At 35.3% G+C, this 72,089-nt stretch overlaps 1 protein-coding gene, 2 long non-coding RNA genes and 1 pseudogene across 14 annotated transcripts; 3 read left to right on the plus strand and 1 right to left on the minus strand.

Annotated features, from left to right (window-relative positions):
- The first annotated feature begins 8,718 nt into the window (after window positions 1-8,718).
- On the plus strand, window positions 8,719-11,525 carry LOC139893727 (uncharacterized). Of its 2 annotated transcripts, none has more exons than XR_011774680.1 (6): window positions 8,719-8,942; window positions 9,203-9,222; window positions 9,508-9,564; window positions 9,951-10,183; window positions 10,297-10,372; window positions 11,237-11,525. It is a non-coding gene; the product is annotated as an uncharacterized lncRNA (long non-coding RNA). The 2 variants fall into 2 exon arrangements; XR_011774681.1 differs by having other exon boundaries at window positions 11,259-11,525.
- A 10,850-nt stretch (window positions 11,526-22,375) lies between these two features.
- LOC139894632 (uncharacterized) lies at window positions 22,376-35,796 on the plus strand. 7 transcript variants are annotated; one of them, XR_011775123.1, is made up of 9 exons: window positions 22,376-22,515; window positions 22,775-22,794; window positions 23,080-23,136; window positions 23,523-23,755; window positions 23,869-23,944; window positions 24,809-25,276; window positions 26,408-26,654; window positions 31,789-31,924; window positions 35,282-35,796. It is a non-coding gene; the product is annotated as an uncharacterized lncRNA (long non-coding RNA). The 7 variants fall into 7 exon arrangements; XR_011775124.1 differs by having other exon boundaries at window positions 24,831-25,276; XR_011775127.1 differs by having other exon boundaries at window positions 25,158-25,276.
- A 1,698-nt stretch (window positions 35,797-37,494) lies between these two features.
- LOC139894634 (myosin-9-like) lies at window positions 37,495-50,278 on the plus strand. 5 transcript variants are annotated; one of them, XM_071878038.1, is made up of 38 exons: window positions 37,495-37,841; window positions 38,425-38,553; window positions 38,644-38,787; window positions 38,861-39,006; window positions 39,094-39,250; window positions 39,381-39,439; window positions 39,532-39,691; window positions 39,768-39,917; window positions 40,196-40,332; window positions 40,417-40,563; window positions 40,653-40,754; window positions 40,858-40,915; window positions 40,999-41,100; window positions 41,221-41,258; window positions 41,373-41,499; window positions 41,574-41,744; window positions 41,817-41,948; window positions 42,033-42,142; window positions 42,411-42,474; window positions 42,575-42,752; window positions 42,830-43,035; window positions 43,217-43,336; window positions 43,432-43,530; window positions 43,623-43,844; window positions 43,954-44,072; window positions 44,498-44,609; window positions 44,695-44,739; window positions 44,833-45,084; window positions 45,472-45,630; window positions 45,728-45,934; window positions 46,018-46,158; window positions 46,238-46,308; window positions 46,390-46,489; window positions 46,564-46,620; window positions 46,712-46,768; window positions 46,856-46,936; window positions 47,067-47,146; window positions 49,868-50,278. In XM_071878038.1, the coding sequence occupies exons 1-38, from the start codon at window positions 37,839-37,841 to the stop codon at window positions 49,995-49,997; spliced, it is 4,572 nt and encodes a 1,523-aa protein (XP_071734139.1). In that variant the 5' UTR covers window positions 37,495-37,838; the 3' UTR covers window positions 49,998-50,278. The 5 variants fall into 5 exon arrangements, 3 of the variants coding, with proteins under 3 accessions (XP_071734139.1, XP_071734137.1, XP_071734138.1); XM_071878036.1 differs by lacking the exons at window positions 37,495-37,841; window positions 38,425-38,553; window positions 38,644-38,787; window positions 38,861-39,006 and having other exon boundaries at window positions 39,098-39,250; XM_071878037.1 differs by lacking the exons at window positions 37,495-37,841; window positions 38,425-38,553; window positions 38,644-38,787; window positions 38,861-39,006 and having other exon boundaries at window positions 39,122-39,264.
- Window positions 50,279-50,353: 75 nt separating this feature from the next.
- LOC139890129 (uncharacterized) lies at window positions 50,354-53,952 on the minus strand (annotated as a pseudogene).
- Between the last annotated feature and the right edge of the window lie 18,137 nt (window positions 53,953-72,089).

The raw sequence follows: 72,089 nt of genomic DNA on the forward strand, positions 1-72,089 counted from the left end.
AAAAAAAAAATTCGTTTTTTTTTATTTTTTTTTTCCGGCATCATGATCACACGAAAATATGAACATTTAGAAGAGACACCTCGTGATGAATGTTATTATTTAGGCGGAAAAACGATCGACAAAAATAACATTCAATATAATATTGTTCATGAAGAATATGAACGTTTTTTTCCCATGTTTTGTGAAGTAAAATTTAGCCCGGTTTAGGGTTTAGGGTTTAGGGTTTACGGTTTAGGGTTTGGTGTTTTGGGTTTATGGATTGTTCGTGAAGAATATGAACGTTTTTTTCCCATGTTTTGTGAAGTAAAATTTAGCCCGATTTAGAGTTTAGGGTTTAGGGTTTAGGGTTTAGGGTTTGGTGTTTTGGGTTTATTCCATAAACCCAAAACACCAAACTCTAAACCGTAAACCCTAAACCCTAAACCCTAAACCCTAAACCCTAAACCCTAAACTCTAAACCGTTCGTGTTAAAAACTCAATTTAAATCCTAAATCTAAACCCTAAATCTAAACCCTAAACCCTAAATTTCTAAACCCTAATATCTAAACCCTATAAACCCTAATATCTAAACCCTAATATCTAAACCCCAATAGCTAAAACCTCAAAATACGCTCGAAAAACACGATAATTGTTATATATTACTTCTTCGAGCGTTTTTCAGCCAAAATAAAAACATTTATCAAAAAGTGTCTCTACTAAATGTTCATATTTTCATCTCATCTATAATGTTCGTGAACAAAGTTTTTTCAAAAAACGAAAAAAAAAGTTTTTGCTTCCCCCCGCTTCCCCCCGAATGGTTACTTCCCTCTTGATCCTACCACTACTACCACTAGACCCACATTATATAAGTTAAGGAATGGATAGAAGGTACGGTTGGTTTCCAGCTATTTTAAATATGTGCTTTTAGACAACTCCTTGCCATGGCTAAATTTGTTTCTTAACTAGAAAAAAATTCGAGTGCGCGTTGCTGCGGTTGGATATATGTTGTTTGGTACCTAATATATCTAATAGGTTGAGTTGTTTGTTGTACGTGTATGTATATATATGAAATACAGCTCGAAATGTTTATTGTTTTTTTTAACGATGTTCGTTTCGCGCGTAGTTAGTTCCGTTGTGTTCATTAGATTTTTTCGAGTTGAACGATGATTTCGGTAAAATTTAACTCGCACCGAGCGATATGAAATATAGCCCGAAATATTTATTTTTTTTAATGATCCCCGTTTCGCGCGTAGTTAGTCCCGTTGTGTTCGTGAGTTTTTTTCGAGCTGAACGGTGGTCTCGAAAAAATTTAACTCGAACCGAGCGAGAAGATAGGGCCCGTTAAAAATTTGGGTGGAATTAGTTTCTTTTATTTTAATAAAATTAGATATTTACGCTTTATACGTCTGAAAAAGTGTAAACTCGGGGGGTCGTTGTGTAAATCAAGACGAAGTTGAGAGACCGATTATAATGTGAACGCAAACTCAAAACGACAATCCGATATAACTGAAACGACGGAGTTTGCCATGTGTTTTTTTAATAAAATTAGATATTTACGCTTTATACCCCTGAAAAAGGTGTAAACTCGAGGGGTCGTTGTGTAAATCAAGACGAAGTTGAGGGACCAATTGTAATGTGAACGCAAACTCAAAACGACAATCCGATATAAGTGAAACGACGGAGTGTGCCATGTGTTTTGGTATGTAGGGGTAATAATTGTCACTTCAGTACCAATATACTACGTACTATAACTAACATATAACTATAACTATACATTATATGTCATAAGACTTGTGACAATACTCGTATAAATAATAGAGCGTAATGTATAAAAAAATATAAAGCGTATGAATCTCACATTTTTCTCACTTTCGTCATACACATGGTGAACCCGATCGTGGCAAAGCCATAGGCACTAAAGTCTCTGCCTATGACACCATGACCATTAGGACAACTCTTAAGACGAGCCCAGTGGCGAATCTAGGATGAAAATTCAATGGGGTCCTAAAATTTTTTTTAAGGCTAATTATATTTGAAAGGTACTTTAGTGGTTGTTTACCTTCAAAAAAGGTATAAATTTTAAAAATATATGGGGTCCTATATTTAAATTTAGTGGTGTCCTATACAATTTAAAGTATACATTGTATAAAAAAATTTCCTACTAGTGGGGTCATAGGACCCCACCCCCTAAGGTGTAGATTCGCCTCTGGACGAGCCCTTACGAGACGTCAAAACCCAATAAGCCCGTGAGGTGGTACATCTGACGAAAATGACACCTTCTACGGGGCGTTATTTTCAGGAGTTTTGCGAGGCGTCAGACATTTGGCTAACCGGCATATATGATGAATTGATGGTGACATGACATGGTTTGATCGGAACAAAAATGGATGTTACTAGTGGTGATTTTTTTAAAACCTTTTTCATCTATAAATACAACTTCAATTTAAACATTTTTTCAACAAAAATACACATTTATACACCAACTTATATATTCTTATTTTTCGCCTAATATAAATGGAATCATATGACATTCTTTTTGTTCGGATTCTGAAGATGAAGAAATTATCTAACTTGTGCATTTGTACGCGATATGACAAACGGGTTAATATCCAACATTCTTATCATAACTAAAATCATAATACTGTTATAATTCAGTAGGCTTATAACTACCTTTAGTGGTTTGATTCTTGATGTTATAATTCAGTAGGCTTATAACTACCTTTAGTGGTTTGATTCTTGATTTAGAATACTAATAATGAAGTGTAAGAACAAAGATGATAATGGAGAGAAAGAAAGAAACACTTTGTAAGTGTGAGAAATGGTGCAAGTTTAATGCTTGCATTCATGAGTATTTATAGCCTAAAATCTCAATATAAAAATACATACTTTGTGTACCAAAATTGACTATATGTATACACCAAAATTGACTATCCATATCTATATTATTATTATTATTATAACACTCCCCCTTGGATAGCAATTTTATTTTGTTGAAGATCAACTATAAATTACTGCCTCGTTAAAAACCTTGCTAAAGAAAACCCAGTGGGAAAAAAACTTTAGCTAAGGGAAAAAGAGTGCAGCATGGAGTTGACTCCCCCTCAAGTAGACATCGCTTCAGCTGTTACATCATTTGAACATGTCTCATGCCAATGTTATGAACGTGTGTTCTGAAAATAGCAGTTGGAAGTGCTTTCGTGAAAAGATCAGCAGAGTTTTTGCTAGATTGCACATATCTCATTTCAATCTGGTTGTCCTTAATGAGATTTTGAGTGTATGAGAAGAATCTAGGTGGTATGTGTTTTGTTCGGTCACTTTTGATATACCCTTCTTTCATCTGTGCTATGCAAGCTGCATTATCTTCATAGATAGTTGTTGGACTTTTATCGCGTTCTAGTCCACAAGAATCAGTAATGAGTTGTGTCATTGATCTCAACCAAAAACATTCTCGAGTAGCTTCATGTAATGCAATCACTTCGGCATGATTTGACGATGTAGCAACAAGTGTTTGTTTTTGAGAACGCCATGATATTGCAGTACCTCCATTTAGGAATACATATCCAGTTTGAGATTTAGCTTTATGTGGATCAGATAAATAACCTGCATCTGCATAACCAACCAAATCTTGTTTTGATTCGTTAGAATAAAATAATCCTAAATCAGTAGTTCCTCGAAGGTATCGAAATATGTGTTTGATCCCATTCCAGTGTCTTTTGGTAGGAGCAGAGCTGAACCTTGCCAACAAATTAACTGCAAAAGAAATGTCAGGTCTTGTACAATTTGTAAGATACATAAGAGCTCCAATTGCACTAAGATATGGTACTTCTGGTCCAAGAATGTCTTCTTGATCTTCACATGGACGAAATGGATCAGCTTCAACATTGAGTGATCTAACAACCATAGGAGTACTTAATGGTTTTACCTTGTCCATATTGAAACGTTTCAAAATCTTTTCAGTATATGTTGTTTGATGTACAAGTAAACCATTAGGCATATGCTCAATTTGTAAACCAAGGCAATACTTGGTTTTTCCGAGATCTTTCATTTCAAATTCTTTCTTTAGAAGTTGAATGGCTTCATGGATCTCTTTATTTGTACCTATGATGTTAAGATCATCAACATAAACAGCTATGATCACATATCCGGATGTTGTTTTCTTAATGAAAACACAAGGGCAAGTAAGATTATTTGTATACCCTTTGCTTATCAAGTAATCACTTAATCGGTTATACCACATACGTCCCGATTGTTTTAACCCATATAAAGATCTTTGTAATTTAATCGAATACATTTCTTTGGGTTTTGCATTTGATGCTTCTGGTACCTTAAATCCTTCAGGTATCTTCATATATATATCACTATCAAGTGATCCATATAGATAAGCAGTCACAACATCCATGAGATGCATTTCTAAATTTTTAGAAACTGCCAGACTGATTAAGTACCTAAAAGTAATTGCATCCATAACAGGAGAATAAGTTTCTTCATAATCAATTCCCGGTCTTTGAGAAAAACCTTGAGCTACAAGTCTAGCTTTATACCTTGTAACTTCATTTTTCTCATTTCTTTTTCGGACAAAAATCCATCTGTATCCTACAGGTTTCACATCTTTAGGAGTGAGAATGATGGATCCGAAAACTTTTCTTTTATTGAGTGATTCTAATTCAGCTCGTATTGCTTCTTTCCATTGAGCCCAATCATGTCTATTTTGACATTCAACCATAGATGTTGGTTCTGGATCATCATCATTATTCATGATGTCATATGCAACATTAAATGAAAATTTCTCATCAAGATTTTTCATTTCATTTCGGTTCCATAATATTTTTGAATATGCATAATTGATTGCAATTTCTGTATTGACATCATCAATCTCCTCTGCAGTAGGAGTACTGATTTGTGGTTCTTCTTGAACACTTTCTTTTACTTCATTATCAGCTGATTTTCTTTTTCGAGGATTTTTATCCTTTGAACCGATTGGTCTTCCACGTTTCTGACGTGGCAAAGATTCATGAGTGACGTTATTGCCAGCTTTTGGAATTTCAATTCGAGCTGGAGTATTTACTGCTGGTATATATGATTTTGTCACCGTTTTTGTATCTGTAAATGCATCAGGCAATTGATTTGCAAGTTCTTGTATATGCATTATCTTTTGAACTTCTGTCTCGCATTCTTTTGTGCGAGGATCAAGATACTTTAATTGAGGTTCACACCATGAAACATCATTTTCTTTATTTTTCATTTCTCCCCCTAATCTAGGGAACAATGTTTCATTAAAATGACAATCAGCAAAACGTGCTGTAAAAACGTCACCTGTCATAGGTTCAATATACCTTAATATTGAAGATGTTTCATATCCAACATATATTCCCAACCTCCTTTGAGGACCCATTTTTGTACGTTGTGGTGTCGCAATTGGAACATACACTGCACAACCAAATGTTCTAAGATGGGAAATATTTGGCTCTTGACCAAAAGCAAGTTGTAGGGGGGAATATTTATGACTTGCACTTGGTCTGATGCGAATCAATGCAGCAGCATGTAAAATTGCATGACCCCATATAGATACAGGGAGTTTTGTTCTCATTATCAATGGTCTAGCGATTAACTGTAAACGTTTAATCAATGACTCGGCTAAACCATTTTGTGTATGCACATGAGCAACAGAATGTTCAACAACAATTCCTATAGACATGCAATAGTCATTAAATGCTTGAGATGTAAATTCACCAGCATTATCAAGTCTCACCCTTTTAATGGTGTAATCAGGAAAATGAGCTCTCAATTTAATAATTTGGGCAAGAAATTTTGCAAATGCCACATTACGGCTTGATAACAGACAAACATGAGACCATCTGCTAGATGCGTCTATTAGAACCATGAAATATCTAAATGGTCCACATGGTGGATGAATTGGTCCACATATATCACCTTGAATTCTTTCAAGAAACATTGGTGATTCTTTCTCAACCTTAAGTGGTGAGGGTCTAGTTATCAATTTTCCAAGAGAGCAAGATGTACATGGAACCATTGTATCATGATGGATTTTTCTATCCTTTAGTGGATGTCCATGAGTACATTCAATAATCCTTTTCATCATTGTTGATCCTGGATGGCCTAATCTGTTATGCCATAAACTGAATACACCAGGATCAATATATTTTTCGTTAACTACCATATGTATTTCTGGTACATTTATATGTGTATAATGTAATCCAGAACTAAGTCTTGGCAGTTTTTCAACCACATGACTCTTGTCAGTGATACTTAAATATTTCTCATTTTCTGTTGTCACTGACTGATAATCATACCCGTTAAGGTATATGTCGGAGAAACTCAATAAATTTCTGCTTGACTTGGGAGAAAATAAGGCATCATTTATTAAAAATTTTGTACCATTTGGTAGTATGAAATTTGCCTTTCCTATCCCTTTTATCAAGTTAGCAGGTCCTGATATTGTATGTATAGTTCCTTCCGTTGGTTTTAGATCAATAAAATATTTCTCAGATTTAAGTATAGTGTGTGTAGTTCCACTGTCTGCTATACAGAGATCTCCACCACTTGATTGATGTTGTATTCCAGCAAAATTCATATTGAACTTCATATATAAGAAATAAATAGTGAGTACATTAATATTACACAATATTTTAAACGCAAATAGATAGTACTGAAACATTTAGCAAACATAATGACAAAGACAGACGATATTAAATCGTTTATTTTTCAAAAAACACACAACTTAAACATTCAAGAAATCTTCATATAAATCAGATGGTTTCTCAGTGACTGTTGGATCAATATTATCCACAAAATTTACTTCCTTTTCTTTACCTTTCAGCGAATCCTGATACATCTTAACAAGATGTTTAGATGTTCGGCAAGTATTAGCCCAGTGGCCCATTCTACCACATCTGTAGCAAGATTCTTCAGAATTTTTAGAAGAATTTTCTTCAACATCTTGTTTAATGGGCTTGTTTTGTGGTTGATATTTATATTTTCGTGGATTACTATTTCTTTGACCACCACGGCCACGACCACGACCACGTCCACGCCCATTACCATTACCATAAGGATGGTTTCTACCATAGTTATGGCTTTTGGCATGATGATGGTGATGGTTATTATAACCACGACCTTGCCCGCGTCCTTGTCCCTGTTTATAATTATTTGCAGTATTTGCTTCAGGGATTGCAAGTGTACCAGTAGGACGGGATTGCTGATTTTTCATTAATAGCTCATCATTTTGCTCTGCAACTAAGAGATATGAATTAAGTTCAGGATATGTTTTGAACTTTAGCATTCTCAAATTTCTTTGCACTGTGATGTTTGCAGCATTCATTGTGGAGAAAGTTTTCTCCATCATGTCTGCATCACTAATTTCATGTCCACAGAATTTAAGTTGTGAACATGTATTATACAGAGCTGAGCTGTATTCATTTACTTTCTTAAAGTCTTGGAACCTTAATGTTCTCCATTGTTCCATTGCAGCTGGAAGTAAAATTTCTCTTTGATTATTGAATCTGCTTTTGAGACCTTCCCATAAAACATGGGGATCTTCTACAGTCACATAATTATTTTGTAAGCATTCATCAATATGTTGATGAATAAAGCAACATGCCGTAGCTTGTTCTTTTTCAGAACAAGTGTTGTTTTCATTTATGGTTTCAAGAATGCCCATTGATTTAAGATGCATTTTTACTTTTATAACCCATGGCATGTAGTTGTTTCCAGTTGATTCTAAAGGAGTAAATTTAAGCTTTTCCAGATTCGACATTTTCTATTATCAAAAATTAAAACAAACATCATGATAAATTAGAGTCAATTTATATTCATAAGTATATAAACATTAAACATAAATTTAATATAACATAAATGATAAGTAGGTGACAGTGTCGACCATGTGTAAGTAATCATAAATAAATGTTATATAACAAAAATATAAATATTAGTAAACATAAATGAAAATTTGGCGACAGTGTCGACCATATATTTTTTCAGGTGGTATAACCGACCTATATCATTCTGGTGGTATAACCGACCATATATCATTTTGGTGGTATAACCGACCATATATCATTTTGGTGGTATAACCGACCATATATCATTTTGGTGGCAGAGCCAACCATATTTAGTATTAAGATTATCGTGCTGATAACGTGTTATAATTCAGTAGGCTTATAACTACCTTTAGTGGTTTGATTCTTGATGTTATAATTCAGTAGGCTTATAACTACCTTTAGTGGTTTGATTCTTGATTTAGAATACTAATAATGAAGTGTAAGAACAAAGATGATAATGGAGAGAAAGAAAGAAACACTTTGTAAGTGTGAGAAATGGTGCAAGTTTAATGCTTGCATTCATGAGTATTTATAGCCTAAAATCTCAATATAAAAATACATACTTTGTGTACCAAAATTGACTATATGTATACACCAAAATTGACTATCCATATCTATATTATTATTATTATTATAACAAATACTTAATTTTATTCGCTGATTTATCAAACACAAACGGACAACACTAGTCTTTCTTATCTATAATTAGAAAACTTTTATGGCATCATTAGATTATAAAAATTCGTACATGTCAAAATCTCAACCCTCGGATGTGTTTCTTTAATTTAATCTTATCCATTTAAATACCAAATCACGTCATTTAGATTTTTAATCGACAGTTACGTAACATAATTACCCTCTTACCCAAAACGGTTTCAGAAATAAAAAAACCTCTCCCTACATACGTTTCTCTGTATCTTTCACCTTCTATTCCATGATTCAAAACCCTAAAACTTCCATTCAAAAAAGTGCCTCAACTCCTTCGATTATTTAATTATTTCATCATATCTTCTATTTTTTTAATTCAGGAAAAGGGACGGTGAATTCATGATTCTGAATTAGGGACGGTGAAGTCGTGATTCTGAATTAGAGACGGTGAAGTCGAATAGCTTCATTATGAATTAGGTAACTATTTTTATGAATTAGGGTTTTAAATGAATTTTTTTTAATAGCTTCAAGGTAAGTATTCTTATGAATTATTGTTTTATTGGGGTTTTTTTTTAATTAAATCTTCATATCTTTTATTTTTAAACTTTGGATTTCATCTATTCAAATACGATTTACTTTTGTCTCTTTCAATTTTGATTTTGGTTATGCCTAATTATTCTATTTTGGATTTGAATATGTTTTGTTTCTAATTTCTCTTTTATTTTTCGTATTGGCAGATCTATGGCAGAACACAATGGTAATTCCATTAAGTTTTGATTAGGGATTTTAGTTTATTTACTTACTTTTTATTCATTTATATCCGATTTTTTCAAATAACCAGGTGAAGACTACTCCAATTGTGACGGTCAATCAGTTTCTTTAAAAGATATGAAAAATAATCATCCTTTGTGGGGAATTTTATTTGTCGTTTTTTTTGGATTTAAACATTTAGGGTTTGGTATAATTGATGATGATTTGGGGTTGTGTGTTTATAAGAGTTGGTTTTTATCGTATTAACAAAGTTTATTTCAATTGCTCATAGGATCTGAATAAGAATCAGGTGTTTAACGAAGGCATGGCTCAAACTGATGGCTTACGTGTAAGATTATTTCTTACTACCTACTTGTAATTATGTTTTTTTTAAAGGTTATATTATTGATCACCAAGAAGGGCATACAAAACAATCAGTCTGTAACAGACTAAGGGTCTGTTCCAGAGTGTAATTTTGGAGAGAAGGGAGATGAAAGGGAAAGAAGTTAAATGAAATTGATGTTCCAGAGTTAAGTTTGAGAGAGAAAGGAAATGAAAGGGAAGGAGAATTCAGTGTATTTTTCCCATCATCTCTTCCTTCCAAATTGAAAGGATTCACAATCCTTCCCCTTCATCTCATTTCATTTCTTCTACACAAAATCTCTGGAACAGACCGTAAAGTAGACTAAAGCACACCAGACTTTTCAAAATATTTATCCCCTCATTATATTACAGCCCAAATGATACGACACCAGAAAAAACAGAAAGATTACTCAGCTTTGTCTTCAACAACAACTAGCTTTCTGGGATTTGTTTTCCAGACTTCTAAGGGAATCGACCATCTCTTTTTGCGGTTCAATATCCATAGGTGTGACATCAGAATTGATGATGATAAGGCGTCCTCTATCAGAATGGTAGCACGCCGATCCACCAAAAGATAAACCAATTTATTCCTCCATTTCCTACTTGTAATTATGTGACTTATCATTTTAAAACTGCATGACATTTTCTTTTTTTACATTGTATGAAACCGAGAACACATCTAGAAAGCAAAATCTCTCTTTTTTTATTTTTGTTTCAGGCACGAACCGACTGGACATTTTTAGGTAACTTAAACGGATGTTGGATCAAATGAGGATAACAGAGCTCTAGAACTGGTAATACCTTATTTCTTTGCTTAGAGTTTAAACCACGAAGTTATAACTACTGTATTGGTTAAGAGTTTAAAATTTTGTTAGATATATTGTACATTTACCTAAATTGCGTGAGGTAAAATATAGAAAATCATTTATGTTCTCAAAAATGGCCTACAAACTACATTGTATAAATAGGTGCGATCGATTGACCTTAGTATTGAATAACAGTAAAGGATGTTGTTTGCAATAAAACTATACTTATTTTAATGACTTCTAAGTTGTCATACATTTTTGAGAAAGTCTACATCTACCTAATTAGATCATTTTCGAACGTTGGAGTGAGAAACACACTTAACCCAATTAACACTATTCATGGTTAAATGGGTCAAAGTTTCACATTTTAGGAAGACTACTTACTATTATATTGAAGTAGTAATGATACTCTGAGTATTAAGAGTATTATAAATTATACAGTTTATTACTGATATTTTAGAACATGCACTCTTTTGGCATTCAAGCAAGTTTATGTGTTTGGTATGTCTTTTTTAAGAAAGTCAATCATGATCTATAAGAAATCATCTGTGACCTGCCCATTTCAAAAAGTAATGGGAACCCCAAGTCCTTTTAACATACTGAGATGACTGTCAACTTTGAACACCAAGTTAAACATAATAATAATAAAAAGAATTAAAAAAATTGAAGTTATTTAAAACTACGCTTATAAATGTATGGAGTCACTGAGTACGATTGTAATGTTTTAATAAAGATTCATATTGGTTTTTGTTTTAACTATATGAAGTTGAAATAAGCAAACTTACTTAGTTAGATCGTGTGTTCATTAAATGACGAACCTTTATCATTGTTTTGTATGTATACTTTGATGAGGAATGGTTCATGTTGCTTATAGCAATGCTTGTGGCACAAAGTCTGGTAAGAAGGTTGTTGGAGAGGATGGTGAATCAAATTGGGAATGTAACACGTGTTACTGTTACTGATCAAAGGATGTTTACCCAAAGTCTGGTCAGCTATTTAAAAATGGTTTGATACTTACGTTTGTTCTTAACATAGGTTGAAGACCACTTTTCATTAGGAATATGTTTGATGTTATGTTACATAAGCCTTTTTTTTTTTTTTTTTTGCTTCACATCGCGGACTAATTTGATGGCATGTTACATTAGCCTATAGTGTTATATCTTCCGTTCAGCACTCTAAATGTGGATCATTGTTACTCAGCATACAAGCGGGCAACGTAACAGGGGATCAGTCAGCACTAGACTGTGGGAGGAAAATTGGCGTAAAAGTTTAATCATGAGCATGAAGATAACAACCTACAAGTAACGCCTAACAACAAGGTTCTTATTTATGTCGTCTTATTATTAGTATACACATTGAGTTGAATTACGAACTTTATATTTACACTACCACTTGACTTGTAAATTGTTTTATAAAAGGTTTCATTGATCAAATGGCTGATGATGTGTCAACGACATATATGTTTTCTTTGAAACGTAAAGTGAGACCCCACTCAACTTGGAGAACTTGGGTGGTTCACATCAACTTTGAAGACTATATAAGGTGTTGCTGCTTTAAAGATCCCAAGAATTGAGGACGTTTAATGCCAACATACGATAATATGTCATGCGTTTTCATTTATTTGCTCTCTTTTAATATTCAAATATTAGACTATATAGATTGTTTTTGAAACTACTATGATGTAGTAATAGACAATAAGGTTATCGACGGATTTTGCTTTGTGGATGCTAATTCTCGTAACACTCATTTATACCAAAGTTTTATTGTAAAATCCCGCGAAATCGCGGGTTATAAACTAGTTTATATGATAATTAAATAATTGTTTATCTAGACAAACTAATTTAGAGCTATCATTTAACAAGTTTAAAAGTGTTGCACATTTCAAAAACTGACACCCTAAAAACAATAATGAACTGTTATGTACAACACTTTCTACCGTGTAAACGACATGCCTAAAAGTCATCGTTAAAATCAATAAAATAATTTATAGCCCACAACTTCATAGTTTAATAATTATAAAAATAATTTCAATAAAACTAATTAAGAATAAATAAGTAAATACTCCATAAATAAACATATAAAATTATAATAATAATCAATTTTAACAATTAATAATTTAAAATTAACAATAACAAGAACAAGAATAAAAATATTTATTAATAATAATAAATAACTTTAATTTTAATAGCCCAATTTATTTTTGCTAGTATTTCAATGCAATGCAATTTCATACGGAGTACATTTTTACCAGGCCCATCATAGGCCCATATAGACGTACAAGAAAAGCCCAGCCCTCCACACCTCCACACATCAGTACTGCATACGCGTTATGCATACGGTACTGCTACATACGCGTAATTTCACGCTCTGAAAAACCTCCAAATACGCGTTGAAAACCCTTCAGATTATGATCGGCTATCTCTATTGAAACTCATAATGATCGAAACATCCGACACAGATAATCGAGATTCCAGATTACGCGTGATGTCATCGCCTGAAAACCCTCGATTTTACAATCGGCCATCTCTGTTGAAACTCCTCAAGATCGAAGTATCCGCCATTGATAGTCGAGATTTTGGCGATGCTTGCTGATTTCAACGGTTAGATTTCTTTTTCGTTTAACTTTCTGTTTTAATTAAACATCGATCGATCTTTAATCTTAATCTTGATATATATGTTGAAGTAATTGTCGCTTAATGCTTTCTGTAACCTCTTTATACTCGTGTTTTTGCTGCTGATGATAATCGTTACTCCGTTGCTTTGTAATTTGCTAGTTATTGAAAGGGTTTATACTTTATAGTCCCTGTTCGTTTGCCATTTCTGTTAGAAATTAACTATTGTAGTACCGAGTATTAGTTTTTGATTCGTTGACTGAAGTTTTGGTGGTTTATCCTTTCAAAGTGGGTTTATGCTTTCGAAATAGTGCCTTGTAGGTTTTCTTGTTGCAATGTTGGTTTACAAAAATTTGTTTGCAAGTGACTGTTTCGGTATGGCTGGTAAAAAAGCCCTCTTCTTGGTTAGATTATGGTCACCCAAAATCTGTGTAATTGACTGTTTCGGTGTATAGCTTCATGCTATGGCTTGTAAAACTTTTCCCTTGTTGGTTTTGATGTTAGTCAAAAGTTAACCTAAATTGATGGGTCGATATGGCTTTGTGGCATGACTTGTATATTAGTCGATTGATGGTTTCGATGGTTCCGATATGTGGCTTTGTGACATGGCTTGTATATAATATTCGTAGGTGGGTTTCATGCTAGTTCTCTACATAAATTGATGGTTCTATATGAGTTTGCATCATGGTTTGTAAATATTTCGCTTGTTGGTTTCGATATATGGTTTTGTTATGGCTTGTATTGGTTTCGATATATGGCTTTGTGCCATGTCTTTTAAATAATTCGCTTATTGGTTTCAATATATGCCTTTCAGTCATGGTTTGTAAATAAGTCACTTGTTGGTTTCAATAGTGTCAATATATGGATTTTATATGTCGTTCTTTGTCGGTTTCGATGGTTTCGATATATGGCTTTGTGCCATGGATTGTATATGATGTCCCTTGTTGGTTTCGATATTTAGTTTTGTGCCATGGATTGTTTATAATGTCCCTTGTTTGTTTCAATGGCTTTAATATATGGCTTCGTTCCATGGATTGTATATATTGCCCCTTATCGGTTTCAATATATGGCTTTGTGCCATGGATTGTATATAATGACCCTTGTCGGTTTCGATATATGGCTTTGTGCCATGGATTGTATATAATGACCCTTGTCGGTTGTGATGGTATGATATATGGCTTTGTGCCATGCATTGTATATAATGACCCTTATCGGTTTCGATGGTTTCGATATATGGCTTTGTGCCATGGATTGTATATAATGTCCCTCGTCGGTTTCAAAATATGGCTTTGTGCCATAAATTGTATATAAAGATCCTTGTCGGTTGTGATGGTTTGATATATGGCTTTGTGCCATGGATTGTATATAATGACCCTTACCGGTTTCGATGGTTTCGATATATGGCTTTGTGCCATGGATTGTATATATTGCCCCTTGTCGGTTTCGATATATGGCTTTGTGCCATGGATTGTATATATTGCCCCTTATCGGTTTAGGTATATGGCTTTGTGCCATGAATTGTATATAATGACCCTTGTTGGTTCTAATATATGGCTTTGTGCCATGGATTGTATATATTGTCCCTTGTCTGTTGTGATGGTTTGATATATGGCTTTGTGCCATGGATTTTATATAATGACCCTTATCGGTTTCGATAGTTTCGATATATGGCTTTGTGCCATGGATTGTATATAATGTCCCTTGCCGGTTTCGAAATATGGCTTTGTGCCATGGATTGTATATAAAGACCCTTGTCGGTTGTGATGGTTTGATATATGGCTTTGTGCCATGGATTGTATATAATGACCCTTATCGGTTTCGATGGTTTCGATATATGGCTTTGTGCTATGGATTGTATATATATTGCCCCTTGTCGGTTTCGATATATGGCTTTGTGCCATGGATTGTATATATTTCCCCTTGTCGGTTTCGGTATATGGCTTTGTGCCATGAATGGTATATAATGTCCCTTGTTGGTTTTAATATATGGCTTTGTGCCATGAATTTGTATATATTGTCCCTTGTCGGTTTCGATGGTTTCGATATATGGCTTTGTGTCATGGATTGTATATATTGTCCCTTGTCGGTTTTGATGGTTTCGATTTATGGCTTTGTGCCATGGATTGTATATAATGTCCCTTGTCGGTTTCGATGGTTTCTATATGTGGCTTTGTGCCATGGATTGTATATAATGACCCTTATCGGTTTCGATGGTTTCGATATATGGCTTTGTGCCATGGATTGTATATAATGACCCTTGTCGGTTGGGATGGTTCGATATATGGCTTTGTGCCATGGATTGTATATAATGACCCTTATCGGTTTCGATGGTTTCGATATATGGCTTTGTGCTATGGATTGTATATATATTGCCCCTTGTCGGTTTCGATATATGGCTTTGTGCCATGGATTGTATATATTGCCCCTTGTCGGTTTCGGTATATGGCTTTGTGCCATGAATGGTATATAATGTCCCTTGTTGGTTTTAATATATGGCTTTGTGCCATGAATTTGTATATATTGTCCCTTGTCGGTTTCGATGGTTTCGATATATGGCTTTGTGCCATGGGTTGTATATATTGTCCCTTGTCGGTTTTGATGGTTTCGATTTATGGCTTTGTGCCATGGATTGTATATAATGTCCCTTGTCGGTTTCGATGGTTTCTATATGTGGCTTTGTGCCATGGATTGTATATAATGACCCTTATCGGTTTCGATGGTTTCGATATATGGCTTTGTGCCATGGATTGTATATAATGTCCCTTGTTGGTTTCTAAATATGGCTTTGTGCCATGGATTGTATATAAAGACCCTTGTTGGTTGTGATGGTTTGATATATGGCTTTGTTCCCTGGATTGTATATAATGACCCTTTTCGGTTTTGATGGTTTCGATATATGGCTTTGTGCCATGGATTGTATATATTGCCCCTTGTCGGTTTCAATATATGGCTTTGTGTGGATTGTATATATTGCCCATTGTCGGTTTCGGTATATGGCTTTGTGCCATGAATTGTATATAATGTCCCTTGTTAGTTTTAATATACGGCTTTGTGCCATGGATTGTATATATTGTCCTTTGTCGGTTTCGATGGTTTTGATATATGGCTTTGTGCCATGGATTGTATATATTGTCCCTTGTCGGTTTCAATGGTTTCGATTTATGGCTTTGTGCCATGGATTGTATATAATGTCCCTTGTCGGTTTTGATGGTTTCGATATGTGGCTTTGTGCCATGGATTATATATAATGATGACCCTTATCGGTTTTGATGGTTTCGATATATGGCTTTGTGCCATGGATTGTATATAATGCCCCTTGTCGGTTTCGATAAATGGCTTTGTGACATGGATTGTATATGATGTCCCTTGGCGGTGTCGATGGTTTCGAAATATGGTTTTGTGCCATGGATTGTATATAATGGCCCTTGTCGGTTTTGATGGTTTCGATATATGGCTTTGTGCCCTGGATTGTATATAATGTCCCTTGTTTGTTTCGATATATGGCTTTGTGCTATTGATTGTATTTAATGTCCCTTGTCGTTGTCGATGGTTTCGATATATGGCTTTGTGCCATGGATTGTATATAATCGTCCTTGTCGGTTTCGATAGTTTCGAATATGGCTTTGTGCCATGAATTGTATATAATGTCCCTTGTCGGTTTCGATATACGGCTTTGTGCCATTGATTGTATTTCATGTCCCTTGTCGATGTCGATGGTTTCGATATATGGCTTTGTGCCATGAATTGTATATAATGACCCTTGCAGGTTTCGATGGTTATGATATATGGCTTTGTGCCATGGATTGTATATAATGTCCCTTGTCGGTTTTGATGGTTTCGATGTATGGCTTTGTATCATGGATTGTATATAATGACCATTGTCGGTTTCGATTTATGGATTGTATATAATGTTCCTTGTCGGTTTCAATGGTTTCGATATATGGCTTTGTGCCATTAATTGTATATAATGACCAGTGTCGGTGTTTCGATCCTTTCGATATATGGCTTTTTGCCATGAATTGTATATAATGTCGCTTGTCGGTTTCGATTGCTACGATATATGGCTTTGTGCCATGTATTGTATATAATGTCTCTTATCGGTTTCGATATATGGCTTCGTGCCATGTATTATATATAATGACCCTGTCGGTTTGAATGGTTTCGATATATGGCTCTGTGCGATAGATTGTATACAATGTTTCTTGTCGGTTTCGATATATGACTTTGTGCCATGGATTGTATATGATGACCCTTTTCGGTTTGATGGTTTCTATATATGGTTGTGTGCCGTGGATTGTATATAATGTCCCTTTTCGGTTTGATGGTTTCGATATATGGCTTTGTGCCATGGATTGTATATAATGACCTTGTCGGTTTCGACGTATGGCTTTGTGCCATGTATTGTATATAATGCCCTTGTCGGTTTCGACGTATGGCTTTGTGCCATGGATTTTGTCCCTTGTCGGTGTCGATGGTTTCGATATATGGCTTTGTGCCATGGGATGTGTATAATGTCCTTGTCGGTATCGATGGTTTCGTTATATGGCTTTGTGCCAATAGATTGTATATAATGATCGTTGTCGGTTTCGATGGTTTCAATATATACCTACGTGTGCCATGGATTGTATATAATGATCCTTGTCGGTTTCGATGGTTCCAATATATGGCTTTGTGCCATAGAGTATATAATGTCCCTTGTCAGTTTCGATGGTTTCGATATATGTCGATGGTTTCGATGTATGTCTTTGTGCCATGGATTGTATATATTGTCCCTTGTCGGTTGGTTTTGATTTATGGTTGTGCCATGGATTGTATATAATGACCCTTGTTGGTTTTACTAATCTAATCTATCGGTTAAATTAGAGGAGAATGCATTTTGTGGATTAGGTTTTGCAGAATTATCTAATAGTAATGGCTTATGGATGTATCTAGGACCAAATTTATATATAGTATTTACTTTATTCTAGAACGTCAAACACCCCTAATTACAAATATTTCATGGCGGGACTCGAACTCGCAACCTTATATACCGATATGTCAAAGGCCTTTTGATAAATTATGTTCTTTACTAGATGCAACTTTTAATACTCTAACTTTAGCTTGTTATGTAAAGAAATTGTTCAAGATGATATTCAATGGTGTAGTAATATGTTGTGTGGTTTAGATGCTTTAATCATGTAAACTGTTGTTGTTGACACAAAATTATGTTTGTGCCCTTTAATTGTTATGCGGACAGAGCTTGAACTGAACTTTTAACAAAAATGGATAGAAGAAAGCGATGAGGAAAGAAAGGGAATCGAATTTTACAAGCATGGATATGACGTTGACTAGGATGGAACTCAACTCGATATGCAAAGATATCGACTATTTGGGTTAGTAATACTACATCCTTTCATATGACGCATATGTTCTGTTTGTATGTTTAAATATTCTTATAATGGTCTATTATAAGTTGGTAGGGGGATGTAAAGTAGACCGAAAGAATGTGATCCAGATTAGTTAGACCACTTCCTACCGTGGCTAAAATTTTCATTCCCTTAACTACCACATCAGCAAAAAAAACACTACGGAGTAAAACAAACCCGTAACTAAACATCACCTATCACAACAAATATTACCTTAAAATTAGAGTACAACTTAATAAAGGAAAATGTACAACTTACAAATCCCAACAAATACTCTTTTCTCTCTCCCCTCTTCCGCCATACGTATGGCTAAGGATCCCACGGCAAAGCTATGGCTAGTTGGTGCTTATGGGGCCATTGCTATGGCGAATCATGTGGCTAAACGGCTAAACCATAAACCATAGGCAGTGGTCTTAGTGACTATGTAATTACATTAGAATGTTTCTTGTTCGATGATTTCTGGCTAACATGTAACTGATTAGTGAACCTGATAGCTCTGTAAGACTCTAGTTAATATGTGCAGGACTCTTAGAGTCTTAGGTAATTCTATTTAATGGTAGTTCGGAACTTTAGTAGAACGGTATTGGTTCTGTTTTTTGGTTCGATTATGACCATACACACAGGCGTATAGTGATTGATGATTTCAGGTCTTGCCTTTGCTACTAGGGATATAAAAATTGAATATGACTATGAGATGTGGATACTTAAATGTTCTACTTCTTTTCTAGGATATAAATTGAGTCTTTTAATCAACAGATGTTCTTAAGAAACATATCTTTCTATTTGAGATGTTAAGTCACAAATAACCACCGGTATACTATTGGTAAGAGCTTAAGTCATGCTCATTAAGTTTTGTTTTGATGTAATGGATAAGCGGGGTCAACCTTGTGACCGAGGTTTCTTTGTTAGATAATCTTTGATAATTATCAAAGCCACAACCCATGAAACTAACCCAACCAAAGTTGACCGGGTTGACCCAAATACAACCCACAAGCCCAAAACCAACACGTCAACCCAACACCCAATGAACTTTCCAAAAACTGTTTTGGTTGTTTGCCAGGATTAACTCTTTTTATTAATTAACACAGAATTAAATATCATCACAACCTCGACACTAATCCGTTTTAAATCTTAATATCGACTGTTTATCAGATAAGAATGAACCTATATAATACATAAACTGAACTGAACAACAACCTTTCATTACGTTTTTATCAAACATGTCAGCATTTGTATGATTTTTTTAGTCAAACTAATGACGTTCTGCCCTTCGAATCAAATCGAACTGCTACACTCCATAAATAATCACCATAAGCTTCAATGTAGAGAAATGACCTTATGTGGCAGCCTGTGGCATTGTTGACCACATCATCGAAAATAATTGTATTTCCCTTGTGAGTCTCAGACGTAAATCATTTTTTCCATGTCATCTTTATCTGTAACTTCAATAGGTTCTGCCTTAGAAAAAAGTAACTTCAATAGGTGGTAAACTCACAAACAATACAATTTGTGTGTGTCAATGACTGGAAAACAGTGCCACCCGTCCCAACCTATTTGACCCGTTTGAGTCTATATATTATATATAAACAGAATAACAAATAATAAAACTACTACTACCGTCAACAAATGGAAAAAACACCACATCATTAAAAATAATGGTTTCTTTCTCCCTTGAGTCTCCGTTGAACCGATTGTTGTTATCTTTCTCTGATGAACTGGTTATTGTTATCTTTAACAAATAATAAAACGAAAACTGCAGTTAACAAATGGAATAAAACACCCTATGATTATAACTAATGATTTCTCCCTCGAGTCTCCAGTGACTCGTTTGAGTTTATATTTATATATAAACAAAAATAACAAATATTATAACTACAACTGCAGTCAACAAATGGAAAAAAACACGTTGTGCGTATGTTATTTTTATCTGGTACTTCAACCGGCAGTGAGTATGTTAAGAAACTGGGGGGAAAAAGCCTGTCAACCTGATTATTATAGATAGAAAAGAAAAACTGTATTTGCATGAACCCAACACTACCCATTTGGACTGAGAACTTGTTATATTATTATTTTACTCATTTCCTATTTCACCAGGCCCATTATTATGTCTTATCGAGTCTGTTACCTACCCATTTTGCCAATACAAGATCCATGTATTGATATACGAAGTACTTTTTAGACTTCTGAATTGTTCAAGCCATGTTTGGCATACTGGAAACGGTTTTTGTCCAATTTGAAAAGGGAAACGTTTCCTTTTAGTGTTCTGCTCCTTTTCTAGGATAACATATGAGCCGCTTACTCAGAAAATAATCTTAAGAAACTTCTCTATCCTTGTAAGATATTTAGACGCATATAACCACTTGTATAGTAAGAGCTTAGATCACTCTCGTGAAGCTTTGTTGTGCACTATGCTGTATTTTTTATTAAGCTATCTACTTTCTGAAAGTTTATCTTGAAACCTGCTGCTACTAACATTCATTTATCTATGTTAATAATTAGTCATGTACTCTTGTTTGTGAAGACATAGAATTTAGTTGAAATTGTTTTGAAATTAATCCTTTGGATTAGTTTTGTTTCTTTCTGATATGGAGCTACAGATGCCATGCATTAGTGTGGCAAATTGAGTGGGGTGGGTTGGGTTGGTTTGGGTATTTAAACTGGTCAAAATGGGTTTGGGACAAAAGGTGTTTACTCGAGGAATGGAATAAGGTCAAATGAGTTCAGGTCAAAACAGGTCGGATGGGTCTGATTGACTTGCTGCAGATATAATTCATTTCTTAAATTAATAGTATTCTTTTTCTTGGGTGAAAAATAGGAGTAACATAGTTTCTGATTGGAACTTATGGCTCCTAAAGCCTTTGTAATTGAGGGCTTCATTTATTAATAAAATTTCCGTCGTTCAAAAAAAAAAAAAAAAATAGTATTTACTTTTTTTAAGTGTTTTCCAGTTCACATATATCTGTCTATGTAAAAAAAGTACTGTTCTCCATATGTTCCCATTTTTTTGGAAATTTGATGTCTAAATAGTTTCAAGTTCATATTCTATCAATAACTTTTTAGAAAATGGTTGGTAATTTTTATATGTCTAGAAAGAAAACTGGAAATATTGAAAAGTATTTGTTGTCTTCGTTTTCTAGTTTATAAAGGGAAGGAGTTTTCTATCTGTAGGATGCAAAAATGGTTAAACCTTTTTGAAGTGTCAGTCGTCAGTTCCATAAATATCTTTGAGTTGTTTTTTTAAAAGATATCATATACTATCTATATACTCCACTTGTTTAATATGCTACTTAATACTGAACATTTAAACACAATCGTTGAAACAGATCTCGGTTTCTGGTGTAATGGTTATGCGACATGATTCGAATATGTGATTTTGTTATGGTTGCATATCAAGAATTACGATTTGATTTCGGTTTCTCAGTGGTTCAATTTAAACATTTTTTCAACAAAAATACACATTTATACACCAACTTATATATTCTTATTTTTCGCCTAATATAAATGGAATCATATGACATTCTTTTTGTTCGGATTCTGAAGATGAAGAAATTATCTAACTTGTGCATTTGTACGCGATATGACAAACGGGTTAATATCCAATCCAACATTCTTATCATAACTAAAATCATAGTACTTAATTTTATTCGCTGATTTATCAAACACAAACGGACAACACTAGTCTTTCTTATCTATAATTAGAAAACTTTTATGGCATCATTAGATTATAAAAATTCCTACATGTCAAAATCTCAACCCTTGGATGTGTTTCTTTAATTTAATCTTATCCATTTAAATACCAAATCACGTCATTTAGATTTTTAATCGACAGTTACGTAACATAATTACCCTCTTACCCAAAACGGTTTCAGAAATAAAAAACCTCTCCCTACATACGTTTCTCTGTATCTTTCACCTTCTATTCCATGATTCAAAACCCTAAAACTTCCATTCAAAAAAGTGCCTCAACTCCTTTGATTATTTAATTATTTCATCATATCTTCTATTTTTTTAATTCAGGAAAAGGGACGGTGAATTCATGATTCTGAATTAGGGACGGTGAAGTCGTGATTCTGAATTAGAGACGGTGAAGTCGAATAGCTTCATTATGAATTAGGTAACTATTTTTATGAATTAGGGTTTTAAATGAATTTTTTTTTAATAGCTTCAAGGTAAGTATTCTTATGAATTATTGTTTTATTGGGTTTTTTTTAATTAAATCTTCATATCTTTTATTTTTAAACTTTGGATTTCATCTATTCAAATACGATTTACTTTTGTCTCTTTCAATTTTGATTTTGGTTATGCCTAATTATTCTATTTTGGATTTGAATATGTTTTGTTTCTAATTTCTCTTTTATTTTTCGTATTGGCAGATCTATGGCAGAACACAATGGTAATTCCATTAAGTTTTGATTAGGGATTTTAGTTTATTTACTTACTTTTTATTCATTTATATCCGATTTTTTCAAATAACCAGGTGAAGACTACTCCAATTGTGACGGTCAATCAGTTTCTTTAAAAGATATGAAAAATAGTCATCCTTTGTGGGGAATTTTATTTGTCGTTTTTTTTGGATTTAAACATTTAGGGTTTGGTATAATTGATGATGATTTGGGATTGTGTGTTTATAAGAGTTGGTTTTTATCGTATTAACAAAGTTTATTTCAATTGCTCATAGGATCTGAATAAGAATCAGGTGTTTAACGAAGGCATGGCTCAAACTGATGGCTTACGTGTAAGATTATTTCTTACTACCTACTTGTAATTATGTTTTTTTTAAAGGTTATATTATTGATCACCAAGAAGGGCATACAAAACAATCAGTCTGTAACAGACTAAGGGTCTGTTCCAGAGTGTAATTTTGGAGAGAAGGGAGATGAAAGGGAAAGAAGTTAAATGAAATTGATGTTCCAGAGTTAAGTTTGAGAGAGAAAGGAAATGAAAGGGAAGGAGAATTCAGTGTATTTTTCCCATCATCTCTTCCTTCCAAATTGAAAGGATTCACAATCCTTCCCCTTCATTCCCCTTCATTTCTTCTACACAAAATCTCTGGAACAGACCGTAAAGTAGACTAAAGCACATCAGACTTTTCAAAATATTTATCCCCTCATTATATTACAGCCCAAATGATACGACACCAGAAAAAACAGAAAGATTACTCAGCTTTGTCTTCAACAACAACTAGCTTTCTGGGATTTGTTTTCCAGACTTCTAAGGGAATCGACCATCTCTTTTTGCGGTTCAATATCCATAGGTGTGACATCAGAATTGATGATGATAAGGCGTCCTCTATCAGAATGGTAGCACGCCGATCCACCAAAAGATAAACCAATTTATTCCTCCATTTCCTACTTGTAATTATGTGACTTATCATTTTAAAACTGCATGACATTTTCTTTTTTTACATTGTATGAAACCGAGAACACATCTAGAAAGCAAAATCTCTCTTTTTTTATTTTTGTTTCAGGCACGAACCGACTGGACATTTTTAGGTAACTTAAACGGATGTTGGATCAAATGAGGATAACAGAGCTCTAGAACTGGTAATACCTTATTTCTTTGCTTAGAGTTTAAACCACGAAGTTATAACTACTGTATTGGTTAAGAGTTTAAAATTTTGTTAGATATATTGTACATTTACCTAAATTGCGTGAGGTAAAATATAGAAAATCATTTATGTTCTCAAAAATGGCCTACAAACTACATTGTATAAATAGGTGCGATCGATTGACCTTAGTATTGAATAACAGTAAAGGATGTTGTTTGCAATAAAACTATACTTATTTTAATGACTTCTAAGTTGTCATACATTTTTGAGAAAGTCTACATCTACCTAATTAGATCATTTTCGAACGTTGGAGTGAGAAACACACTTAACCCAATTAACACTATTCATGGTTAAATGGGTCAAAGTTTCACATTTTAGGAAGACTACTTACTATTATATTGAAGTAGTAATGATACTCTGAGTATTAAGAGTATTATAAATTATACAGTTTATTACTGATATTTTAGAACATGCACTCTTTTGGCATTCAAGCAAGTTTATGTGTTTGGTATGTCTTTTTTAAGAAAGTCAATCATGATCTATAAGAAATCATCTGTGACCTGCCCATTTCAAAAAGTAATGGGAACCCCAAGTCCTTTTAACATACTGAGATGACTGTCAACTTTGAACACCAAGTTAAACATAATAATAATAAAAAGAATTAAAAAAATTGAAGTTATTTAAAACTACGCTTATAAATGTATGGAGTCACTGAGTACGATTGTAATGTTTTAATAAAGATTCAAATTGGTTTTTGTTTTAACTATATGAAGTTGAAATAAGCAAACTTACTTAGTTAGATCGTGTGTTCATTAAATGACGAACCTTTATCATTGTTTTGTATGTATACTTTGATGAGGAATGGTTCATGTTGCTTATAGCAATGCTTGTGGCACAAAGTCTGGTAAGAAGGTTGTTGGAGAGGATGGTGAATCAAATTGGGAATGTAACACGTGTTACTGTTACTGATCAAAGGATGTTTACCCAAAGTCTGGTCAGCTATTTAAAAATGGTTTGATACTTACGTTTGTTCTTAACATAGGTTGAAGACCACTTTTCATTAGGAATATGTTTGATGTTATGTTACATAAGCCTTTTTTTTTTTTTTTTTTTGCTTCACATCGCGGACTAATTTGATGGCATGTTACATTAGCCTATAGTGTTATATCTTCCGTTCAGCACTCTAAATGTGGATCATTGTTACTCAGCATACAAGTGGGCAACGTAACAGGGGATCAGTCAGCACTAGACTGTGGGAGGAAAATTGGCGTAAAAGTTTAATCATGAGCATGAAGATAACGACCTACAAGTAACGCCTAACAACAAGGTTCTTATTTATGTCGTCTTATTATTAGTATACACATTGAGTTGAATTACGAACTTTATATTTACACTACCACTTGACTTGTAAATTGTTTTATTAAAGGTTTCATTGATCAAATGGCTGATGATGTGTCAACCACATATATGTTTTCTTTGAAACGTAAAGTGAGACCCCACTCAACTTGGAGAACTTGGGTGGTTCACATCAACTTTGAAGACTATATAAGGTGTTGCTGCTTTAAAGATCTCAAGAATTGAGGACGTTTAATGCCAACATACGATAATATGTCATGCGTTTTCATTTATTTGCTCTCTTTTAATATTCAAATATTAGACTATATAGATTGTTTTTGAAACTACTATGATGTAGTAATAGACAATAAGGTTATCGACGGATTTGCTTTGTGGATGCTAATTCTCGTAACACTCATTTATACCAAAGTTTTATTGTAAAATCCCGCGAAATCGCGGGTTATAAACTGATAATTAAATAATTGTTTATCTAGACAAACTAATTTAGAGCTATCATTTAACAAGTTTAAAAGTGTTGCACATTTCAAAAACTGACACCCTAAAAACAATAATGAACTGTTATGTACAACACTTTCTACCGTGTAAACGACATGCCTAAAAGTCATCGTTAAAATCAATAAAATAATTTATAGCCCACAACTTCATAGTTTAATAATTATAAAAATAATTTCAATAAAACTAATTAAGAATAAATAAGTAAATACTCCATAAATAAATATATAAAATTATAATAATAATCAATTTTAACAATTAATAATTTAAAATTAACAAGAACAAGAATAAAAATATTTATTAATAATAATAAATAACTTTAATTTTAAAAGCCCAATTTATTTTTGCTAGTATTTCAATGCAATGCAATTTCATACGGAGTACATTTTTACCAGGCCCATCATAGGCCCATATAGACGTACAAGAAAAGCCCAGCCCTCCACACCTCCACACCTCCACACATCAGTACTGCATACGCGTTATGCATACGGTACTGCTACATACGCGTAATTTCACGCGCTGAAAAACCTCCAAATACGCGTTGAAAACCCTTCAGATTATGATCGGCTATCTCTATTGAAACTCATAATGATCGAAATATCCGTCACAGATAATCGAGATTCCAGATTACGCGTGATGTCATTACTTGAAAACCCTACAGATTATAATCGGCCCTCTCTATCGAAAATCATCAAGATCGAAACATCCGACACAGATAATCGAGATTCCAGATTACGCGTGATGTCATCGCCTGAAAACCCTCGATTTTACAATCGGCCATCTCTGTTGAAACTCCTCAAGATCGAAGTATCCGCCATTGATAGTCGAGATTTTGGCGATGCTTGCTGATTTCAACGGTTAGATTTCTTTTTCGTTTAACTTTCTGTTTTAATTAAACATCGATCGATCTTTAATCTTAATCTTGATATATATGTTGAAGTAATTGTCGCTTAATGCTTTCTGTAACCTCTTTATACTCGTGTTTTTGCTGCTGATGATAATCGTTACTCCGTTGCTTTGTAATTTGCTAGTTATTGAAAGGGTTTATACTTTACAGTCTCTGTTCGTTTGCCATTTCTGTTAGAAATTAACTATTGTAGTACCGAGTATTAGTTTTTGATTCGTTGACTGAAGTTTTGGTGGTTTATCCTTTCAAAGTGGGTTTATGCTTTCGAAATAGTGCCTTGTAGGTTTTCTTGTTGCAATGTTGGTTTACAAAAATTTGTTTGCAAGTGACTGTTTCGGTATGGCTGGTAAAAAAGCCCTCTTCTTGGTTAGATTATGGTCACCCAAAATCTGTGTAATTGACTGTTTCGGTGTATAGCTTCATGCTATGGCTTGTAAAACTTTTCCCTTGTTGGTTTTGATGTTAGTCAAAAGTTAACCTAAATTGATGGGTCGATATGGCTTTGTGGCATGACTTGTATATTAGTCGATTGATGGTTTCGATGGTTCCGATATGTGGCTTTGTGACATGGCTTGTATATAATATTCGTAGGTGGGTTTCATGCTAGTTCTCTACATAAATTGATGGTTCTATATGAGTTTGCATCATGGTTTGTAAATATTTCGCTTGTTGGTTTCGATATATGGTTTTGTTATGGCTTGTATTGGTTTCGATATATGGCTTTGTGCCATGTCTTTTAAATAATTCGCTTATTGGTTTCAATATATGCCTTTCAGTCATGGTTTGTAAATAAGTCACTTGTTGGTTTCAATAGTGTCAATATATGGATTTTATATGTCGTTCTTTGTCGGTTTCGATGGTTTCGATATATGGCTTTGTGCCATGGATTGTATATGATGTCCCTTGTTGGTTTCGATATTTAGTTTTGTGCCATGGATTGTTTATAATGTCCCTTGTTTGTTTCATTGGCTTTAATATATGGCTTCGTTCCATGGATTGTATATATTGCCCCTTGTCGGTTTCAATATATGGCTTTGTGCCATGGATTATATATAATGACCCTTGTCGGTTTCGATATATGGCTTTGTGCCATGGATTGTATATAATGACCCTTGTCGGTTGTGATGGTATGATATATGGCTTTGTGCCATGCATTGTATATAATGACCCTTATCGGTTTCGATGGTTTCGATATATGGCTTTGTGCCATGGATTGTATATAATGTCCCTCGTCGGTTTCAAAATATGGCTTTGTGCCATAAATTGTATATAAAGATCCTTGTCGGTTGTGATGGTTTGATATATGGCTTTGTGCCATGGATTGTATATAATGACCCTTACCGGTTTCGATGGTTTCGATATATGGCTTTGTGCCATGGATTGTATATATTGCCCCTTATCGGTTTAGGTATATGGCTTTGTGCCATGAATTGTATATAATGTCCCTTGTTGGTTCTAATATATGGCTTTGTGCCATGGATTGTATATATTGTCCCTTGTCTGTTGTGATGGTTTGATATATGGCTTTGTGCCATGGATTTTATATAATGACCCTTATCGGTTTCGATAGTTTCGATATATGGCTTTGTGCCATGGATTGTATATAATGTCCCTTGCCGGTTTCGAAATATGGCTTTGTGCCATGGATTGTATATAAAGACCCTTGTCGGTTGTGATGGTTTGATATATGGCTTTGTGCCATGGATTGTATATAATGACCCTTATCGGTTTCGATGGTTTCGATATATGGCTTTGTGCTATGGATTGTATATATATTGCCCCTTGTCGGTTTCGATATATGGCTTTGTGCCATGGATTGTATATATTTCCCCTTGTCGGTTTCGGTATATGGCTTTGTGCCATGAATGGTATATAATGTCCCTTGTTGGTTTTAATATATGGCTTTGTGCCATGAATTTGTATATATTGTCCCTTGTCGGTTTCGATGGTTTCGATATATGGCTTTGTGCCATGGATTGTATATATTGTCCCTTGTCGGTTTTGATGGTTTCGATTTATGGCTTTGTGCCATGGATTGTATATAATGTCCCTTGTCGGTTTCGATGGTTTCTATATGTGGCTTTGTGCCATGGATTGTATATAATGACCCTTATCGGTTTCGATGGTTTCGATATATGGCTTTGTGCCATGGATTGTATATAATGACCCTTGTTGGTTGGGATGGTTCGATATATGGCTTTGTGCCATGGATTGTATATAATGACCCTTATCGGTTTCGATGGTTTCGATATATGGCTTTGTGCCATGGATTGTATATATATTGCCCCTTGTCGGTTTCGATATATGGCTTTGTGCCATGGATTGTATATATTGCCCCTTGTCGGTTTCGGTATATGGCTTTGTGCCATGAATGGTATATAATGTCCTTTGTTGGTTTTAATATATGGCTTTGTGCCATGAATTTGTATATATTGTCCCTTGTCGGTTTCGATGGTTTCGATATATGGCTTTGTGCCATGGATTGTATATATTGTCCCTTGTCGGTTTTGATGGTTTCGATTTATGGCTTTGTGCCATGGATTGTATATAATGTCCCTTGTCGGTTTCGATGGTTTCTATATGTGGCTTTGTGCCATGGATTGTATATAATGTCCCTTGTTGGTTTCGAAATATGGCTTTGTGCCATGGATTGTATATAAAGACCCTTGTTGGTTGTGATGGTTTGATATATGGCTTTGTGCCCTGGATTGTATATAATGACCCTTTTCGGTTTTGATGGTTTCGATATATGGCTTTGTGCCATGGATTGTATATATTGCCCCTTGTCGGTTTCAATATATGGCTTTGTGTGGATTGTATATATTGCCCATTGTCGGTTCGGTATATGGCTTTGTGCCATGAATTGTATATAATGTCCCTTGTTAGTTTTAATATATGGCTTTGTGCCATGGATTGTATATATTGTCCTTTGTCGGTTTCGATGGTTTTGATATATGGCTTTGTGCCATGGATTGTATATATTGTCCCTTGTCGGTTTCAATGGTTTCGATTTATGGCTTTGTGCCATGGATTGTATATAATGTCCCTTGTCGGTTTTGATGGTTTCGATATGTGGCTTTGTGCCATGGATTATATATAATGATGACCCTTATCGGTTTTGATGGTTTCGATATATGGCTTTGTGCCATGGATTGTATATAATGCCCCTTGTCGGTTTCGATAAATGGCTTTGTGACATGGATTGTATATGATGTCCCTTGGCGGTGTCGATGGTTTCGAAATATGGTTTTGTGCCATGGATTGTATATAATGGCCCTTGTCGGTTTTGATGGTTTCGATATATGGCTTTGTGCCCTGGATTGTATATAATGTGTCCCTTGTCTGTTTCGATATATGGCTTTGTGCTATTGATTGTATTTAATGTCCCTTGTCGTTGTCGATGGTTTCGATATATGGCTTTGTGCCATGGATTGTATATAATGGTCCTTGTCGGTTTCGATAGTTTCGAATATGGCTTTGTGCCATGAATTGTATATAATGTCCCTTGTCGGTTTCGATATACGGCTTTGTGCCATTGATTGTATTTCATGTCCCTTGTCGATGTCGATGGTTTCGATATATGGCTTTGTGCCATGAATTGTATATAATGACCCTTGCAGGTTTCGATGGTTATGATATATGGCTTTGTGCCATGGATTGTATATAATGCCCCTTGTCGGTTTTGATGGTTTCGATGTATGGCTTTGTATCATGGATTGTATATAATGACCATTGTCGGTTTCGATTTATGGATTGTATATAATGTTCCTTGTCGGTTTCAATGGTTTCGATATATGGCTTTGTGCCATTAATTGTATATAATGACCAGTGTCGGTGTTTCGATCCTTTCGATATATGGCTTTTTGCCATGAATTGTATATAATGTCGCTTGTCGGTTTCGATTGCTACGATATATGGCTTTGTGCCATGTATTGTATATAATGTCTCTTATCGGTTTCGATATATGGCTTCGTGCCATGTATTATATATAATGACCCTGTCGGTTTGGATGGTTTCGATATATGGCTCTGTGCGATAGATTGTATACAATGTTTCTTGTCGGTTTCTGACTTTGTGCCATGGATTGTATATGATGACCCTTTTCGGTTTGATGGTTTCTATATATGGTTGTGTGCCGTGGATTGTATATAATGTCCCTTTTCGGTTTGATGGTTTCGATATATGGCTTTGTGCCATGGATTGTATATAATGACCTTGTCGGTTTCGACGTATGGCTTTGTGCCATGTATTGTATATAATGCCCTTGTCGGTTTCGACGTATGGCTTTGTGCCATGGATTTTGTCCCTTGTCGGTGTCGATGGTTTCGATATATGGCTTTGTGCCATGGGATGTGTATAATGTCCTTGTCAGTATCGATGGTTTCGTTATATGGCTTTGTGCCAATAGATTGTATATAATGATCGTTGTCGGTTTCGATGGTTTCAATATATACCTACGTGTGCCATGGATTGTATATAATGATCCTTGTCGGTTTCGATGGTTCCAATATATGGCTTTGTGCCATAGAGTATATAATGTCCCTTGTCAGTTTCGATGGTTTCGATATATGTCGATGGTTTCGATGTATGTCTTTGTGCCATGGATTGTATATATTGTCCCTTGTCGGTTGGTTTTGATTTATGGTTGTGCCATGGATTGTATATAATGACCCTTGTTGGTTTTACTAATTTAATCTATCGGTTAAATTAGAGGAGAATGCATTTTGTGGATTAGGTTTTGCAGAATTATCTAATAGTAATGGCTTATGGATGTATCTAGGACCAAATTTATATATAGTATTTACTTTATTCTAGAACGTCAAACACCCCTAATTACAAATATTTCATGGCGGGACTCGAACTCGCAACCTTATATACCGATATGTCAAAGGCCTTTTGATAAATTATGTTCTTTACTAGATGCAACTTTTAATACTCTAACTTTAGCTTGTTATGTAAAGAAATTGTTCAAGATGATATTCAATGGTGTAGTAATATGTTGTGTGGTTTAGATGCTTTAATCAAGTAAACTGTTGTTGTTGACACAAAATTATGTTTGTGCCCTTTAATTGTTATGTGGACAGAGCTTGAACTGAACTTTTAACAAAAATGGATAGAAGAAAGCGATGAGGAAAGAAAGGGAATCGAATTTTACAAGCATGGATATGACGTCGACTAGGATGGAACTCAACTCGATATGCAAAGATATCGACTATTTGGGTTAGTAATACTACATCCTTTCATATGACGCATATGTTCTGTTTGTATGTTTAAATATTCTTATAATGGTCTATTATAAGTTGGTAGGGGGATGTAAAGTAGACCGAAAGAATGTGATCCAGATTAGTTAGACCACTTCCTACCGTGGCTAAAATTTTCATTCCCTTAACTACCACATCAGCAAAAAAAAACACTACGGAGTAAAACAAACCCGTAACTAAACATCACCTATCACAACAAATATTACCTTAAAATTAGAGTACAACTCAATAAAGGAAAATGTACAACTTACAAATCCCAACAAATACTCTTTTCTCTCTCCCCTCTTCCGCCATACGTATGGCTAAGGATCCCACGGCAAAGCTATGGCTAGTTGGTGCTTATGGGGCCATTGCTATGGCGAATCATGTGGCTAAACGGCTAAACCATAAACCATAGGCAGTGGTCTTAGTGACTATGTAATTACATTAGAATGTTTCTTGTTCGATGATTTCTGGCTAACATGTAACTGGTTAGTGAACCTGATAGCTCTGTAAGACTCTAGTTAATATGTGCAGGACTCTTAGAGTCTTAGGTAATTCTATTTAATGGTAGTTCGGAACTTTAGTAGAACGGTATTGGTTCTGTTTTTTGGTTCGATTATGACCATACACACAGGCGTATAGTGATTGATGATTCCAGGTCTTGCCTTTGCTACTAGGGATATAAAAATTGAACATGACTATGAGATGTGGATATTTAAATGTTCTACTTCTTTTCTAGGATATAAATTGAGTCTTTTAATCAACAGATGTTCTTAAGAAACATATCTATTTATTTGAGATGTTAAGTCACAAATAACCACCGGTATACTATTAGTAAGAGCTTAAGTCATGCTCATTAAGTTTTGTTTTGATGTAATGGATAAGCGGGGTCAACCTTGTGACCGAGGTTTCTTTGTTAGATAATCTTTGATAATTATCAAAGCCACAACCCATGAAACTAACCCAACCAAAGTTGACCGGGTTGACCCAAATACAACCCACAAGCCCAAAACCAACACGTCAACCCAACACCCAATGAACTTTCCAAAAACTGTTTTGGTTGTTTGCCAGGATTAACTCTTTTTATTAATTAACACAGAATCAAATATCATCACAACCTCGACACTAATCCCTTTTAAATCTTAATATCGACTGTTTATCAGATAAGAATGAACCTATATAATACATAAACTGAACTGAACAACAACCTTTCATTACGTTTTTATCAAACATGTCAGCATTTGTATGATTTTTTTAGTCAAACTAATGACGTTCTGCCCTTCGAATCAAATCGAACTGCTACACTCCATAAATAATCACCATAAGCTTCAATGTAGAGAAATGACCTTATGTGGCAGCCTGTGGCATTGTTGACCACATCATCGAAAATAATTGTATTTCCCTTGTGAGTCTCAGACGTAAATCATTTTTTCCATGTCATCTTTATCTGTAACTTCAATAGGTTCTGCCTTAGAAAAAAGTAACTTCAATAGGTGGTAAACTCACAAACAATACAATTTGTGTGTGTCAATGACTGGAAAACAGTGTCATCCGTCCCAACCTATTTGACCCGTTTGAGTCTATATATTATATATAAACAGAATAACAAATAATAAAACTACTACTACCGTCAACAAATGGAAAAAACGCCACATCATTAAAAATAATGGTTTCTTTCTCCCTTGAGTCTCCGTTGAACCGATTGTTGTTATCTTTCTCTGATGAACTGGTTATTGTTATCTTTAACAAATAATAAAACGAAAACTGCAGTTAACAAATGGAATAAAACACCCTATGATTATAACTAATGGTTTCTCCCTCGAGTCTCCAGTGACTCGTTTGAGTTTATATTTATATATAAACAAAAATAACAAATATTATAACTACAACTGCAGTCAACAAATGGAAAAAAACACGTTGTGCGTATGTTATTTTTATCTGGTACTTCAACCGGCAGTGAGTATGTTAAGAAACTGGCGGGAAAAAGCCTGTCAACCTGATTATTATAGATAGAAAAGAAAAACTGTATTTGCATGAACCCAACACTACCCATTTGGACTGAGAACTTGTTATATTATTATTTTACTCATTTCCTATTTCACCAGGCCCATTATTATGTCTTATCGAGTCTGTTACCTACCCATTTTGCCAATACAAGATCCATGTATTGATATACGAAGTACTTTTTAGACTTCTGAATTGGTCGAGCCATGTTTGGCATACTGGAAACGGTTTTTGTCCAATTTGAAATGGGAAACGTTTCCTTTTAGTGTTCTGCTCTTTTTCTAGGATAACATATGAGCCGCTTACTCAGAAAATAATCTTAAGAAACTTCTCTATCCTTGTAAGATATTTAGACGCATATAACCACTTGTATAGTAAGAGCTTAGATCACTCTCGTGAAGCTTTGTTGTGCACTATGCTGTATTTTTTATTAAGCTATCTACTTTATGAAAGTTTATCTTGAAACCTGCTGCTAGTAACATTCATTTATCTATGTTAATAATTAGTCATGTACTCTTGTTTGTGAAGACCTAGAATTTAGTTGAAATTGTTTTGAAATTAATCCTTTGGATTAGTTTTGTTTCTTTCTGATATGGAGCTACAGATGCCATGCATTAATGTGGCAAATTGAGTGGGGTGGGTTGGGTTGGTTTGGGTATTTAAACTGGTCAAAATGGGTTTGGGACAAAAGGGGTTTACTCAAGGAATGGAATAAGGTCAAATGAGTTCAGGTCAAAACAGGTCGGATGGGTCTGATTGACTTGCTGCAGATATAATTCATTTCTTAAATTAATAGTATTCTTTTTCTTGGGTGAAAAATAGGAGTAACATAGTTTCTAATTGGAACTTATGGCTCCTAAAGCCTTTGTAATTGAGGGCTTCATTTATTAATAAAATTTCCGTCGTTCAAAAAAAAAAAAAAGAAATAGTATTTACTTTTTTAAGTGTTTTCCAGTTCACATATATCTCTGTCTATGTAAAAAAGTACTGTTCCCCATATGTTCCCATTTTTTTTGGAAATTTGATGTCTAAATAGTTTCAAGTTCATATTCTATCAATAACTTTTTAGAAAATGGTTGGTAATTTTTATATGGCTAGAAAGAAAACTGGAAATATTGAAAAGTATTTGTTGTCTCCGTTTTCTAGTTTATAAAGGGAAGGAGTTCTCTATCTGTAGGATGCAAAAATGGTTAAACCTTTGAAGTGTCAGTCGTCAGTTCCATAAATATCTTTGAGTTGTTTTTTTAAAAGATATCATATACTATCTATATACTCCACTTGTTTAATATGCTACTTAATACTGAACATTTAAACACATTCGTTGAAACAGATCTCGGTTTCTGGTGTAATGGTTATGCGAGATGATTCGAATATGTGATTTTGTTATGGTTGCATATCAAGAATTACGATTTGATTTCGGTTTCTCAGTGGTTTTAAAAGTGTTGATTCCAGCAGCCATGTGTTTGGTGGAGGTTCCAGCAGTCACGGGTCTGGTAAAGGCGGCAAGAAGGGTGGCAAAAAGCAGGGTGGTCGCCGAAAAGGTCATTAGGTAATTGTTTAGCATAACGATTATGGTTAACAAGTTTTGAATTGAGGGTCTATTGGAAATGTTGTGCATTTTTATATTACAGTTACTAAGTTTGCAGCGGATGTTAAAAGCTACAAAACTTTAGTTCCAAGCTCACCGAATGGCGAATACTGATATGTTGAAGTTTTCGACTACAAATGTTGTCACTTGAGTTTATAGTTTATGGAGATTGATAAACTTATTATAGCTTCAGGTTTTCAATTGCATGTAATTTGCAGACGTTACAGATGAAAATTATTCATATGCATTAATTATAGATGCCTGCTTCTTCATGAACTATTTTATTCTTGAACAATTGTCTTGAACTTTAAATTATTGAATTTGAAAGCAAAATGCTTGTGAGCCAAATCAAGTAAACCTGGGGAAAAATAGTGTTTCAAATTGGAAATCTATCTATATGTTCAAAAAATTTTGGTGCCAAGTTTGTCATGAATTGAAACTCTGACATATATGACTGTAATTTACCTTTCATAATACTCATTTGAATTTGGATTGGATTAATACAAAGTCAAAAATTGCATTTTAATCCTTTTAAAATATGCTTTTAACAAGTCACATGAAAAGAGAGTGCTAGATTCATTATGCCAAAGGTAATATATCAAAAAATCGCCGTTCAAAAAAATTTACGAAAGTATAACGAATAAATTTTATTAAAACTATGCATGTCAAGTAAAAATAGTGAACAAGATTTCCAAGTAATCAACTCACTAATTTGGTAAACAAAGTATGAAAATATAGACTAATTTAATCTTATTCCCCTTAATCAACCAAGCTAACAATTCACAAGTGGATGAGTGTTTCGAAACTAGGGTGAGGTTAACCAGGGTGGATCTTAGTGTATCTGTAGGGTGATATCCCGCCCCACCTGGATTATATAAAAAAATTATAATAATTTTTTTTTTTTACTAAAAAAATAAGGTTTTTTTTAGTGTTTATCCCCCTTTCATTAGTTTTACCCCTGAAGTATGGTTCAAGTTTCGCGAAGGAGGTTAACTACTCTCTCGGAAAAATACATCAAGATTTCAAAAACTTCATTCACCACTATATTCGTCTTCAAGTTTCGCGAAGGAGGTTAACTACTCTCTCGGAAAAATACACCAAGATTTCAAAAACTTCATTCACCCCTATATTCGTCTTCTCTGGCCATCGAATATTGGCAGCAGTGATCTGATGCTTTCGTTCTCTTCTTCCTTTCTTTCATTTGTCGGTCCATCACCCCTCTTCGTACTGTCGTTTATCAAATTTTTCGCTTCACTTTTCCATGGTCCAACACTGAGTTGATTATCTACGTAGTCACCGAACCCTAGGCAAGTCCTTCCTTTTTGATGCTAGCATAATGCTATATGTTTTTATTCTGAAAAAACAAGAATTAGAAATTAAAGTAGATCGGACGATTTATTTGTGATACAATTGATACACAAATCTGACAGAAAGAAATCTTTATACTAGCATCTATTGATTAGACCCAAACGGTAAAATTATGACACAACAAAACCTTTATTAATTGATGTACGGAGTATATACATTTGTGTTACTATTTTATATTTATTTATTTATTTTTGAAAATATAAAAGAAATTGATCGGTTATTTTTAGGGAAGTGATTCTCACACACTACTTTTTGATTTATGTACACTTTTGTCTCAAAAAATTACATTTTAGGGAGATGATTCTCACACACTACTTTTTGATCCATGTACACTTTTTGATCCTCACATACCACCTGAATTTTGCCCAAATGACCACCTTAACTTCTAGTGAAACTGTAGGTAATATGTTCTTGAGCTTAATTAGAATTTAAAGTTTCCTAGTTACAAAAAAGAAAATAAATAAATATTTTTTATTTTATTTTATTATTTATACGACGAAGCAACCAGATTAAATTTAAAAATGAAATAAATTAATTAGCCATGCAGAAATAGGGAAACGCATTACAGAGTGCTGTATGTGTGTGTTGGTGTTCTATACTCCAGTAAATCATAACCACGAATCTGCGACAAATTTGCAATAAGGAATCCGATTTCACAGGGAAGCTATTGAACAATGTCACTTCCACAATCAACCATACACCGGAAACACGGAACTTGTAAGAAACCAACACACACAAACAGAAATTGTGAAAAATTTAGGGAAATTCATGATCAATTTGACAAAATTTTGAAATTATGCCTCGAGAATATCAGCTATCACGCAGATCAATCATCCTCGCCAAAATTGTGTATGAACGGAGCCCTAATTTGTTGTGAAAAAAGAAGAATCTATACATTTTATAATTTAGGGTTTTCAATTGAAGTTTCATCATGGTACGTGAATAGTGTCGTATTTTGTAATTATTTTTCACTAAGTTTTGGTGATCAATATGTTTTATTGCGGTATTGTTTCCTAAGGTTGAAATATAGATTTAATTGATGATTTTATGATATTTGAATTGTGATACAAGTTTGAATTAGGATTTTAAATACTAATATTAAATATTTAATCAATAGAAATATAAAATGTTATATGTAATCATTAAGTGTACATATCACTTTATCAGTTTAGAAGTTGAAAACTAACCTGTTTGACATACAGAGAGGAAGTTCATTACAATAGGAGAATCTGTAGTTGTCTGTGTGCATTCAGACCCTTATATATGAATGATGACGTGTCATTTGTTAGTAAAAAGTTATTTGTTGTGAAGAGAGTGTAAGGATTGTGGATTACTCAAATCTATGACTCCGCTGTTACTAATTGCTCGCTGTTTGCTTTCATAGAATTCACCACGATTAATACGGAGTATTAGAGTTTTATGTTTGCATTCGTACATGATTACATACGTTACTTGTCATATTCGATACATGGATTTGTTGATTCATTATGCATAATGCACTACATCATGTACTACAGGGAACTGCAGTCAATATAACAGTGGGTTCTCATGTTTGGGTTGAAGATACAACAGAAGCATGGATTGACGGGCAGGTCACTAACATTAAAGACAAAGACGTGGAGATTCGTACTACCAATGGGAAAACGGTTTGTTATTATTTTTCTATACCAAGATGTATCTTATGATGCTTTAATGTTATGTGTCAATTAATTAAAATCTATGTTACTTGTTTACAGGTTGTTGCTAATTTATCAAAAATATATCCAATGGATATGGAAGCTCCAGCTGGTGGTGTTGATGACATGACGAAACTATCTTATCTGCATGAGCCAGGAGTCTTACAAAACTTAAGAATAAGATATGAACTCAATGAAATTTATGTACGTTCTCATCTCAAGTTTAGTTTGAAGTTCAATTATTAAATCGAATCTTAACTGTCCTGAATTATGACAGACATATACTGGAAACATTCTGATTGCAATCAACCCGTTCCAAAAATTACCTCATTTGTATGATTCTCATATGATGCAACAATATAAAGGGGCGCCTTTTGGAGAGTTGAGTCCTCATGTCTTTGCTATTGCAGATACATCTTACAGGTTATTATCATTTTTGTTATGATAAGTAACAATTTTTAGTTTATTGTATGCACGGGTTTTCACCCTTTTTCTGCTGTATCTTGTTAGGGCCATGGTCAATGAAGGAAAAAGCAATTCGATTCTGGTGAGTGGTGAAAGTGGAGCAGGAAAAACAGAGACAACCAAAATGCTTATGCGGTTCCTTGCATATTTGGGTGGCCGGAAAGCTACCGAAGGTCGCACAGTTGAACAACAAGTCCTTGAAGTATGATACATGACGTATAGTTCTATGTTTAATTAACTCCTAGTTATACCATATTAAATGTCAATTAATGCATAGATAGACAACTGTATGTATATCTTTATGTGGATCCTCATAAGATTCTGTCATGCAGTCAAATCCAGTTCTTGAAGCATTTGGCAATGCTAAAACTGTTAGAAATAACAATTCCAGGTGACTATATTTTAAAGGTATATATTCTGTACTTGTATGCTTATGTGTATGGTTTTGACATTATTTTCCTCTTCTATGTGTTAATGACTCAGCCGTTTCGGTAAGTTTGTTGAGATCCAATTTGATAAGCATGGGAGAATATCAGGAGCAGCCATCAGGACTTACCTTTTGGAAAGATCTCGTGTTTGCCAAGTAAATGATCCCGAGCGGAACTATCACTGTTTTTACCATCTTTGTGCAGCACCACCTGAGGTAATAAATAAATTTTTTACTTTTAATTAGTCAACCTTAATTCTCTAGGTCTGATTGACTTTACATGTCCCGTCAGGAAGTTGAGAAGTATAAATTGGGAAGCCCGAAATCGTTTCACTATCTTAACCAGTCAAATTGCTTTGAGCTGGTTGGTGTGAATGATGGGCTTGAATATCTTGCTACAAGGAGAGCCATGGACATTGTTGGAATAAGTAAAAAAGAGCAGGTATACCTTCTGCAATTATTGATATTTTTCATTTTCTATTTTAACCTTCCCAATATAGCCAAGTGGTTCGGGTCCTGAGTTCCTCCCAAGAGGTTTCAGGGTTGGAAACGGTCACGAGATACCCCGTACTCGGTTAGGTCGCGTACACCTGAGTAAGAAATACTCCCCTTCACCGGGTTGCCTGTACAAGAAAACCTTCTCTGTTTACCTGTTTTTGTTTTTATTTTTATATGCAATAAGAAAATATAACGGAATACCTTTGTTTTACTTTTTCATAGGAAGCTATTTTTAGAGTTACGGCTGCTATTCTTCATCTTGGAAATATAGAATTTGCTAAAGGGAAAGAGGTTGATTCTTCAGTGTTAAAAGATGATCAAGCTAAGTTCCATCTTAAGATGACAGCAGAACTTCTTATGTATGACCGTTTTGAATCCCCAAATAATGTGTAAGCTCTTTGTATTGTTGTATATGCTCATAATAAAAGCATAACGTGTGTCAGGTGTGATCCTGTCGGGTTGCAAGATGCGTTGTGCAAACGTGTGATGATCACTCCTGAAGAAGTCATTAAAAGGAGTCTTGATCCTCTTAGTGCATCATTCAGTAGGGATGGTTTGGCTAAAACAATCTACTCCAGATTATTTGATTGGTACAATTTAGTAAAATTGATACTTTTAAACGAGTTCACTTTACATGAGAAAAATATAAATCAAGATCCGTACTTTTTGTGTTTTTCAGGTTAGTGGATAAAATTAATAAATCGATCGGACAAGATGCCACCTCAAAATCTCTGATTGGCGTACTTGACATATATGGTTTCGAGAGCTTTAAAAACAACAGGTGGAAACCAAACACATATTGTATTCCCTCCATTCCATACACTCGTAAAAAATGTTCTTCTATGTAAATTTTTATTTTTAATTTTATCGTCATGCACATGCAGTTTTGAGCAATTTTGCATTAACTTTACAAATGAGAAACTACAGCAACACTTTAATCAGGTAAGCGTCCAATCATTTCAAATACAGTTAGCACAAGTTGTTGTTAAGCACTTATATAAGAAGGTTACATGTTTGAATTTCAGCATGTCTTTAAGATGGAGCAAGAAGAATATAAGAAAGAGGCTATCGATTGGAGCTACATTGAATTTGTCGATAACCAAGATGTTCTTGATCTCCTTGAAAAGGTATAAACACTATGTAATTATTTCACTTTGTATACTTATTTAGTCGTTCTGCAAATCTAAGTGTTGTTGTATTCAAGATTTTAACTGTATAATTCTTGGATGTTGTATTTATATCTTTAGAAACCTGGTGGTATTATCGCTCTCCTTGACGAAGCTTGGTATAACATACTTCTTGGCTTAAGTTTATTCTTAGATACTGCAAATATATACCAAAATTGGTTACAATCTTAACTGATGTTCTTGTGTCTCGTTAATGGATCTTAAATTTCCAGTATGTTCCCAAAGTCGACACATGAGACGTTCTCAAACAAGCTTTATCAGACTTTTAAAAATCACAAACGCTTTATCAAGCCCAAGTTGTCACGCACAGATTTCACAATCGCACATTATGCTGGGGAGGTATGTATTTTAGCCAAAACCATGTTTGTATTTGAACCACTGTTTACTTGCTGTAAAATCTTGAATATTTATAGGTGCAATATCAATCTGAACAATTTCTTGACAAGAATAAAGATTATGTGGTCCCTGAACATCAAGATTTGTTGAGTGCTTCCAAGTGTTCCTTTGTATCTGGCCTGTTCCCTCCTATTGCTGAAGAGTCGTCCAAATCATCGAAATTTTCTTCAATCGGTTCCCGTTTCAAGGTATATCTACCTACCTCAATCATTATCATCTTGTATGCCAATGTTAACTATGTATCATGTATGCTGATGCAGCTTCAATTGCAACAACTTATGGAAACACTAAACGCAACAGAGCCTCATTACGTGAGATGTGTAAAACCGAACAATAAGTTAAAACCTTCCATATTTGAGAACGTGAACATCTTGCAACAATTGCGGTGTGGTGTGAGTATATTAAACTATTGCTCCATATATTTTGTTCTTTAGTTGCTTTCGGGATGCATATGTGACTAATTCTTGTCCTCTTAGGGTGTTTTAGAGGCAATCAGAATCAGTTGTGCGGGGTATCCTACCCGCCGTGCGTTCTTCGAGTTTATAAACAGATTTGGAATACTTGCACCAGAAGCTTTGGCAGGAAGGTAAGTTTCTCTTCATGGTTGTAAAAATCCTCGGGATTTAGTCGGTCAAAGACGGATTTATTCGGTCAAGATTGGTGAAAGTCTTTCAAATACAGTCAAAGTCAATGTTGGTCAACGTCCGACTAATCCCCGACTAGTCCCTGATTAACGACTTTTACAACCATGTTTCTCTTTCATTCTAAATTGCAACTATGATATTATGTGCCTCAGTTTGAGTTTTCTATTTCTGATTTACAATATCTAACTTCCTTTTTTACTCGGTTTATAGTAGCTTTGATGAAAAGGTAGTATGTGCAAAGATCTTAGAAAAGATGGGCCTAAGTGGCTTTCAGGTATTGAGAGTGTATTTATATTTATATATTGCTCTAAATGATAACTATTTTATTTTTGTGCTGACCTCTGGTTGACTGCTTACGTTTCTTTAATATACAGATTGGTAAAACCAAAGTATTCTTGAGGGCTGGTCAAATGGCCGAATTAGATGCAAGGAGAGCCGAGGTTCTAGGCAGTGCAGCTTCGATTATTCAAAGACGGATAAGAACTCATATTGCTCACCAACAGTTCATTGCACTACGCAGATCTTCGATTTTCTTACAGTCTTTTTGTAGAGGTAAATTAATCAACTTATGTAATCATTCAGCATGAGAAAATCTCCTGCATTTAATGTTTGAAAAATTGGACTTGTAGGTAGTTTGTCTTGCAAGAAATTTGAAGAACTGAAAAGAATTGCAGCTGCTATAAAAATTGAGAAGCATGTGCGTAAATGGCGTGCTTGGCACGCCTATACTCGTCTCCGGGTGTCGGTGCTTGCAGTGCAGACATGCTTACGTGCAGTAGAGGGTCGTAAGAGATTCGTATTCCGTAAGGAAACTAATGCTGCAATCAAAATTCAGGTTAATTTTACTTTAATCCTAATCATCCATGTTCAAACCTCGCTAGCACTATAATACTTGCCTTCGTGGGGTAACCTGAACAGGGAAAAACCTTATGTGTTTACTTTCTTCTATAAACATCTCACAGTTTACAAATTGTGTTGTATTAAAGGAATATTCTTATATAGTTTTATTTGCATAGACTCGTTGGCGTTGTCATAAGTATTCTTCATACTATAGAAGGCTAAAGAGAGGAGCCATCGTTACACAATGCGGATGGAGGGGAAGAGTTGCAAAGAGAGAGTTACGAAAACTCAAAATGGTCAGTCTTGATGTTTAATAATTAATATCATAACATATTCATGCTATTATGCATTTATTCATACTACTCGTGTGTATGCTATTTCTACCCTGCAGGCTGCACAAGAAACAGGTGCACTTAAAGAAGCAAAAGATAAGCTTGAGAAACAGTTGGAGGAATTAACATGGCGTTTACAATTGGAGAAACGTTTAAGGGTAATACAGTCTCATATATTTTTTTATTTTTATTTTTATCATGTTAATAAGTAGATGAGATTTATCTTCTTAATTTTGGTTCATGTGTCCAGACTGACTTGGAAGAAGCAAAAGCACAAGAGGCTCTAAAATTCCAAACTTCTCTGGAAGCTATGCAAAAAAAACTTGACGAAGCAAATGCGATAGCAATAAAGGAAAGGGAAGCAGCCAAAAAAGCTATTGACGAAGCACCTGCACTTGTTGAGGAAAAGGAGGTTGTTGTTGAAGATACAAAGAAAATTGAATCGCTGACTGGACAAGTTGATGAATTCAAAGTATGACATCTAAATACGATTTTCTGTCCTTTGTTCCGGTATATTCATTGCATAATCTTGTAATTGTAATAAAAATAATATACGGTTCTTCCATTGTTTGCCATTGCAGGGCATGTGGCAGTCCGAAAAGAAACGTGCCGATGATCTTGAAGAATGTTCTGAAGAAAGACGCAAGAAGCTGGAAGAAACAGAAAAAAAAGTTGTTCAGTTACAGGAATACATGAGCAGGTTTGTGGATTTGTAGTCTTAGGTGGTGTTTGTTTTTCAGTCCGCAGATCTTATAATGTCTTATGTCTGCGCGCTCGCAGATATTTTTATTGCAGACAGTTTGTTTTTCTGAAGACATAAGATAAAATAACGTCTTATTATCTCTGCACACTCACAAACTTAGAATTGTGCTTCTAAGTAGTGTAGATAGAATTAAGTTATTTTGCAGACATAAAAACAAACAGTCTTCACTATTCAACATATAGACATTTAGGCCACATCTTCTTAACAGACATGGTCCGCAGATCTTCAGACAAAAACCTCTTAAAAAACAAACAACACCTTAGTTTCATCGTTTTGTTAACTACATTTTCTACAAACTGCATTTCAACAGATTAGCATGTTTCTGTTTAATTTGATTTGTTACGATTCTCTGTTCTGCATAGGATGGAAGAGAAGCTAAACAATTTGGAATCAGAGAACAAAGTGTTCCGCCATCAAGCCGTCTCCATGGCACCTAATAAGTTCCTCTCGGGCCGTTCAAGATCTATAATTCAGGTATTTTCTCAAAATTATTAAAAATTAAACAAATAGTCGCACGGCATTGGTTACTTTATAACTTCATAACATAAACTATTTGCAGAGGAATGACAGTGGTACTTTAATTGGAGATACAAGGTCGTCTCTGGTATCATTTGAACTCAAACTTCGTGAATTATTTCTTCCATCTCGTCTGATATTAATTATTTATTACATCATTTATTGTTTATTTATGTCTCAGAGTCCGCGTAGTCCTTCGATGAGCCAAAGAGATGCAGACATAGACGACAAACCGCAAAAATCACTAGATGACAAACAAAGGGAAAATCAGGAGTTGCTTATCAGATGCATTGCACAACATTTAGGATTTGCAGGTAACCGACCGATAGCAGCATGTATCATCTACAAGTGCCTTCTACAATGGAGATCTTTTGAAGTTGAGAAAACAAGTGTGTTTGACCGTATTATTCAGACAATGGGCAATGCAATAGAGGTTCCAACCGTTTCTCAGTACATCCGTCATGGTTGTAAAAGTCTCCCGACTTGGCCGACTAGACCCTGCTAGTCAGGGATATTGAAGTAATCCGACTAGTGCCCGGGTAGTCGCCAACTGCCGGTTTATTCGGTCAAAGTTGTCAAAAGTCAAATTTAGTCAGTTAAAGTCTGATCTATTAGTTCAAAGTCGGATTTCTTCGGTCAAAGTCGGTCCAATAAAAACAAAGTCAAAGTTGGCCAACATCCATTAGTCCCTACAAGGTCCTGACCGACTAGTCCCGCCGACTAGCGACTTTTACAACCTTGACATCAGTTCTACTATTTTAATTTACTTTAGTTTTGTGAATTTTCTTCTAACTCTTTTTTAACTTTTATGTAACTAAAGAAAACACAGGATAATAACGACGTATTGGCATACTGGTTGTCCAATGCCTCTACTCTTTTGCTTCTACTCCAGCGTACCCTGAAAGCAAGTGGGGCCACATCTGGAATTGGTCCACAGCGACGTCGATCATCAGCTACTCTATTTGGGAAGATGACTTCTGTAATTTCCCAATTTTTCTTTGTTAATACTTTCAATATTCTTTATAAAATTTCAATAATTTGTAAAAGTTTTTTTTTTTTTTTTTTCTTCTATTTAGAGTTTTCGTGGAACTCCTCATGGGCTTGATCTTTCCTTTGCAAATGGAAGCCTGAGCACTGGAGTCGAAGGTTACAGCAAAGTCGAGGCCAAGTATCCAGCTTTACTTTTTAAACAGCAGCTTACAGCTTACGTTGAAAAGATATATGGCATGATTCGAGATAATCTGAAAAAAGAAATATCTCCCTTGCTCGGGATGTGCATTCAGGTAATTTACATTTTTTTTTTCTAATTTTTTAAAATTCTTAATGTTGGAAATTAGCATCTACTAACTGGTATGTTAATTTTTAGGCACCAAGAATATCTCGAGCGAGTCTAGTGAAGGGATCATCACGTTCTGTTTCTAGTACAGCTCAGCAAAGCCTAATTGCTCATTGGCAGGGAATTGTGAAGAGTCTTGGAATTTTCTTAAATATTTTAAAATCGAATCATGTTGGTGGAACTTCAGTTTCTATTTAAGTTCTTTTTCTTCCTTCTTTATTAAATCTACTAACTTTGAAATGCTTTCTAGGTGCCACCGTTTTTGGTTCGTAAAATTTACACACAAATATTCTCATTCGTCAACGTTCAGCTATTTAATAGGTATTATTATTTTCTTTTCTTTTCTTTTGTCAATATGCACCTACAAAAACCTAGTGTTTATAATTCTACTTCATGATGCAGTCTACTTTTGAGGCGTGAATGCTGTTCATTCAGTAACGGTGAGTATGTCAAAGCAGGATTGGGTGAAATCGAACACTGGTGTTACAATGCAACTGAAGAGGTATTTCCAAGATGATAATTTTAGTTTTCTTTTATATGCTTATTAAATTATTAAATTAAACAACAGAATTGCAGTATGCAGGTTCAGCTTGGGATGAACTGAAGCATATAAGGCAGGCTATTGCATTCCTGGTAAATTAGTTGTCTAAGAATTTTAATTTGGTTCCAAAAATTTGTATGTTTTGATAATCTCGGTTTACAAGAATCTGTAACCTCAATTCAGGTTATACATCAAAAGCCGAAGAAAACTCTGAAAGAAATAAGTCATGATCTCTGCCCAGTGAGTCATATATGTTTTTTTGTTAGGTTACAACACGAGGTAATTTATTCTACCATTACAACTAGCAATTATAATTTTGGTCCACAGGTTCTTAGCCTACAGCAGTTGTATCGGATTAGTACAATGTACTGGGATGACAAGTATGGTACACATAGTGTCTCTGCTGATGTAAGTATTTAGTCATCCGATTACTCGATTATCAGCTCGTTCTGATAAAAAAAAAATACTATAATTAGATAGCTATAGCTATAGTGTTACGCAGTAATATTTAATATGTGCCTTAAATGCAATCATTCAGGTTATATCTAGCATGAGGGCTTTGATTACTGAAGAAAACAATGTAGTGAGCAATTCTTTCCTGCTGGATGACGATTCCAGGTTAGATTTTCCAATATATGTAGTGGGTATTTTTTTATATGTAAAACACAATGTTTTTTAGTTTTCTTTTTCTCTTTTATATGCCACAAAAATATTTAACTTGGCATACACAATTGTGATTGCTAATTTAGAATTGCATCTCGAAATAAGAGTTCCAGTTTTAAGATATCTTTGTGCTTAAGTTGTAATATCTGTGATGTGGAACCGAGCTGATTAAAGAGCTATATTGGGTTGGGCAGATTTTTACTTGGAGGCAAAGCCAATGTTCTTTATTTGTTTATCACATTGAAATATTATAATATAAGTCTAGATAGGATACAAATCGAGATTACTAGAAGTTTAGGTCGGTTAGGAGTCTTATAGGTCTATTTTGTATTTTATATATATACTTCTTTTATGTACGTAGGAAGGGGGAGCTATCTATCTTTTAATCAATAAACCATATTGAGTTTGAAACTCTTTCATGTTTACGTAAAGGCTCTTTACGAGAGTATTTTTACGGGTTAAATCACGTTTGTGTTTTAATTATGGTTGTGAGGAGCGTTTGTCTTCCAACGGATCCTTTGATCCTTACCAATTGGTATTCAGAGCAATCGATTCACCCTATCATCATTCGATTAGTTGGGTCTCGCCCACGTTTGGATTTTGATAGTTTATCCAACATATCTTAACTCCGATTAGTTGGGTCTCTCCCACGTTTGGGTTTTGATATCCTATATATATATATAATCGGTACTGTTCACAGGGTACTGTTCACGTTGAATCACTGTTCATCGCTACTGTTCACCGCATCAGAAAATTAATTACTGTTCATCAGAGAAAAACACTATTCACCCCACTGTTCATCCGTCAGATTTCCGTCAGATTTCTGTTCATCTGAAAAAAAAAGAATTTTTTTTTTTCTTTTCTAGTTTCAATGGCCGGCGATAAGGGTAATCGAAGTCACGATCTCGCTATCGCTCTCAAAGAACTCAAGAACACGCTAGATAAAGTTAATAAATCCAACGAGCGTGCAAAACAGCGATGGCTTGAAGAAGAAACCCGAAGAGCTACTTATGATGTACGACTTTGGAACGAATCACATCAATACTACCAATATGGATTATCTCAATACCACCAATGCCCCATTTACTATGAACCACAATCCTACCATCCACCCTACTATCCACCACTGCCCTACTATCATCCTTACTATCAACCACAACTCTACCAGCAGAGTGAACCTGTTAACGAGAATCTCGATACGGAAGAGTTTTTTGATTCGATGAAAAGTTTAATCTCGAGGTTGAAGAAATCAGAATCAGATCGTATGAAGAATAGTGACAAAATAGTTGAAGGGAGTCAAGTTGAGGCAGAAAATAATAAAATAGTTGAAGAGAGTCAGCTTGAGGCAGAAAATATATCCTTGAGGCAGAAAATATATCCTCGTGTCGTGAAAAAGAAACTATTTTGGATGAGATACAAAATGATATAGTTGTTAGTGTTGAAAAAGATTCAAACTCGTTAGGCTCTAATTTAAAAGAAGAGAATTTAGCCATATGTAAAGTAGTCGCGAGTTCCGAATGTATCGTTGCTAAAAGTGACGATGTAATAGTTTCAAAAGATAACGGAGGAAATAAGATTTTAATTGCTTCTATGAATAACTTCCTGGATGCAAGCAAGAGGATTAATAAAGAAGATTTGCTCGTGTTTAGCATTGAGAACTCGAGGTCGAGTTCTTTTCAAGAAGGGGAGAAGGGTCAAAGGGTTTTAGAGGATAAGAATTTTGCAAGAGGTCGTCGCAAACTTATTTGGAATGGAAATTATGAATATGTAATTGGTGTGTTTGTATTTGATCCGGGCATATTATTTTATTTGAGTTGCACTGTTCATCAAGTTGTCATTGATTGGTTTATCTTTGATCCGGGTAAATCGACTTATTCAAGTTGGAACTCGAGGGCGAGTTCTTTTCAAGTGGGGAAGACTGATGTGGAACCGAGCTGATTAAAGAGCTATATTGGGTTGGGCAGATTTTTACTTGGAGGCAAAGCCAATGTTCTTTATTTGTTTATCACATTGAAATATTATAATATAAGTCTAGATAGGATACAAATCGAGATTACTAGAAGTTTAGGTCGGTTAGGAGTCTTATAGGTCTATTTTGTATTTTATATATATACTCCTTTTATGTACGTAGGAAGGGGGAGCTATCTATCTTTTAATCAATAAACCATATTGAGTTTGAAACTCTTTCATGTTTACGTAAAGGCTCTTTACGAGAGTATTTTTACGGGTTAAATCACGTTTGTGTTTTAATTATGGTTGTGAAGAGCGTTTGTCTTCCAACGGATCCTTTGATCCTTATCAATCTGCCTCTTTGCGCTTAAGTTGTAAGATCTGAAGAATCTGTAGTCCACCACTTATCAGTTATCACCATGGTTGTAAAAGTCCCGATTATCCCCAATTAATCTCTTTTTAGAAGCATACCGATTTTGCAAAATCCCTCTAATTAGCCGGTCAATGCTGGTCAGTGGGTGAAAATCGGATTTAGTGGTCAAAGTCGGTTTTAGTGGTCAAAGTTGGATTTAGTCGGTCAAAATTGGTCCAAGTGAAACTTGGTCAACATTTTAATATGAATTTAATTTAGAATTTTGGAATCCTTGAACGATTAGCTGTTTACAATATTCTTCAAAATTCTATATCAATAGAATTGTGATGGTTTTTCATGATTTATATATGCAGCATTCCATTTTCAGTCGACGACTTATCAAAATCATTGGATCAAATAGAAATTTCAGACATCGAGCCTCCACCTCTAATTCGTGAAAACTCGGGATTTAGCTTTCTGTTGCCACGTATTGAGAATCACTGACCTACCACTTTCTTGCTAGACGGTTCTTGGTCCGATATCGCCCGGTTATAATTGACCACCTTTCTGGTGGACTGGCAAAAAGAAAAGTGTTGTGTTCTGAGAAAAAAAGTGGCCAAGAAAAAACATGTTTGTGGAGCTGCATTTGCTCACGTTTGGTCGGTGTAGCATGTTGTACAAACAGAAATATATCCTGGTTGTAAACTGTAGATGAACATGAACATCTCATTTTTAGCAATCAATGTTGAATTACTAGTTGTTTTGCAAATTACAAATGTAATGAGTACAACCATACTTCATACAGTATAGTACAGCAAGCGAAATATTCTAAGTTGAAGAAGAGGAAGAATAAAGTATGGTTAGCTTGTTGAAGTGGCTAACATAAGATGATCTTTTATTGACTCCAGCTCCTGAATAACACTTTTAATACCGATTCGATGTTTTGGTAACTCCATGGAACATGCCACTCCAAGCTCAAGCATCGTACGCAAACACGCTTCATTATTGTTGGTTAACGGTTTAGGATCGTCACAAGGATCCAGTAGAAGTATTGGATCAACAATTTGTAGCAAGTGATCACTCATGGCTGTGCTAGAATAGTTATGAAGGTTGACACCATCTTTGAACATGGGATCTGTAGGCCTTTTACTTGTCACCATCTCCAACAACAAGATACCATAACTGTAAATATCTCCACTTGTTGATACTTTGCCACCAACACCATATTCTACAATCATCACCTTTTGCATTAGAAAAAAAGAAAAAAAGAAAAAAAAAGTAATCACCTATACTATGGTATTCAATGTTGCTTTTTTAGATCAATTTCAACATGACATACTTCTTTGAAAAAATGAACTGATCGGAGCCATTTCAGTACTCCCTACAAAGACTGAGGAAAGACTGTACCCGTGACATCCATGACATACTTATTAAATAGACTTAGACCCACTGTATCATTTGATTTATTTGAATGTGCAAATGTTAATGCCACACGCGTCTCGGCGATTCCAATTTTTCATATGGTCTCAACTAAAAAAATATGCCTTTTGTAAACAAAAAATCAGTCTTAATAATATTTTTCATAAGTACTACATATTGTTAGATTATAGGGCCCTTTGGATTATGGGCCTTGTGCAAGCGCGTGTTGCACGCCCTCAAATCCGCCCCTGATTAATGCCATGAGTATTAATAACATCATATATAAAAAAAAGTTAATGAACTACATAGAGTAATTACTGTCTACCTGGAGCTGCATAGCCAACGGTTCCTCTAACTCCACTCGAGTTGCTGTTGTACGTGTTTACATGTTCTGATTGGAGAATCTTCGATAGCCCGAAATCACCAACATGTGCAACCATATCTTCATCAAGTAGAATATTACTCGGTTTCAAATCACAATGCACAACCGTCCTACCGTTATGGTTGTGAAGATAATCAAGCGCATAAGCCACATCTAACGCAATACATACTCTCTGAAAAAGACAGAGTCGTGTAACTTCGATTTTAGTTTCTCGTTTCCTACTCAAATGTAACCATATATCCAAACTTCCATTAGGCATGAACTCATAAACCAGAGCTTTAAATTCATTACCTTCAAAATCAGAACCACTGCAACAAGTTATAACCTTAACTAAGTTTCTATGTCGAGCGTGTCTCAACGCGTTACACTCAGATATAAAACTCTTCGAACCTCCTTTATGATGAAGATTTAAAACTTTTACCGCAATAATCCCTACGTCCAAATCGATCTTTCCTTTATAAACAGACGCAAAACTACCCTTACCAATCATGTTGTTTAACGAAAATTTGTCAGTTGCATCGTACAGCATTTTATAAGAAACCTTGATTAGAGGCATCTCGTCAATGCAGTCGGGTGTATCATCTTCATCGATATCGCCACCTTTCATTTTTCTCTGATAGATGAAAAAAAGTACTACCACAGTTGCACAAAGTACCACCACCGAAAAACAGATGATTAAAATAACAGTAACACTTAACTTTTTTCTTCCCTTTGAATTAACAGAACTGCATTTTGGCAAGTTAAGTTCGATTAAACCCCCGCAGAGGCCACTGTTTCCGTTTATGCTTATCGCGCTTGCATTTGCAAACACTCCTTTACTGCTTACCTGTCCTTCGAAACCATTAAACGATATATTCAAATTCTCTAACGAAAGTATCTCCAAAAAACTTGGAATTTGACCAGTAAAATTGTTAACTGATATATCAAGATTTTGTAGCGCCTTTAATGAAACCATCGATCGAGGAAGAGATCCACGAAAGAAGTTTCCTGCTACATTTAACGTTTGCAGGCTGCTGCAGCTACCAATATTACTTGGAATTTCACCCGATAAATGATTATTCGCCAAAATAAGTTCGTTCAAGTTGTTAAGATCGTTGCCAATATCAAACGGAAGTTGACCCGATAAATAATTACCACCCAAATTCAGACTAATCGAAAGAGACGAGAGTTGAAAAAGACTATTCGGTATGATTCCAGTAAGGTAGTTTTGTTCGAGCGTTAACCCGATCAACTTCTTACAATTTCCTAAACTTGATGGTATGCTTCCATTCAATTTGTTCATTCCCATGTTAAGTTCGATCAACAACGACAAATTTCCTAAACTGTCGGGAATGGTCCCTATAAAACCGTTCGATTTGAGTTCTAGTCTTTGTAAGTTTTCCAATCTACCAATACTTTCAGGAATTGTGCCTGTAAACTGATTATACGACAGATCTAATGTGGTTAACCCCGAAAGGTTACCTATTGACGAAGGCAAGTTACCTAAAAACGCGTTTGAACCAAGCCTAACGAAATAGAGTTTAGTTGAAAACCTTCCAAAAGATTCTGTTAAAAAACCTGTTAAGTTGTTACCACCAAGATCCAATAATTCCAAACTGCTGCAATTAGCCAACGTGTCGATGAAACTCATTTCGTCGGCTTCTCCTGTTCCAAAACTGTTGAACCCGAGCGACATCTCTACAAATTTACAGATGTGTTTTTTCGAGGATCGATTACTATTTTTCCACTGAATCTGTTTCTAGATATATCAAGTGTTCGTAATTCAGTTGAATTAAACACTGATGAATGTATTGGACCGGTAAACTGGTTATCAGGTAATGAAAGTTCTTGAATATTTGGTTGCTGAAAAACTAAGTTTGTGTCCAGTGTACCGTTAAGTTGGTTACTGTCAAGAAACAAAGATTCCAACATCGTAAGGTTGTAAATCGACGTAGGAATGGTACCGACAAGCGCGTTTTCTGGAAACGCGAGTCTTTTAAGGTTTGTAAGACGATGAAAAACATCGGGAATGTTCCCGAACAAGTTACAATCACCGAGCGAGAAAGTTTCTAACAACGTTAAGTTCCCGATGAAGTTTGGGACCGCGCCCGTTAGATTGTTCTTGTGTATGATAAGAAGTTTAAGCATCGTTAACGAGCCAAATTCGTGTGGGATTCTCCCAACCAAATTGTTGATACCTAAGTGAAGAACTTCAAGGTTTGAACAATTCGACAGACTAGTTGGAATGTTCCCTTCGAAAGAGTTGTTATTAAGACGTAGTTCTTGTAACCGAAATAACTGACCCAGTTCCTGAGGGATGTTTCCGTTAAATGAGTTGTTTTGTAGCCGAATACCTCGGAGAAAACTCATGTTTCCGATCGAAGGAGACAATGAACCGACCAAACCGCTTGACGAAAGATCTAATAAAGTGACTCGTTGGTGTCGAGGACTGCACGTAACGCCTTGCCATTGGCAGAAATGTAAAGAATCGTTCCACGAATTCGTAACACCTTGAGGGTCGTCTGTTATCAGTTCTTTAACTGATATTAAAGCAGCTTTATCAACAGAGTTGTTTGTACTTTTCAGAGCCATATTAATAGGTAAAACTGTGAACAAAGTTGTAAACTGCATCCAAGTGAAGAAAACAAGTAGAGTTGTTTGTGTGCAGATCACCTCCATTTTGGGAATTAATTAAGGGTTAATATTTTTGTTTTACGAATTGCAGGTGTTTTCGTGTAATGCTGGTTAATTAAAATGTAATGAAGTCTTTTTCAGGCATATTTAAAGGATATGATTCGACACTGATCCATATCAATGGATTTGAATTAAACGTTATTAATTAAAATTAATTAATGTTGTTAGACTGTGATTCACCGATATTTGACCTTGTGCATGGTTGTTAACTGTAACAGAACAACGGTCGAGAAAAGGTGAATAGAATAGGAGATCCAGTAGTCAACTTTTTGACCTTTTCAGACATTAAGTTATAGTTTTGTTCATCACCTTTTTAGCATCATAGTTGGCTAATAAGGCTTAACTCATAGTCTCATACTGTAAACGCGTAAACAAGTATTAACATTTTAGCATCAGATACAAAATCAAACATCAAAATATTTGAATAATAAATTATTTAATTTATTTGATAAGTCATTGAATATTATATTATTATGATCTTCGATCTCTAGTCATACTTGGCTGCCACAATCAATATTAATGTTGGACAGAAAGCAACCACAAGCTCGGTTGGTGCGGAACTGACTTCCATGACAGACATTAATTCACAAAATCTCTAATCCTTTGATTATTAACATATTGTCAATGCAATGTTATTTTTAACTTAACCTGTTCAACAAAATTCAATGGCTGTCATTGTTGTTTGGTAAATCATGGTCCCACCGAAAGATACAACCGGCCTGTTAGATTAGTATTGTCTTGGTTAGGCAACATATCAGGGGTTTTAAGTAGACTTTTATGAAGTTATCACTCTCCTACTTCTGGTTAATGGGACCAAGATTTACCAAACGGTCCAAACAACTATATGTTAGGAGTTCATAGATTGGCCGCAATTTATTGCTCTATGAAACGTTCCACAAGTTAACATATAACCCGAATTAACTTGATTTTCAAGTCTCTTATTTTAGCTAGGTTACTTGAATCATATCCTAACATGGTTGCCATCTTGATCCCACTAGTATAAAATCAATGCAGTTCACAATTGTGGTTATGGATAACTAAGAACCCTTGCATACATATAAGAAGGTGATCTTCAAATTACCAATTTTTAGACATACACCCGTAAAACTTCATTAAAGTATTGTACTGTACAATGTTTTAAAGCATATTTGGTGGTGTATGACTAAAAATTTGTGGGTTCTTTGATAATGAACAACAAATTATGGCTATCAAATACAATTTAGCAACATGTTTATATTAATAATATATTTCCAGCTTAGTGTTGTATATAAAAAAAACACACCCATATACTAACCTTTAAGTCAATTTCAAGTAGAAAAATAGGATGAGTAGTTAAGGTGTCTTTTTCACTAACATTATGATAGAACAGAGGTCATGAGATGGCATTTGAAAAAGTCTTATACATAGCAACATCAACTTTTGTATATATTGTCTTCTATATGTGTCACAGTTGCTATATAAATTGGTGACGCCAGAAAAAAATCAACACACGATTTGAAAAAATGAAGTACAAAGAGCTGACTCGTTTCTTATTGATTGTTGTCTTTGCACTCGTACTAATTATATCTTCTGCCGCCAGAACTCATCCTCAAACTACCACCCCTACTCAAAATCATGAGGCAAAAGGTAAGTGATCATCAAGATCATATGTTCTTTGCTTTAACTGATGACACCAATTAATTGTAAGATATGTAACAATCTGTTATGATGTGTCTTTAATTGCAGGGGATGTTAAAGCTGATAAACAAGAATACTCGACAACTAGTACTGGCGTAGGCGGTGGCTGTTGGCAATGTTGGGGTCATGGTTAAGTTAACGTCTGTGACTAAAATTGTGTATATGGCTATTATAAATATTTTATTACGGTTGAACTTTTATCATTGTTATTGTACTCCATGGTCGTATTTTGGGTTAGATGTATTAGTGGTATTTGAAAGTTTCCCGCCTACAATCTAGAAGCTCACCTTCTAGATGTTCAAAGTAGACTTCTTTGAACGCCATGTAGAAGAAGCAAAGATGAACACGATGATGGCCGCCCACCATCTCCGTTCACACGACACCTTCTCCGTTCACACCATTCCACCGCCACCAAAGTTTTAGTATAAATAGAGGTTGAAACTTCAATTGTAAATCATCACAAATCACTCAGAGAAGTGTAATCACAACCTAGAGAGTGTGTGTGAGTTTGAGAGTTTTTTTTGTAAGAGTCTTGTAATACTCTGTAAATCTATTCTTGTGAGTAATAGAGTTGTTTTTCTCTCAAATTTGTATCTCCCAACGTCCAGGCGATTCTCTCTTCCTAATAAGTGGTATCAGAGCTTGGTTAGAGACGTTGGTTGAGTTTTTGGGTCTTCTGAAGTTTTCTCAAAATTCAATTTTGAGTATACCATTAGATTCGTCTCGTCGAACCGAGTCCAACGCAAAAAACGGTGACTTAAACGGAGTTATAACGAGCCCAGAAAACGCGGTCAAAGTTTGGTCAACTAGCCGGAATCTCGCCGGAGAAGACGACCGGTGCCGGAATTTTCACCGGAGAAGACGATCACTGTAGCAGTCCTGTAGCAATTCACTGTAGCAGCCCCTGTAGCAATTCACTGTAGCAGCTGGCGGTACTGTATCAAGTTCCTGTAGCAGTACTGTAGCAAGTTCCTGTAGCAGTACTGTAGCAATTCTGAAATTTTACAATTTGGTCCCTGAAATTTTCAGAAATTCATTCTTGGTCCCTGAAAGTTTAGAAAATTATAATTTTGCCCCATAAGTGGAATTTAAGCCGCGAAGTGTCTATTCCACCATTTTCAACCGTTCCGGACGTAACGGTGATCTCTGTTTTCTACAATTCAACCCCGTTTGTGTTGAAAAATTATTTGAAAGGTGATAATGTCCACAGAAGAGTCAACATCATCTTCCGGAGCTATGATTATGCTCACAGCCACAAACTACACGTTGTGGAAACCTCGGATAGAAGATCTCCTCAGCTGTAAGGATTTGTTCGATCCTATTGAATTGAAGGGTATAAACCCTGATTCTGCCAAAGAGAAAGAGTGGAAGAAATCAAACCGAAAAACTATTGGTCAGATCCGTCAATGGATTGATCATAGTGTCTTCCACCATGTTGCACAAGAGACAGACGCATATGTCCTCTGGAAAAAGTTGGAGGACATGTACCAGGCCAAGACTGCTCGGAATAAAGCCCTGCTGATGAGGCGTTTAGTCAACATGAAGCTCAAAAGTGGAACTTCAGTTGCCGAGCATACCAGTGAGTTTCAGAACTTGGTCAACCAGTTATCGTCTGTAGAGATGCCGCTTGGCGATGAAGTTCAGGCGCTATTGCTACTTAGTTCTCTTCCCGATAGTTGGGAAACGCTGGTAGTAACACTCAGCAACTCAGCCCCGAATGGCAAACTTACCATGTCAATGGTCAAGGATGCCCTATTCAGTGAAGAGGTAAGGAGAAAAGACATGGGCACAGATCAGACCCATGCCTTTGTCACAGAGAATCGGGGGAGACAGCGAATGAGTAGCAGAACAAATGGAGAGGCAGAAGCAAGAGCAGGGGCAGGTAAGCTGATGGCAGAAAACCAACATATAAATGCCATCATTGTGGATTAGAGGGACATATGAAGAAGAACTGCTATAGATTGAAATAGGAACAAGGTCAAAGCAGTTCACAGCCGAAGAATAAGGGTGGAGAAACATTAGTGACTATCTCTTGTGATGTAGCTTATTGTTCAACCCATGATGAGACATGCCTTCACGTCTCACGAGAAGACACGGAATGGGTGGTAGATACTGCAGCTTCCTGTAACATCCCGCGTTTTTCCGTTAAATTTATTTTTAACACTATCTTTTTTTTTTATAATATCTTTCGTTATTTATATTCGTAGATTCCGTTAACAAACGTTCATAATATTCTCGTTATTTAATTATAACATCACTCGTTTACTCGAGCGTTTTTAAAATATTCGTTTGGTTAATTCCCGCACCCGCTTTGAAACTTGAGGGACTAAACTTGCCAAGAGGGCAAAGAGATGACTAGGTCAACTAGTCAACCTTCACCCTCCTCCATTCATTTCAACCTCCCCATTTCATTACTTCCATTTTTATTCTCTCAAAACCTCAAACACAAAATCATCATCTAAATTCGGTTTAGGGAGCTAGCAACAAAACAAATTACATATTTGGAATCCTCTCTTCATCCTCTACAATTTGATACCAACTTCATCTCTTTTGGGTAACAATTCTAAAACTCTAGATTTCTCTAAATTCGTGTTTTTAACTTGAAATGGTGTTAGTTAGTGTCTATGGCTCGTGTATAACATGAATATATGATTTGTTTGCTCGATTTGTTGTTTTGGGTAACTAGTTTGAACATTTGAAATGGGTTTGCTTAATCTTTAATTTTGGATGAGTTAATGTTGTTAAATTGTTAAAGTTCATGTTTTAATTGTGTTACTAGTATCACTAGCTTCGTTTTGATGCGTAGGTTGATTAAGGAAACTTCAAAAACATGAATATTGATTTTTGCGGATTTTGGTTAGGGTTTGATAGACTTAAAACGAGCTTTTGATGTTTCGAATGCCATGAAATGTTATTAGTAAGTGTTTAGTTGTAATGTATGTTTCATTACCTTCAAAACGGCATATCGTATGTGTAAATTGGATTCCCGAATCATAAAATACGTTTTACGAACTTGAAACTTTGAAAATAAACCTTTCTTGATCAATTGACGAGTTTTCGGTTATTGTAATTGATGTTTTTTCTTGTGAAAGGTAGTTAATTGTATTCCTTGTCAAAAGAGCTTTCCAATGATATAAGATGCGTATTCTAAGTGTTTACGGTTTGCGTTTTGTGCTAAATTGAATTTTGGATCAAGACTTGAACTTTTGAAACTGACCAGGTACCAGGCCACGCCTAATGTCGCGGCGCGACACCTCAGGCCGCGGCGCGGCAATAGCCGTGTTTGGGTTCTGACCTACTTTGTCAAATTTCGAAAAATGTTTGCTATGCTACGCACCTCCGATTCACATGTAACTTGTTCTAACATGCTTATATATGAATAAAAACCTCAGAAAAATAGTTCGGGACCCGACCCGAACGTGTTGACTTTCGTTGACTTTGACCGACCAAAGTTTGACTTTTTGTCAAACTTAACCAAATGATTATGCAACCTTCCTAACTTGTTTCTGTACTTGTATCTTGCATGAAACTTGACAATTTGATTCACATGCTACATAATCGAGTCGTAACGAGCCATAGGACTAATTGAACACATTTCACCCGACCTTGTGTCGTAACCGGTTAATTGATACAACTTACTTGTTTAGGTCAAGGCTAAGCAACATTCATGCACACGTTTACTTTGTGAAGTACATTTATACTCGTGCACTCGAGGTGAGATCATAGTCCCATCTTTCAACAACTTTTATACTTTTAAATTATGGGATGAGAAACATATACAGTTTTATACTACATACTTTTATACTTTGAACACAAGTACAAGGAAACAAACATTCCACAGCGAGTTAGAACAAAAATCCTCAATTCGATTATCATTAGTTACACTTGCAGGGTGTAAGCGAGAACTTATATTGTGTGGCCATACGGGTTTGACAAACCCTCATTACGGACGGTTCGCTACCATCTACGGATGAAATATATTTTCGAGAAACAGTGTATGTTCTAACACTATTGTGATGGGGTTCTATGGAAGGAAACGTTAAGTCTTGATAATTGGGTGCTCGCGAACAATACTTTTGGAATGCAAACGATTTAGATAATCAACGTTATGGAAATACAAAATCTTGTGGTTCAAAAACAACGTTTACAAACACCTATGATTTCACCAACGTTTTTCGTTGACAGTTTTCTATATGTTTCTCAGGTTCATACATGGCTATTTGATACATGCTTCCGCGTACATTCATACTTGCTTGGGGTCAAGCATACATGCATACACTCTGATTTCTTGCTTGGAGTCAAGCATACATACATGCATACGCTAGTGATAGCACCTTTGGATTCAAACATATTGTTTACATACTTACGCTATTTATAGCAACGGTGATTTTAAACTAATTATGTCGCAAGATATTTCATTTGTACTTTACTACTTTTGTAAACTTAAACTTGTTGTCGATCCGTTTGGTGAACTAAACTTTGCAAGTCATGCACGTTTCAAATGAATGCGACATAATTTTGGTCAAACGCGTCTCATATAGGGACTATGACCATGCAACGGGACCTAAGTAGCGGCGCCGTCAATAACGGTTTTTGGTCGGGTCGCTACAAGTGGTATCAGAGCATAGGTTGTAGGGAACTAGGATGTGCATTAGTGTGTCTGACAGAGTCGTTAGGACGCATTAGTGAATCTAGACTACAACCGGATAGTTAGCATTTGCATTCTGACATACATTTGCTATAGATAGCACTTACTTGACTACTTGTGCATTATACTTGAATCATTCTTAGGCAAACTTTTTAATGGTACCCAACCTTCATCATACGAACTCGTATTCCGCCACTTTTTGGTAACACACGTAAATTCATGATTCATACACGTATGGATGACGACGACTTCATTAGTCACACTTGTTCGGGAACTCTGTCTCCCGGATTGTTATTTGCCACCGTTTCAACTTACTATCGGTTTCCCACTGGTGTTTCTTACTATCTACTTTTTGGTGTTACTACCATCACTACTCTAGGTGAGTATCGTCATCAACATTTATCACTACGGTTGCGTGCTACTCGTTATCATGACTCGTTACTCTTTTCATACCTGAATACCTTATTGTCTGACTCGAACCACATTGACGTGAACAATCATTTATACACTTCCCTCGGGGAACGCTTCTTTATAGTTGCACTAATTCTTTCGATTCAATACGAGTCACGTTAGAGACGTCGTTACACTTTGTTTATTTTAAACTTCACGATTACACGAACTTGAATCTATAGAGTGATGTGGGAATGGAGGTATGAGTTAGCGTAATATAACGACACTCGATCAATGTGGTTATATTACGGTAAGACATACCAAAGTTCTAGTGACACGTGATGGTGGTTAGACTCGATCAACCTAAACACCACCATGAGCCATGTACATGACTTCATCTATTCATGTTGGACATCTGAAAACTCCGAGAATATTGATAACAACCATACCGGGGACACACCTTCGATTTTTGTCGAACTATACTTATGCTTCCGAATGAATTACCGATTCCTTTCGACTTCAACCGTATGTTACACGTGTATACTATCTCGTCCTCGCACATTCTTATTGACTAACTACAATTTACTCGTTATGCTCGCATCGAGGCGGAAACTTCTCTCGCCTTACACTCGTAATTCTGGTTCAGGAAATCTTTTATTTTAAATTCTCAATGGAGAGAGACTCTTCACGTTATACTAGTATTCGCCTCGAGGGTGAATAGTCTCGACGAACGTATAGGGAAACCGATAAATCTTCCGCGACGCGAATTTTCTTGAGAAACTTGTCCTAACAAACTTGTTCAAATATACCTTACGGAATGTACTTTGTTTCGGATCGAGATCCTCGTTTCACTTCTAGATTTCGGAGTGCCTTACAAAAAGCCTCGGGACCACGTTTAGACATGAGTACCGCGTACCATCCGCAACCCGACGGACCGAACAAACATACGATTTAAACCTTAGAATCCATAATACGAGTTGTATTACTAACTTCAAACCACTTGAGAAAAGTCTTGCCTTTAACCGGAATCTCTTACCACGATAGTTATCATTCGATTCTTAACGTCACACCTTTTGAAACCACATGTGACCGGAAACATCATTCTCTTTTGTCGAACAAAGTAAACGATGATCAATTCACCGGGGCCGAGTTTATTCATGAGCAACTGAGAAAATTTATTCATATTCAAGAAAGACCCAACATGACCTGTAGTCGCCCAGAGAGCTTGCCAATGTTACACGTAAACCTTTCGAATTCCATGGGAAACCGCGTCACGTTAAAAGTCACACTTTGAGGAGGTGTAATCCGTTTCGGGAAACATAGAAAGCTAAATCCGTGATATTTTAATCCTTTTGAAATCTTGGGGCGTTTTAGACCCGTTGCTAGCCGTTTAGATTTTCCGGCTCATTTCGAGTCTCCGTTCATCCTACATAGAACCTGAAGACGTAACTTGCTATTCCCGTCGATGGGCTTGCTATCGATGGTACACTCCACTTCCTAGGAGAACCGGTTGAAATTATGAATCGTGAAACCAAACTTCAATCCAACGTAAAAATCCCGACCGTCGAAGTTCGTTGAAATGCCCAAGGACGTACCTTCACTTATCCGTAGAATTTACAACGCAAGATCTCGAGGAATATTCAACAACTACTACTTCCAACTAAATTTCGGGACGAAATTTCTTTTAAGGTGTAGGTAATGTAACATCCCGCGTTTTTCCGTTAAATTTATTTTTAACACTATCTTTTTTTTTTTATAATATCTTTCGTTATTTATATTCGTAGATTCCGTTAACAAACGTTCATAATATTCTCGTTATTTAATTATAACATCACTCGTTTACTCGAGCGTTTTTAAAATATTCGTTTGGTTAATTCCCGCACCCGCTTTGAAACTTGAGGGACTAAACTTGCCAAGAGGGCAAAGAGATGACTAGGTCAACTAGTCAACCTTCACCCTCCTCCATTCATTTCAACCTCCCCATTTCATTACTTCCATTTTTATTCTCTCAAAACCTCAAACACAAAATCATCATCTAAATTCGGTTTAGGGAGCTAGCAACAAAACAAATTACATATTTGGAATCCTCTCTTCATCCTCTACAATTTGATACCAACTTCATCTCTTTTGGGTAACAATTCTAAAACTCTAGATTTCTCTAAATTCGTGTTTTTAACTTGAAATGGTGTTATTTAGTGTCTATGGCTCGTGTATAACATGAATATATGATTTGTTTGCTCGATTTGTTGTTTTGGGTAACTAGTTTGAACATTTGAAATGGGTTTGCTTAATCTTTGATTTTGGATGAGTTAATGTTGTTAAATTGTTAAAGTTCATGTTTTAATTGTGTTACTAGTATCACTAGCTTCGTTTTGATGCGTAGGTTGATTAAGGAAACTTCAAAAACATGAATATTGATTTTTGCGGATTTTGGTTAGGGTTTGATAGACTTAAAACGAGCTTTTGATGTTTCGAATGCCATGAAATGTTATTAGTAAGTGTTTAGTTGTAATGTATGTTTCATTACCTTCAAAACGGCATATCGTATGTGTAAATTGGATTCCCGAATCATAAAATACGTTTTACGAACTTGAAACTTTGAAAATAAACCTTTCTTGATCAATTGACGAGTTTTCGGTTATTGTAATTGATGTTTTTGCTTGTGAAAGGTAGTTAATTGTATTCCTTGTCAAAAGAGCTTTCCAATGATATAAGATGCGTATTCTAAGTGTTTACGGTTTGCGTTTTGTGATAAATTGAATTTTGGATCAAGACTTGAACTTTTGAAACTGACCAGGTACCAGGCCACGCCTAATGTCGCGGCGCGACACCTCAGGCCGCGGCGCGGCAATAGCCGTGTTTGGGTTCTGACCTACTTTGTCAAATTTCGAAAAATGTTTGCTATGCTACGCACCTCCGATTCACATGTAACTTGTTCTAACATGCTTATATATGAATAAAAACCTCAGAAAAATAGTTCGGGACCCGACCCGAACGTGTTGACTTTCGTTGACTTTGACCGACCAAAGTTTGACTTTTTGTCAAACTTAACCAAATGATTATGCAACCTTCCTAACTTGTTTCTGTACTTGTATCTTGCATGAAACTTGACAATTTGATTCACATGCTACATAATCGAGTCGTAACGAGCCATAGGACTAATTGAACACATTTCACCCGACCTTGTGTCGTAACCGGTTAATTGATACAACTTACTTGTTTAGGTCAAGGCTAAGCAACATTCATGCACACGTTTACTTTGTGAAGTACATTTATACTCGTGCACTCGAGGTGAGATCATAGTCCCATCTTTCAACAACTTTTATACTTTTAAATTATGGGATGAGAAACATATACAGTTTTATACTACATACTTTTATACTTTAAACACAAGTACGAGGAAACAAACATTCCACAGCGAGTTAGAACAAAAATCCTCAATTCGATTATCATTAGTTACACTTGCAGGGTGTAAGCGAGAACTTATATTGTGTGGCCATACGGGTTTGACAAACCCTCATTACGGACGGTTCGCTACCGTCTACGGATGAAATATATTTTCGAGAAACAGTGTATGTTCTAACACTATTGTGATGGGGTTCTATGGAAGGAAACGTTAAGTCTTGATAATTGGGTGCTCGCGAACAATACTTTTGGAATGCAAACGATTTAGATAATCAACGTTATGGAAATACAAAATCTTGTGGTTCAAAAACAACGTTTACAAACACCTATGATTTCACCAACGTTTTTCGTTGACAGTTTTCTATATGTTTCTCAGGTTCATACATGGCTATTTGATACATGCTTCCGCGTACATTCATACTTGCTTGGGGTCAAGCATACATGCATACACTCTGATTTCTTGCTTGGAGTCAAGCATACATACATGCATACGCTAGTGATAGCACCTTTGGATTCAAACATATTGTTTACATACTTACGCTATTTATAGCAACGGTGATTTTAAACTAATTATGTCGCAAGATATTTCATTTGTACTTTACTACTTTTGTAAACTTAAACTTGTTGTCGATCCGTTTGGTGAACTAAACTTTGCAAGTCATGCACGTTTCAAATGAATGCGACATAATTTTGGTCAAACGCGTCTCATATAGGGACTATGACCACGCAACGGGACCTAAGTAGCGGCGCCGTCAATAACGGTTTTTGGTCGGGTCGCTACACTTCCTACCATGTGACTCCATACAAGGAGTACTTCACAACATACAAAGCTGGAGACTTTGGAGCTGTGAAGATGGGAAATTCCAGTTCCGCTGAGATTGTCGGAATTGGTGATGTCAAGATAAAGACAAGTTCCGGGAGAACAATCACTTTGAAGGATGTCCGCCATGTGCCAGATCTTCGGCTGAATTTACTTTCTGGGGTAGCTCTCGATAAACAGGGCTATGATAGTCATTTCAGTAGAGGCACATGGAAGTTGTCAAGAGGCGCTATGATAGTCGCTCGAGGACACATTTGTGGCACACTGTACAAGACTCTTGTGAAGATCTGCACAGACAACATTAATGTTGCAGAAAAGGAGGCTTCACAAAATTTATGGCACCAGATGTAGTGATCCGAACTTTTCCATATTTATATATATTAATTGAGATTGATATTTACATGATTAAATGTTTCCAACATGTTAAGCAATCAAACTTGTTAAGACTTGATTAATTGAAATATGTTTCATATAGACAATTGACCACCCAAGTTGACCGGCGATTCACGAACGTTAAAACTTGTAAAAACGACATGACGATATATATGGATATACATATGGTTAACATGAGATTATGATAAGTAAGTATCTCCATAAGTATATTAACAATGAGTTATATACATATAAACAAGACTACTAACTTAAGGATTTCGAAACGAGACATATATGTAACGATTATCGTTGTAACGACATTTAAATGTATATATATCATATTAAGATATATTAATATATCATAATATCATGATAATATAATAATTTAACATCTCATTAGATATAATAAACAATGGGTTAACAACATTAATTGAGATCGTTAACTTAAAGGTTTCAAAACAACACTTACATGTAACGACTAACGATGACTTAACGACTCAGTTAAAATGTATATACATGTAGTGTATTTAGATGTATTAAAATACTTTTGGAAGACTTCAAGACATATATCAAAACACTCATACTTAACGAAAATGGTTACAGTTACTTTCCCATTCTTTTCTTTCATCAAGAATTCTAGTCGTATTCTTACCCGTATTATATACAGCTTCAAAACGTACTTACTATGAGTATATACCAATAGGAACTAGCATGGGATTCCACTCTTGATTATGTCATGTATGACTAATCAATTTTAACTTCTACCATGAGCTAGTCAACTAACTAGAACTCCTTTTAACCCCACTCACCACTCACCACTCACCAATTACCACTCATCATTCACTCCATTTCACTTCCAATTCTCTTTCTAATTCTCTCTCAACACACACACACTATTATGAACGTATTTTTCCAGTAGTTAATCATCATCTTCATCAAAAATCACTTCAAGAATCAAGCTATAATCATCATAGGAAGAACACTTCAAGAACACTTCAAAAATCCCTTCAAGTTTACTAATTTACTTCCAAGCTTTCTAATCCATTCCAAGTAATCATCTAAGATCAAGAAACCTTTGTTATATACATTAGGTTATCTTTCTTATTCAAGGTAATATTCATATTCAAACTTTGATTCAATTTCTATAACTATAAACTATTTTAATTCGAGTAAAAATCTTACTTGAACTTGTTTTTGTGTCATGATCCTACTTCAAGAACTTTCAAGCCATCCAAGATCCTTTGAAGCTAGATCATTTCTTGTCACTTCCAGTAGGTTTACCTACTAAACTTGAGGTAGTAATGATGTTCATAACATCATTCGATTCATATATATAAAACTATCTTATTCGAAGGTTTAAACTCGTAATCACTAGAACATAGTTTAGTTAATTCTAAACTTGTTCGCAAACAAAAGTTAATCCTTCTAACTTGACTTTTAAAATTTACTAAACACATGTTCTATATCTATATGATATGCTAACTTAATGATTTAAAACCTGGAAACATGAAAAACACCGTAAAACAGGATTTACGCCGTCTTAGTAACACCGCGGGCTGTTTTGGGTTAGTTAATTAAAAACTATGATAAACTTTGATTTAAAAGTTGTTATTCTGAGAAAATGATTTTTATTATGAACATGAAACTATATCCAAAAATTATGGTTAAACTCAAAGTGGAAGTATGTTTTCTAAAATGGTCATCTAGACGTCGTTCTTTCGACTGAAATGACTACCTTTACAAAAACGACTTGTAACTAATTTTTCCGACTATAAACCTATACTTTTTCTTTTTAGATTCATAAAATAGAGTTCAATATGAAACCATAGCAATTTGATTCACTCAAAACGGATTTAAAATGAAGAAGTTATGGGTAAAACAAGATTGGATAATTTTTCTCATTTTAGCTACGTGAAAATTGGTAACAAATCTATTCCAACCATAACTTAATCAACTTGTATTGTATATTATGTAATCTTGAGATACCATAGACACGTATACAATGTTTCGACCTATCATGTCGACACATCTATATATATTTCGGAACAACCATAGACACTCTATATGTGAATGTTGGAGTTAGCTATACAGGGTTGAGGTTGATTCCAAAATATGTATAGTTTGAGTTGTGATCAATACTGAGATACGTATACACTGGGTCATGGATTGATTCAAGATAATATTTATCGATTTATTTCTGTATATCTAACTGTGGACAACTAGTTGTAGGTTACTAACGAGGACAGCTGACTTAATAAACTTAAAACATCAAAATATATTAAAAGTGTTGTAAATATATTTTGAACATACTTTGATATATATGTATATATTGTTATAGGTTCGTGAATCAATCAGTGGCCAAGTCTTACTTCCCGACGAAGTAAAAATCTGTGAAAGTGAGTTATAGTCCCACTTTTAAAATCTAATATTTTTGGGATGAGAATACATGCAGGTTTTATAAATGATTTACAAAATAGACATAAGTACGTGAAACTACATTCTATGGTTGAATTATCGAAATCGAATATGCCCCTTTTTATTAAGTCTGGTAATCTAAGAATTAGGGAACAGACACCCTAATTGACGCGAATCCTAAAGATAGATCTATTGGGCCTAACAAACCCCATCCAAAGTACCGGATGCTTTAGTACTTCAAAATTTATATCATATCCGAAGGGTGTCCCGGAATGATGGGGATATTCTTATATATGCATCTTGTTAATGTCGGTTACCAGGTGTTCACCATATGAATGATTTTTATCTCTATGTATGGGATGTATATTGAAATATGAAATCTTGTGGTCTATTGTTACAATTTGATATATATAGGTTAAACCTATAACTCACCAACATTTTTGTTGACGTTTAAAGCATGTTTATTCTCAGGTGAATACTAAGAGCTTCCGCTGTTGCATACTAAAATAAGGACAAGATTTGGAGTCCATGTTTGTATGATACTGTGTAAAAACTGCATTCAAGAAACTGATTTCGATGTAACATATTTGTATTGTAAACTATTATGTAATGGTCGTGTGTAAACAGGATATTTTAGATTATCATTATTTGATAATCTACGTAAAGCTTTTTAAACCTTTATTTATGAAATAAAGGTTATGGTTTGTTTTAAAAATGAATGCAGTCTTTGAAAAACGTCTCATATATAGGTCAAAACCTCGCAACGAAATCAATTAATATGGAACGTTTTTAATCAATAAGAACGGGACATTTCAGTTGGTATCCGAGCGTTGGTCTTAGAGAACCAGAATTTTGCATTAGTGTGTCTTATCGAGTTTGTTAGGATGCATTAGTGATTCTGGACTTCGACCGTGTTTACTTGAAAAATGATTGCTTAACAAATTTTGTTGGAAACTATATATTTTTAACATGTGAATATTATGTGATATATTAATCTCTTAACGCGTTTGATATTATGTGATAGATGTCTACCTCTAGAACAAGTCCCATTGACTCACCTAATAATAATGAAGAGTAAAATGTAAATTGGAATGATTCGTGGACTGATTCACAAGTTCCCGAAGAGGAACCGGAAGAAGAATCGGAACCGGAAGAAGAATCGGAACCGGAAGAAGAATCGGAACTGGATGAAGAAATAGAACCGGTGGGGAAAATAATAAAACGGTTAAGTAAAAGAAAATCCTCAACCAACCGACCAAAGTTAATTATGGTCAATGGTGTTTCCGCCAAGGAAGCAAAATATAGGGAGGATTACCAATTCTCCGATGAATCGGATTCCGATGAGAATTCCGATGATGTTATAGAAATTACCCCAACTGAATTTAAGAAGGCAAAAGAAAATAATAAGGGAAAGGGCATAAAAATAGAGAAATCTAATTCCAACCCCGATGAACTTTATATGTATCGTCAACCCCCGAAGTCCTTAAGTTGTAACAATGACCCGGGAACCTCTAAACCACCAGGTTTTTCTAAACCAATGTGGATAACGACGGCTCGTATTAGGGGAACATCATATATCCCTAGAAACTTGGCAAAATGAACCAAAACCGAAGAAGAAGAAACAAGCGAGTCAGAATAAGATAGTTGTATTCGTGTGGTGTAATATAAGTAATATAGTGTGCTTATGCTTTATGATATATGTAAAAATTGCTTGTATTAATAAGTATTTTTTTTATGAATCTAACTCTTGTCTATTTTACAGTATAAAAACACAAAATGGATAGACAACCCAATATTTTAAGAGACCTACCCGGAGACATGATTGATGAAATCTTGTCTAGAGTTGGTCAGAATTCTTCGGCACAACTATTTAAGGCGAGATCAGTTTGTAAGACATTCGAAGAACGTTCCAAGAATGCCTTGGTTTATAAAAGGCTTTCGTTCGAAAGATGGGGGATATCACATTGGGAAATCTATAAGTTACGATGTGTTTACTTTGACGCATATATTGCGGGGAACCCAAATGCTATTTTACGCAATGGGTTAAGAAATTATTTTGACTCAATATATCCGAATATTGGGCTTCGTGATTTAGAAAAAGCGGCTAACATGCAACATAAAGAAGCATGTTATGCTTACGGATTAGTAATGTTCGCTTCTCACCAAAGTGAGAACAAGAATATCGGGCTACAACTATTAAACAAAATGTTCCCACAAGTGGCGGAGTCGGTAATTGGGGTAAGAAATGAGGTTTTTAGATTGTTACGGGACTGTTGGACATTACGTAAGCCTCGTCCCTTTGACGACGTTACAACACGCTGTCTTATCAACGGCCATAACGGTTATGTTCCACAAGACCAAGGATGGGAAGTAATCCTAGTAAAACCAGAATGCATGACTTGTTTCTGGACGTATGAATTACGTGTCTTTATTGCCTTTGCTGAACGAATTGTGTACTAGCTAGAATTATCTTCACAACTATCTTGTATCAAAGTTATTGTGTGCTATATTTCATGCTTTATGTAAAATAAGCGGTATTGTAAGTTTGTAAAATATTGTATAAAAGTTTGAACGCAAAATATTATTATAATCAGTTTTTCATATAGAATTGTAGTAGTTGAATTGTATATTAGCTACTAAGTATGAACTTAACGGGTAGGTACTACCCGAATTTAAACTTATAAAACTCTAATATGAAGAAAAAGCTTTTATAAATGAGTTCATATTATGCTACGAAATACTATTAACTACTCTTAATATTCTGTATGATTAACTTGTTCCATTTGACTATTTTGAAGGAAATGGCACCGACTACTCGACACACTGTGAATATGAATGAAGAGGAATTCCGTACTTTTCTAGCTTCAAACATAGCCGCAGTACAGGCTGCGCTACATACCAACAATAACCTTGGATCTAGCAGTACAGGAAATCGTGTAGGATGCACCTACAAAGAATTCACTGCCTGCAAACCTTTGGAATTTGATGGAACCGAAGGACCGATCGGATTGAAACGGTGGACCGAGAAGGTCGAATCGGTGTTTGCCATAAGTAAGTGTACTGAAGAGGACAAAGTAAAGTACGCTACACATACCTTCACAGGTTCTGCGTTAACATGGTGGAATACCTATCTAGAGCAAGTGGGACAAGACGATGTGTACGCACTACCGTGGTCAGCATTCAAGCACTTGATGAACGAGAAGTACCGTCCCAGAACCGAGGTCAATAAGCTCAAGACAGAACTTAGAGGGTTACGAACCCAAGGATTTGATATTACCACGTACGAAAGACGATTCACAGAATTGTGCCTATTGTGTCCGGGAGCATTCGAAGATGAGGAAGAGAAGATCGACGCGTTTGTGAAAGGATTACCGGAAAGAATCCAAGAAGATATAAGTTGACACGAGCCCGCCTCCATACAATAGGCATGTAGAATGGCTCACAAACTAGTGAACCAGATTGAAGAAAGAATTAAAGAACAGACTGCTGAAGAGGCCAATGTGAAGCAAGTCAAAAGAAAGTGGGAGGAAAACGGTGATAAGAATCACCAATACAACAACAACAGCAATTACAACAATAATCGCAACAATTATCCCAACAATCGCAACATCAATCACAACTACAACAAACGGCCCAACAACAACAACAACAACAACAACAGCAGCAACTACAACAATCATCCCAACAACAATAATACCCGCAACAACAACAACAATCAGAAGCAGCTATGCCAAAGGTGTGAAAAGTATCACTCGGGGTTCTCCACCAAATTTTGCAACAAGTGTAAAAGAAATGGTCATAGCGCGGCGAAGTGTGAGGTCTACGGACCAGGGGTTAATAGAACGAAAGGAACAAATGGTGTCGGAACGAGTAATGGCGGAGCAAGTAGTGTCGGAGCAAGTTATGCCAATGTAGTTTGTTATAAATGTGGAAAACCGGGCCACATTATTAGAAATTGCCCGAACCAGGAGAACACGAATGGACAAGGCCGCGGAAGAGTTTTCAATATTAATGCGGCAGAGGCACAAGAAGACCCGGAGCTTGTTACGGGTACGTTTCTTATTGACAATAAATCTGCTTACGTTTTATTTGATTCGGGTGCGGATAGAAGCTATATGAGTAGAGATTTTTGTGCTAAATTAAGTTGTCCATTGACGCCTTTGGATAGTAAATTTTTACTTGAATTAGCAAATGGTAAATTAATTTCAGCAGATAATATATGTCGGAATCGAGAAATTAAACTGGTTAGTGAAACATTTAAGATTGATTTGATACCAGTAGAGTTAGGGAGTTTTGATGTGATAATCGGTATGGACTGGTTGAAAGAAGTGAAAGCAGAGATCGTTTGTTACAAAAATGCAATTCGCATTATACGAGAAAAAGGAAAACCCTTAA

Source organism: Rutidosis leptorrhynchoides, chromosome 2, assembly GCF_046630445.1.
Source record: "Rutidosis leptorrhynchoides isolate AG116_Rl617_1_P2 chromosome 2, CSIRO_AGI_Rlap_v1, whole genome shotgun sequence".
Lineage (NCBI taxonomy): Eukaryota > Viridiplantae > Streptophyta > Magnoliopsida > Asterales > Asteraceae > Rutidosis > Rutidosis leptorrhynchoides.

Coding starts and splice junctions, on each gene's coding strand:
- LOC139894634 (XM_071878038.1), top strand. Junction 39,007..39,093: donor ATTGCAGATACATCTTACAG/GTTATTATCATT, acceptor GTATCTTGTTAG/GGCCATGGTCAATGAAGGAA. Junction 43,337..43,431: donor AGTTACGAAAACTCAAAATG/GTCAGTCTTGAT, acceptor TCTACCCTGCAG/GCTGCACAAGAAACAGGTGC.